The sequence below is a fragment of the Parasteatoda tepidariorum genome, chromosome X1, assembly GCF_043381705.1.
Source record: "Parasteatoda tepidariorum isolate YZ-2023 chromosome X1, CAS_Ptep_4.0, whole genome shotgun sequence".
Classification (NCBI taxonomy): domain Eukaryota; kingdom Metazoa; phylum Arthropoda; class Arachnida; order Araneae; family Theridiidae; genus Parasteatoda; species Parasteatoda tepidariorum.
In genome coordinates, this window is record NC_092214.1 from 29,781,509 (window position 1) to 29,853,597 (window position 72,089).

The 72,089-nt window shown below is 27.9% G+C and overlaps 3 protein-coding genes across 11 annotated transcripts in view; all 3 read left to right on the plus strand.

Annotated features, from left to right (window-relative positions):
• The window catches only part of LOC107457158 (DNA (cytosine-5)-methyltransferase 3B), a 43,659-nt gene extending 38,270 nt beyond the window's left edge, over positions 1-5,389 (plus strand). Inside the window, exons 14-15 of one of the 3 annotated variants that reach the window (XM_016075238.4) lie at positions 1,845-1,912; positions 3,818-5,388. In XM_016075238.4, the coding sequence (XP_015930724.2) occupies positions 1,845-1,912; positions 3,818-3,929 (180 nt within the window). In that variant the 3' untranslated portion in view covers positions 3,930-5,388. The other 2 variants (XM_043043966.2, XM_043043967.2) reach the window with 2 other exon arrangements.
• Positions 5,390-11,704: 6,315 nt separating this feature from the next.
• Positions 11,705-40,673, plus strand: LOC107457161 (programmed cell death protein 6). 7 transcript variants are annotated; one of them, XM_016075249.4, is made up of 8 exons: positions 11,705-12,436; positions 14,193-14,257; positions 14,703-14,764; positions 20,805-20,849; positions 26,448-26,606; positions 31,166-31,275; positions 35,318-35,422; positions 40,110-40,673. In XM_016075249.4, the coding sequence occupies exons 2-7, from the start codon at positions 14,208-14,210 to the stop codon at positions 35,420-35,422; spliced, it is 531 nt and encodes a 176-aa protein (XP_015930735.1). In that variant the 5' UTR covers positions 11,705-12,436; positions 14,193-14,207; the 3' UTR covers positions 40,110-40,673. The 7 variants fall into 7 exon arrangements, with proteins under 7 accessions (XP_015930735.1, XP_015930730.1, XP_015930736.1 ...); XM_016075244.4 differs by having other exon boundaries at positions 11,868-12,436; positions 35,318-35,418; XM_016075250.4 differs by having other exon boundaries at positions 11,876-12,436; positions 40,113-40,673.
• A 16,910-nt stretch (positions 40,674-57,583) lies between these two features.
• LOC107457152 (arylsulfatase B-like) overlaps positions 57,584-72,089 on the plus strand; it is a gene marked incomplete in the record, with an annotated part of 33,140 nt that continues 18,634 nt past the window's right edge. The window contains 4 exon segments of the mRNA XM_071187417.1: positions 57,584-58,292; positions 64,200-64,359; positions 68,997-69,109; positions 70,969-71,103. Coding sequence (XP_071043518.1) covers positions 58,104-58,292; positions 64,200-64,359; positions 68,997-69,109; positions 70,969-71,103 — 597 coding nt within the window.

Below are 72,089 nucleotides of genomic sequence, written 5' to 3' on the forward strand. Positions count from 1 at the left end.
GATTTCAATGTTTTTCAGAACACTACAAGTAGAATTTAATGCCATATCATCTCCTATGATATTTTGTTATCATTAAAATTTCTTGTCACTTGTTCTTGTATTGTTTTCAGTTGATAAAGCATTTAAATTTTAATTGAAACTCAGTGCTAGGTGACAATATGAGTTTCAATTTTGTCTTATCTATGGCAAGCAAAATTTATCTTACCAAATGCACTTTTCATCAATCAAACTTTTAACTCTAACTAGCTAGAGAGCTGAAAGTTTAATTGAAGCTCTGTACTTGTTGACAATGCAAGTTACAATTGTTTACTAAACTTTGCACAATTTTTTCATAAATTAAAATTTAAACCTCTTTCTGACTTATAAATTTTAAAAACTATAAAATAGAACTGTAAAAATAAAAAATAAAAACTTTCCAAAAACTTACACAGAAGAGTTTTTGAAACTCCTCAACTTGGTACTATTAACTAGAATTCTAGAGTTATTTTTGAAACCGAACAAAATTATAAGCAAATGTATACAATATTCTTCAAAATAAAAGTATGTATACAATATTCTTCAAAATCTTTATGTGTTTCATAAATTGCTAATAATAAAGCAATTATAACTTGGTTATGAATTGTTCTAATGTCATTAATCATTTTGCATTATTTTATAAGTGGTTTGTTTTTATAATTTAAATTAAATTGGATAAGTTACAACTATCCTATATTTTTTCCTTTGTTTAAAAAAATATGGCTACTATTCCTGAAAATGTTACACTTTAAATTTTTAATTTTCCTACAGACAAAATATCCATGCTGTTTTTGCTGTCTTGTAAGAATCTATTTTTTTCTTATCTTTTTATTTTTGTTTTTTAGATATGATGATCAATATCAGATTAAAATATATATTTTTATTAGATTTTTATCTTTTTGCCCATTACAAAGTGTATTAATTAATTTTAAAAAAATAAGAAAGGAATTGTTTATTTTTATTGCATTTTAATTTCTGAGCATATTTATTGATTCCTTTATTGCAAAATAAATTTTGATTAATTTTTTTAAAAAATTAACTCGCTGATATTATCTATTGAAAAAGTGAGCTAATAATTTATTAGATGAATTAGCAGTTCCAAAAAATCATGCAAAAATTTAAAACCAATAACATTAAAAAGGGGTCGAATCCAAGAAAAATTAACAAGCTCTAAAACAAACTCTTAAGTAACAAAATTTATACATTAATATGTAAAAATAGTAAAGCATTCCCTCATCAGTCTGTTGGGGCCCAGAGGGTCATGGAGGTCAAGGCTCCACAATTTTGTGACCAAGGTCATGATTGTGGAAATGTAATCAACATTGCCCACAGGCTACCTTTACTTTCTAGACAAACTGGTACCCATCGATCTAAAACTGGGTAGGTTTCAAACTGCCACTGAGTATTGAAACCTAGTCCTTCATACTGACAATTCAATGCCTTAACCACTGAGCCATTGTGGCTCACAGTAATAGATATTAACAAAGTGTTAAGTATTTCTTATTTATTGTTTCAAAATAACTAAGGCATCTGATCCTTCAAAAAGAAATCAAAAATTTATTTTCTGAAACTTAATAAATTTAAACAAGTTACATTAACATAAATTATTGTTTTATGAGTATACATTAACTTAATACATTTAACTTTCTTTTTTTCCCTTAAAAAAATATTTTTTTGTATACAGAATCAGCTTACATGTGTTTTTTTATGCTGATTTAAAAGTCAGATAAGTGTATTTGTTTAAAATTTCTTTTTTCATGTTTAAAAGGAGCTAATTCATTTCAATTAGTGTTAACACTTCTCTATTAATTGTTCTAATTTTACTCTAGGTTCCACCTGTTGCTCTTACAACAAAAAGGAAATCATTGTATCTTTGGTCAAATATTCTAAACTGCAGGTAAAATTAAACATAAGAAATCAATTTAAATGCTGTGTATTTAAAATTTTAAGAACAGTTTACTAATATTAATGGCATTAAAAAACACTTTAAAGAATTGTATACAAACTTTATTCAAGGGAAAAAATCAATCAATTGTATACCAATATCTCTATTGTTCCTTCACCAGAAATTGCCATTTAGCTCCACCTCTTCAGGCTCAAAGTTCATTTTAGTGCACGTGAGATGAGATAGAAGAAAACATGCCTATGCTTGTAATTAACACAACCCTTAATGCGCGCCATGCAGTGAATGTTTTTTTTATCATATACTTTGCTTTGTATGCTGTTATACCTTTTGTAATTTAAGCTAGATAAATATATCTTAGATTTAGACACTGCTTTTTTAAAAAGATGAACTATTTATTAAATAATGTTTTTTATTAATGAAATAATTTAAAGCAAGTTTTATATTAAGTAAAAGATATATTTATTTCACTGAAAAAAATCTTAATAATCTTTTTTGTTAATAATATGTTAGATAACTGGTGGTTTATTTTACTATTTTTTGAAGCATTTTTAAGTTATATACTATTAAACATACTTTATTGTGAATTTTTGAATGGTTTTAGTTCCTGCATTTTAACTTTCTTAAGATTTAAAAATTTAGGATGAATTTTATTTCTGATTTAGGTACATAATGTTCCTTGCTAAAAATCTACATTTTTTGAAATATAGTTATTAAATACAGTGGAAAGTCCCGTATCCGGAATTGGTAGGACTTACGGAAGTCAGGATAATGAATTTTCCGCGTAATAGACCCCCCAAGGTAAACAAAGTTTAAAACGATCTGAATCTAAAAAACAAAAATTAAATAAACATTATTTTTTGGGCTATAATGTTTTAGTATTAGAATGATATCTAATCAATCAAAAACAAAATATTAGAAAGAAATAATTATTGCTTGACCCCTACCTTCTTGCTCCCGTGAAAATGACAGGGTGAGGTTTCGCCCTCTATTTCTCGCTCTCGTGATATTTCCGGACTGGAGTGTTCAGTAGTTACGTGCCAATAAAAATAAAACTAATTAATTTTTTTTGCCCGGAAAACATTTTATTTTTCATTTTACACACTGGGTGGCCTTACCGGGATATTTTTAAAGTAATTGTAGATAGTTTATTTTAAACTAGATGTCAGCACTAATTGTTAAGGGATTAAAATGTCGAAAACGGAAAAAAATTGACAGTTATGAAAATATTAATTGCTCTCTCCACCATTTTGAACTAGAAGGATTCAAGCAAGAAGCAGAAATTCCTGTCATTCATTATGGTGGGTAGGTGGAGAATAATTCATTTCCTCCTTATTTGTATAGAGAAAATATGCGTAAAGAGGAGATTGTTCAAGTTGAGGGCAGGGAAGTGGCAAATTCTTATTTTCTCTCCAATCATTGGCTATTAATCAAGTGTAAAGGCGCGGCATGCTGACCGGTTCTCTTTATTTTTTCTTGCGTGACTGAAAGAATCTGGTTAGTGGTTGTTAAAACAAAGTTTAGGAGGGGTCTTGAAATCTTTCTCTTGTCAATGCTAATAAAAGAATGTTACCCCCTTTTTTTCCCTGCCTCCTAAATATTACATCAGAGGAAGAACAAATGTTTCTGAAGGACGTGTATCCTTTTAGACATATTCAAATTTTCCAATTTGACTCCCCCTCCACATTAACGTTCGCAGCGTTTAGCCTTTTCCAAAGTATTTCTTCTTTCCCTAACACTCTAATAAAAGGGCATTGCAAGTAGATCACCTTTAAATTAAAAAAAATGTTCAGTTTGTGATTTTTGAAGAATGACACTCCGGTATTTAATGAAATTTAAAATTTTTCTTTAACTTTAATTATTATTAAAATATTTATTCATCAATATTTTTATTTGTAGCTGTTTAAGTAAAGTTTTTCAAGAACAGAAATTTGCTGATGTTAGCTCTGAATCTGATTTTTTTGCACCTGTCATTGAGTTACTTTCAAAATATTTCAAATGTGTAAAGTAATTTTATGAACTTTTTCAGATCTGTTGATAATACAGAACTTTTTTATTATATTAATTGATATTGCTAATTTTTTTTGGTTTTTTTCCTTGTGTTTAATGATACAAAATTGTTCGAGATTTAAGAAAAATAAACAAATTATTAGCTTTTTAATGTTAAATGTATAATTTCACTTAACTTAATTTAGATTAATAGATAAAGTTTTTATAGTCTTTTTATTATCAAGAGAAATAGAAATATTGCTGAACCTAGCAAAAATTTAAAAAAAAAATTATTGAAGAGAATTTTGGTTTAAATCATCTTAAAAGAGTGTATTTTCATATATATATTATTTTAGTTTATTTTTTTATATTAAAGAAAATTGTTTTTCTTTGTATTGAATTATTCATATAACTTTATTTTATGTTTGAAAAGTTAAACCATATGTTTTGTGAATTCCTATCAATATACTCTTTTTATTGGCTTTCTCTTGTTCTTTAGAATGATAAGACATTTTATATTATAAAGCACTTTGAAAATAAAAAACATTTTCAATAAATTATACTTTGTAATGTTTTGTAATTGTGCTTACATTAAAATATCTTTAAGTATATTCTTTTGAATTGATGCAGATTGTGTTTTTGAGAAATATATTATATTTTTACATCTGAGAAAGATGATATATTTAATAAATTCCTAGTTATATTAAAATATTTTAATAAACTGATATATTTTTTAATATAATGAACTATGTTTAAAACTATGTGTTCATAAAGTTGATGAACTTATTTTTGTCAAATGCATAGAAATAATGTATATATATTTGTTTTCATTCTAAGAAACATATTCCTTATATGTTTTATGTGCATTATGTTTTTGTGTGCCTTATTTGCAATTGAACTATGTCTTATTATTTTTCTATGAAATTTATTAGAGTGTTTCTTTTATGTTCTTTCATAGGCAATAGAACAAACAACTTTTTCATTTCCCTTTGCCATGAATTTGAGATCACATAAATTTTTAATTAAACTAGTGTTCATGCATATAAAACTGCACATTATATATTAAATAGCAATTAAATTAAACACTATATTTTACTGTCAGTTTGCTGTCTTAGTGTTTGCAAACCTATGTTAATTTTTGAATATATCGAATGTTAATTTTTACAGAAAAATTTTCTTCAAATTTTGATTATCTTTGCACTTTTCCATGATTTGTTTGTTTATGTACATTTGTAAATATTCTTCAAAATAAACAGCTTTAATGTTGTTAAAATTTTCCTTGTAAGTGAGGTATACTTTGTTTCCATAAATGTGAATGACAGTCTAAGTCACATAAGGTCAAGAAGAGAGGCTAACAATGGGAAGCTATTTCCTCTTTTGCATTTTGCATTTTTGATCATTTTTCGTCAAGTTTATTTATAGTTATAAGCGCAGAACTTTTAAATTTGGTTATTTATAAGCACATAAGTTTAAGTTTACGGCCAATTCTTTATAATATCATAGTATTAACTCAAACTCTTCAATTGTGAGTGAAATTGTTTTAAAATTATTTCTTGCAATTGCTTTATTTCTTGCAATTCAATTGATTTTCTTTTGTGGAATTTTCAATTAAGAATTATTAAAACGGAGTTCTATTTCATAAATGAAGACAAATAATATCTCACGCAACAGTGAGTTTGACAGTTTGAGTTTGTAAGTTTGACAGACCATGTTTAATTCTACCACACATTAGTGTGAATTAAAATTATAAGTCAAACTTTTGTATATTAAAATTTATAAAATTTTTTCTAATAATAAAATAAATAAAAGCATACAGTTTAACGTACATCTCAACATTTTTCTTAGAATATTTCAAGAAAATCATAATCTGTTTATAAAGTTATGTATAAGACTAATAATTTACTCTCCTAACTTTTGCAAAAGCTTTATTTAACCATTTATAAGGTCATAGGATTTACATTGCCTACTAGTTTATATGCGTATGGGAAATAAGCTAATTTTCCACACATTGTTTGTGCAGTCATCTGCTGATAACTTCAGTATATAGTTAAAGAAAAGTGGGGGGGGGGGGGGGTTTTNGGGGGGGGGGGGGTGTTTTGTTAATATAAATGCAAATAACAGTAAAGGTTTACACAGGGTCAAGAAGAGAGGCTAACACTGTAGAGCTGTTCTCTCTTCTGTATTTTGCATTCATTTATTTGATTATTTTTCATCAAATTTATTTATAGTTATAAGCACAGAAGATTAAATTTATGGCCAGTTCTTTACATTAAGTAAAATTTTGAAACTCCCATCCGAAAAAATGGTCTTACAATTCAAATTGCCTTTAGATAATGAGCTAAATTCATTCATTTTATAAATCAATCTCAATCCCAAAAATGTGTTAACGTTATGAAAAAAATTGGCCTTATAGTTAAATCACAAGTTATTAATTTTTATTATTTTTTGACAATTTTATACATATATATATTGACATTTAGTTTAAATCTATACACTACTAATAGATTAATTATTTCTGTAATTTTGAAGTCCCTATATAAAATACTAATTCATTGAAAAGTATTTTCACACCTTATAGAAAAAATTAACAATATTAGTATAGATTTCAAAGATTGTATAAATTAAAATACAGATTCTGAAAAGAAAATAGTTGTAAGCACAAGGCAAAGCACATTTGCAGTAATGTGTATAATAAGCACATTTTACTTAAAATCTCTCTAAAAAAATCTTTAGACATTAAAATGAAAGTACTATTCTGTTTCAGCCGTAAAAAAGTCACTATACTATTATCGACACCAGTGATACTTATTAATTATTGTTACTACTAGTATTGTGTTAACAGGTATATAATATATAGGAAAGAGGAAATATCTCAAATCTTATATTATATTTCACATTGAGATATTTTGGTACTAAAAGCATGTTGGTAGGGATTAAAAGCAGATTGTGCGAAATGCATCTTGGTTTCCTCTTACAATGAAGCTGGTCTTGATGTTTATTATCTTGGCTTCTTCACTATTCAGATTCGACCGATTTTGAAAGTTCTTTTGTTTATTTCATAGTTTTTAAAACTGTATGTTAAGGGTAGTGGGTTTTTATTTACAAGATTTAGATTTACCAAACTAAATTGGGTTTTTTTCTGCCTCTCTTGTAATTACTTTTTTTTCAAAAGCATCAAATTGAAAAATTAACCCCAAGCATCCGCACCTCTGCACATTACTAACTGTAATTTAAAAGAAATTGCTATTAAATATTTGTTATTCACAAGAAATTTAAATTCCTGTTTTATATCATGCCTATTATCTAACACGAATTGTTTTTAACTGAATATGCAGGAATTAGGACTAAGAAAACATTTTCACATATATTTTAGGTTCCAGCATATGCCAGAATATAATTGAAATATTTGTTGTTAAACCATCCTTAAGGCACGAATTTTATTCAATGAAACGAAATATCTGGAAATAACTCAAAGAAAAGCAAATCTTGTCTCCATGGAAATAAATTATTAAAAGTTTGAAAAAGACATACTCTTAAAACTGAAGAAAAGAAAAAGGTTTTAACCTCTTTAAATTTTGAGTGTATTAATTTTTTACGTATTTTTTTTTTACATAATTCCGAATAGTTAAAAAAACTCCCTGTTTTTGGCAGGATCAAAGCCAAATATTCATGTAAATTTTTTAAGGATTATTTTAATTTGGAGGCTCAATTTTAATAATTATGTAAACTAATATTGCGAGTTCTTTGATTAAATTTTTAGATTTTAAAACTGCATTTTCCCTTCTCCCTCATACAATGTCTCCCTATCATTTTTCCTTTTGATGTTATAGCTCATTTGCACAGAATTATTTATCAATTTAGATCTCTATGAATCGAATTTTCAAACAAATATATGCTAGTTAAAAATTTATATTCTTTCAAGTTGAATTTAATAAATCAATTGTATTCTACTGCTAAAAATTAAGAGTAAGTTTAACTTTAAAAACCTTTTTGAATTAGGTTTTCGTTGGCTTTTCGATTTGAATTTTTATTCTGAACCTAAGTAGTTTTTAATTTAATTTTCTTTCAGGTTGCATTTCATGATTTAAACTTTATGAATGCCTTAGAAAATTTAAAAAAATAAGTAAATAAAAAGAATTTTTGAAATAACTATTTTTTATGCCATTTTTATCATTATAATTTTATTTTGAATTTTTGTAACGTTAGTATGCTTATGATATGGTATTCTATGTGGTTACGCCACATAGAACTTAAAAAGGAGCTTTTCGGAACTATTTAAGTTTTAGATAATATAAGAACTTAAATGAATCGCCATTGGCATTCTTTTTTTTTTTTAAATTAAAGATTGAATGTATTAATTTTCAAGTTACTCCTCCTAATTACTTATTTTTGCAACTTTATATAATGATTTTTAAGACAGCGTAACTCGATGACTGAATAAATTTTTCTTTCGAATTGGATAAAAATTTAACACTACTAATTTCACACTTGTGTTACTAATGTAGTTTCTATTACACTTAGATGTTTTCGATTGCTTTTATTGCATTTTATTAAATGATAGCCTATTTTTTAAAAAACATTTTTCATATATATCCTAACTTCTTCAAAATAATAATTTAAAAAAATTTATGTGCAAAACAAACTACAATATTAGGCATTCTGTTCAATTAAGTAAATCAAATAAAAACTTGAAGTTATGAGGCTTGTGATTCGATTCGCAAATAAAACTTGAGATATTTAAAATCGAAAAGCATTTTCCCTTGGAATTAATTTTTAATTATTTTTCATCTATTTGGAGGAGGGAGCAGCTAGAAATGATCTAGAATACACTGTAGAGAGTGGATGCTACTTCATTGGGACCTCATTATATACTATATATGTATGTATTAAATACCAACATTTTTCTAACATTAGATTGTGAGAAATTTAAAGCATTTGAAACTAACAGCATTTGTAAAAAAAAAAAAATAATAATAATATTACAAATCATTTATTTATAATTTTTTCTAAAAAACGAACATTCAAAACAATGTTTTTTTTTTCAACAGAAAGTAACGAGCTGACTGCCCCAGGGCCTGATTACCGAAAAGGCACAGGAAGCTAGTGCTTCCCCTTTTAAATTCTAGGGGGGCCCCCAAGTGACTGAAATTAAGGGCCCAATTTCTTATTTTTTATAACAAAAAAAAAAATAATAATAAAAGAAATAAGAAAAAAAAATGACTCCAACAAAAACTCTTGAAAAGAAAAAAAAAATGAGATGCTTTGTGTTGTTTTGCCGCTAGTAAAAAAATTGGCATAAAAAAAAGAGACTCATCTTGCAAAGAACCTTTCATATAACAAGTAATTTTATAATTTGATTTAGTGAAATATTCAAATTTTTGTCAACATATGTGCTAGCTACTCCCTCATGTTTTTGCTACTATATATAGTTGGCTACTATACATGTTGGACCTTTCTTTACGTGCTTTATAAAGCACGTAAAGAAGGGTCCAACATGATTGCATAGGATCTCTGTATTCCTTTCTAAGGTTCTAATAGTTTTCACATGGTTCTTCCCTCTTTAAAATGTATTGTTGATGGGCGAAAAATATCAAGTTTCTTTTGCTCAAGTTAGGGGGGCCCCAAAATCCTATTATGCTTCCCCTATTTTCAGAGGTTAATCGGGCCCTGGACTGCCCCAAGTTAAGAGGGCTCACTGAGTATGTCCTGGCTGCTTCGCCATCCCGGATTGGTACTTGGAACTACTATTTTCCAAATCTACACTCGAACCCACTAGTCTTTTTATCGCTACTAGAAACTACTATAATTTAAACTGTTTACGAATCTATTCTTTATTTTTTTCATTACTCGAACCCACAGTCTTTTTATCAGTACTTGAACCCACTATCATTTAATTAGTTTTTAAACCCACTATCTAATTTGCTCAAAACTCGAACCCACCACTTTCTATCGGTATTCAAAGCCGTTGTTATTTCGTAGGTAGGATTTTTATTTACACCCTACTATAGTTGCGGAATGGGCTATTGGCGACAGTCTGGGAAACTTCTTTGAGGACGATCCGAAGACATAACATTTTCATTTTGATCCGCTGCAGAGGGTATCGCATTTGTAAGTCCGCTTCCAAAATTCAGACATTGATTTGTAAGGGAAGAAACTTGTCTCCCGATCCCAGTACCCATGGTACCGATCAGTGACCTACCACAAGGCTTTAAATTCAGCAGATTTTACGAGCTTTACATGGTGGATCTTAGCGGAGCCAAGGATCGAACCCACTATCATTTGATCATTTCTTGAAACCACTATCTTTTTTATCGCACTCAAATTCCCATTAGCATTTAATCGATAATTGAATTCGCAATTTTTTTATCAGTGCTCGAACCCACTATCATTCGATCAGTTCGTTAAACAACTATCATTATAAAATCATTGTTTGATCACACTTTTCTTATCTTTACTCAAACCCACTATCATTTTTTCCGTTCTGGGATGCACTGTCTTTTGACCCATACTAGACCTACTATTTTATATATATATATATTCCAATCTGCTTTCATTTAAACAGTTTTCGAACCCACTTCTTTTGATACTCGAACCCACTATCTTCTTATTGGTAATCGAACTCCCTAACATTTAAACTGATTTCAAACTTGATCAATACTGGAACACACCACCTTTGTATCGGTACTCGAATCTGCTACAATTTCATCAGTTAAGGAAAACCAATTNAAAACTTTTATATGCTTTTAAAAATAATTCACAACCTAATTTTGCAAAAATAAACATTTTAGGTTCTGGCTAACAAGATTTTTAAACGTCGTGAAAAATTTCGAGACCCTTAGTACGCTATTTAATCTGTGTAACTGTTCGGCGGTTTTTAACATTACAGGTATACGGCTTTAGGGCCACCTTAACAAAAACCAATCTCTTATTTAATACTCGAATCCACTATCATTATATTGATACTCGAACCCACTGTCTTTTTACCAGTACTTGAACCCACATATTCTTTGATCGGTCTTAACTAGATACTTTTATGATCAGTTACTCAAACCCGCGATGTTTTCATTGACTGAACTTGAAACAACTGATTTGGTCAGTTCCCGAACCCTCCATCCTTTAATCGCTGCTTAAATCCGCTATTATTTGATCAATTTTCGAACCCTTTTTCTTTTGTTCAAAGCTCGAGCTTTTTATCGGTGCTTGAACCTACTGTCATTTGATCAATTTTCGAATTACTCTCTATAAATTCAAACCTCAAACCAACAATCGTCCCGCAGTGGACTGATCGTTAAGATACGATTCCCAGCAGATCACCGAAGTGAAGCATCACTGGCTACGGTCAGTGTGCGGGTGGGTAACCACTTGGATCAGCCTGCGTAGGGACCGAGGATGTGCGGTATTGGTCCTCGTTAAACTGTTCTACCGTAAAGTGCTCGGCTTCGCGTGCAGGTCGTCTGGCTACCGAAGTGGGGGTGCCATCCTCTCTTCAGAGGATCAAAATTGTGATGGCATGTCTTCGGATCATCCTCAAGGATGTTTCCCAGACCGTCACCAATAGCCCATGGTGCAGCTCTAGTGCGACGTAAATGAACTACAACGAACCAACAATCTATTTTTTTAAAATTCTCGGAGTCACTCAATTTTTATCGGTACTTGAAGATAATTTGTTTAATAATCAAACCCACTACTTTTTTTTTTATCGTCACTCCAATTCGCTGTCATTTGATCATTACTCGAACCCACTATTTTTTTATCGATATTCATACCCTCTGTCATTTGATTATTTTTAAAAGAACTACATTTAATTCAAAACTCGCACCCACTGTATTTTTACGGCACTCAAACCTATTATCATTTGATCAGTTTTATAAACTACATACTTTTCTGATAAGTATTCGAACCTGTGATGTTTTCATTGGTCCTCGAACCAACTATCATTTGATCAGATCTCGAACCCATTCTACTTTTGTCGTCACTTGTAATTACGCGCTTCTATCACTTGATTAGTTGAACCCTTCTTGTTTTAATTGGTTCTTGAAACTGTGTTTCGATCAATACTCAAATCCATCATCTTTTTATCGGTTCTTGAACTGACTCTCATTTTATCAACACTCGTACTTACTATTTTTTATATTTAAGTTCAAGATAACGTTTGGAACACTCAGAGGGAGAGGATGACGACGACATCGTATTCTACGTCATCACTAATATAGTCGGTAGCCCGTTGCAACTGACGTTTACTTAAATAGTAGGATGAAAGCGAAATAATTTGACTTTTACAATCAGATCCTATTCAAATCCCGTTTCTGTTGAAATTTTCTGTTTATTATCATTCTTAGCTTGGCTTAAAAAGCTTTGCGAAAATTGTTTGGCTTTTATTGAGTAGACGGAAGATTCTTTTTAAAGAAAGCTTTTGTTTTGAAAACATAAAATTAAAGAAAAATTGGAGTTTCAAGCATTTACTCTCTACTTCCAAATTTGCAGGAAGAAAGCAGTGATCAAGTATTACAAACCTGCCATCCCTTATTGGTATTTGATGTGTCATTTTGTTTATATAAATGTAATAAACTTATTAATGTGGGGAAATATATAACCAAAATAGTTCAAAAAGGAGAATATTTAATGTCTATCGGGGGTATATTGATATTATGATATTTTATTTCTTTATAACTTAATGGTGATATTTTAAAACTTGTGGTTTAGCAATTTATAACTGTTTTGTTAGACATTAACTTGTTTTGTATTGCTTGTCGTATGTCATTCTAGTATTGCTTAATGAAATATTATTTTTAAAATCTACTTTTGTATAAGCTGAAATATTTTAATATTTTTAACATATACGAGATTGCTCTTACCTGTGAAGAATTTTTGTCATAATTTCTTCATTTTTAAAGATTTTGGAAGGATTTACAAGAGAATAGAGTATAAATATTAAGTGGAGATGAAGTGTGTGCTGACATATTTGCATATAAATTTTAGAGAAGTTTAAATTACACTATCTCAATTAAATTAATATCAAGCTGTATGAAAATTAAAAAAACTTTAGCAGTCAACTTGGTAAAATTAAATTTTTATGTATTCTGGTATCTCTATAGTTGTATAGTTTCATTATTGTATTCTTGATTTGTCTTGATTTTTAGGTACTATTTTTATGGCAATTTAAAAGTTCTAGTTTTAAGGAACATAGCAAAGAATAGTTGATATTTTTACTCTATTGAAAACTTAAAGGTTGTAGGTAAAATAATCCACTAAAATGATTTTCAAAAATTTGCAACTTTTAAAAGTTTTGCAGTGATAAGCAGTATGGAGGCAACACATGCAGATTTTGAAACTTTAGAAGCATTTTTTAAGAAATTATTATTTTAAACCTTGTTCTTTAAAAATCTCAGTAATAATTAATGTAATTTTCATTTATTTAAAAACTTTAATATCATATGAGTCTTCATTTTAATACATATAATCTTTATAATAAATTTTTATCTGCTAAAAATATTTCTTCTGTTATTTTTAAAATTTTTTTGAGCAATTTTAAAAACGTAAGGATATTTTATTTGCATAGTAGTTTTATAATTTTGTATTTTGCTTTACAAATTTTTTAGTAGAATTTTTTAGTTTTCAGAACTTCCTGAGTTGAGTTTTTGAACTAAAAAATATTAGAGATCTGTATTGTTAATAAAAGATGAATAAAATTCCTCTTCAATAAAAAATATATGTCTTATATTAGTATATTATTTATTCAGTGTCATATTTCAGTTTAACTGTCCCGCAGTGAACTGATCGTTAAGACACTGCTCATAGCAGATCACCAGAGTCAGTTTGATACACTGGCTGTGGTCAGTGTGCGGGTGGGTGACCACTTGGATTAGACTGTGTAGGGACCGAGAGTGTGTGGTATTGGTCCTCGTTAAACTGTTCTACCGTAAAGCGCTCGATTTTGCGTATAGGTCATCGGGCTACCAAAGCGGGGGTGCCATCCCTTCTGCAGAGGATCAAAATTGTGATGGCATGTCATAGGATCATCCTCAGGGATGTTTCCCAGACCGTTGCCAACAGCCCATTGTGCATTTCTAGTTCGGTGTAAATGAACTACAGCAACAACAATTTCAGTTTAACCATATATTTTTTTATCTTCATCATTGTCATTTAATTACTTAGGATTGCCAATTGTTTTTCCATTTTATTTTATTTGTTATAAGCATTTTTTTAGAATAAAATATAAATTTTAAATATTTTGTATATATTATGAGCTAATTGGCATCTTATATGTTATTTTTTAATTATGTAGAAATTTTAATTGAAAATGGCTGTTCAGATGCCCGATCGACAATTTTTATGGAATATTTTTCAAGGGTATGTTTTATTCTTAATCTATTATATCATTTTTGTGTTTGTGAGAGTTGATTAATATTATTCTATGTCAGCCGTCATTATTCTAATTTATAAATTTTTTTAAAGTTAAGTAAGGAATATATATATTTATTACTAAGTATTATATTACAACAGTAATATAATAATTTTTTTCATTGCTTTTAAAGGATATGTTAAATTTACGCTCAGTTAAGTATTATAATTTGTAACAGCAACCTAGGTTATTAAATTTTTATGCATTTTTAAGATATATTTTAAAATTTAAATATTTTTAATGATAATTAGTTTATTTTTTCTTGAAAGAAGAGGTAAATTATTTTTTTCAAAAACTATATGTGTGTACGAATTGAAAGACAAATTTTATAAAACTTAAAATAGTATTTATGAAAATTTATTGCTTTCTGTTTAATAAACTCTTTTTTTTTAGAGTTGATAAAGACAAAAGTGGCTTTATAACATCTACTGAACTTCAATCTGCTCTTTCTAATGGTATGCTGTTAGAAGTAACATTATTTCTTTTCTGTTCCCCCCCCCTCCAAAATTTAAAAAAATATATATTAAAAAGCTGAAAAACAAAAAATGATAAGATATAATCTCTTCATCAGCTGACACGATTCTATCTGCTAAAACAAGTATTGTATCAATATAGCCAAAGCAAGATATATCAATGCAATAGTGTGAGGAGCACTAAAAAAAAAATTGAAACAAAATAGAACACATTAAGTAAAAAATATCTCTCGTTAAAAACGGAAAATAACATGTAAAAAACACTAAAACAAACAAAACACTAAACAAACAACAGAACAAAACACTAAACAAAATCTATAAAGCGAGTAGCAAATTCAAATGAAGTTTCATCTACAGGAAACTTTCAAGAATGTTTTATAATATTTTCAAATAAGATTGCCAGATTACAAAACTTAAAAACAGAAGCTAAAAGATTAAAGAGAGGGATTTTGTTTTATGGTCTGTTTTTAATGCTGTACTAAAGCGCGGTTGATTTGTTAGTTACTAAGGATTGGCCAAAAATGGGTGTGTGCAGGGTAATAATACAGTAGGGAACCGATTATCCGGAACGGTTGGGGCGATCGCTATTCCGGATAACTGATTATTCCGGTTTTCTGAATCGCTACAAAAAGGTGTTTTTTTTATTGTTAAACCCAACTAAAAAAAAGAAAAAATTGGAAATAATCTTAAAAATAAGAAAAAACGATGAAGTAATACACTAATGATTATTTCCAAAATGATGGTAAGGTAAACATCTTTAAAAAAAGAAAGAAAAATCGTAAAATCTTATGAGGAAAAAAAATTTTTTTTTTGAAAATGGCGAGAAAATTTATCGAATTTTGTTCCGGTTTTTGGGTTTTCCGGTTTTCTGACTTCCGGATAACGGGTTCTGTACTGTACTATACTGGATAATTTGAAGAAGTTTATAATCAATAAGGTTGATATTTACCCTATTTTAGGCCAAAGATAAAAATTTTATAAAATGTGGTTTTATTTTCATTGAAATAGGTTTAAATTACATTGATTAAGACAGCAAATAAGTTTTGTGCATGAAAAAGAATTATTTAAGAAATGGTGTGTATACACACCATTGACCACAGTTATATTTTTGACGGAAACATTCTAAACATTTTGGATACAAATGGAGTTTGCATTTAATGCATAAATAAATCGTGTGGTTTGCGCGCACTTTACATAATCTGCGAGCTTTTTATTCATGCTCATTTATCATATCTCCGATTCTATCAGTCTGTTCTTTTGGTAAAGCTGCGGATGATCTGCAACCTTTGTTAGGATGGGTAACTTGTAATGTACTTTCACAAGATGGATTGTTCTTAAATTCAGATTTTGATAGGGCAATAGCTATATAAGATCTAAAGTCTATAAGTGATATATTTGAACTAGTTGAAATTCTTAGTATATTATATATTGTAAATTCTTAATACATTGTATATTGTAAATTCTTAGTATATTGTATATTGTAAATTCTTAGTATATAGGCGATATTGTAATCCAAAATAGTGTTGGTTTGGGAAATCACAACTTATTTTCTTTCTCTGTGACTGTATTGTTTGGCATTCACAAGGGGCAAAATGGTACCTATGACCTGTGCCAACTATCGTGGCATTAGTCTTCTTTGTATAACTTATAAAATTCTATCTAGAATTTTATATTTCAGGCTGTTACCATTCATTGACTCACAAATAGGAAAATATCAATGTGGATTCCGTGCTGGAAAATCAACTAAAGATCAAATATTTTGTCTCCGTCAGATTTTAGAGAAATAAATGGAATTTAACATTGAAACACATCATCTTTTTATTGATTTCAAGGCTGCTTTGGATAGTATCAATAGAAATTATCCTTTTGAAACAATGAATACTTTTAAAATACCTTCAAAACTCATTAAATTGACAAGACTTACATTGAAAGATACAAAGTGTAAGATTAAGTTTCTTGGGTCTCTGTCAGAAAATCTTGACATATTCACAGGTGTTTGACAAGGAGATTCTCTCTCCTGTCTACTTTTTAATATTGCACTTAAGAGAGTTATTCGGGATTCAGGCATCAATACCAGTGGTCACATTTTTACTAGATCAGTGCAACTACTTGCATATGCTGATGATGTTGATATAATTGCTCATTCCCTTCCTGCCCTGAAGGAGGCATTTCTTGCCCTTGAGGTGGCTGCAAGGCAAATGGACTTGGTCTTAAATGTAGAGAAAACAAAATATATGTTATTCTCAAGAAACAGAGTACCAGACCCCTATCTTGAAATAAATTCTTATAGATTTGAAACAGTGAGGAGTTTTACTTACTTAGGCTCAATTATTACCATTGACAACAGAATTACTCCTGAAATAAAAAACCGACTCTATTTGGCGAATAGGGCTGTCTATGGGCTGAGAAGATGTATTAAGTCTAGGTTTCTTTCTAGAAAAACAAAGTTCTTAATCTACCAAACTCTTGTCCGGCCAGTCTTGACATAGGCTTCTGAAGCTTGGACAATGACAAAATTGGAGGAAAATTGTATCGCAATATTTGAGAGAAAGATTTTGCGGGGTATACTTGGTGGTGTAAATGAAAACAATAACTGGAGAAGGAGATTTAACTTTGAACTGTACAAGATTTATAAACAACCTGATATTATTAAATACATAAAAATAAATAGAATGAATTGGATTGCCCACTTGATTCGAATGAGTGACGACAACACAATAAAAAAGATACTGCTTTTTGGACCCACTGGAAAAAGAAAGCAGGGAAGGCCGCGGTTAAGATGGGCTGACTCAGTGGAGTCTGATTTTCTCGCAATTAGTGAAAAAAATTGGAGATCAAAGATAAATCGGAAGTCGTCATGGAGAAATCTTCAGAGGAAGGCATTGGCTCACATTGGGCTGTCTAGCCAACTATGATGATGATGAATTAGCTATGGCATTCTAATGTAGGTTTACACCTACTATATGCTTATTGTAATCCAAAATAGTGTTGGATTGTGAAATCACAACTTATTTTCTTTCTCTGTGACTATTGTTTGGCATTCACAAGGGGCAAAATGGTACTGTTATTCGCAAGAATTGTTACCACTGCATTATTTTATTGCATATGTTTCTTTATCCTTGTTGAATGCAAAATAGTTGGTGTTTTGTTCTTCATATTTTTGAAGTTATTCAATATACAACCAGGCATGCGATTTTCGCAAGCTGTGCCAGATGCAAAAAATTTTTTTCTTTCAAAATTTCGAATAAACCATAAGAAGAAAAAAAGTAATCAAGATAAATTTTGTGCATCTCAGGCTTTAAAACAATGCTAAGTAACTTCAGAATAACGCTTGTTCCTAATGGCATATTTTGCTGATCACTATTAGCCTCAGCACCTCCTTAAAAATTGAATTGGAAAAGATGTACGTCTGACTAGCATAAGCACCAATGTTTAAATCAAACCTTACGGGCATCCCCTTAATAAGCATTTTTGATGAATGCATATTGAAATAAGGCACCATCTCTTTGTCAATTCTTAAATGTTGAGAAAATATTCCAAATTGTAGATATTTTTGATTTATGTGCATAAAAAATGAATGTAGCTTCTCAAATTTGTCTGTTTTATCAAGATAAGAGATATTCAACAAATAAATATTTTGCTTTATGCTTTTAAATCTGTTTCGACTCATGCATTTCCGTATTATTGGCAGTCCTTTATCCTTATCTAAGAACCAGAACCAGTACATATCTGTTTGAATCAGAATATTTTTTTGAAAAAATAATTATTTCATTTAGAAGTTTTTCATCCATAAATATCTTCAAATATTTCATCCTCAAATATTTCTATTGGTGATTTTCCATTAAGGTATTGAATCAGTACAAACCATCTAGTGGCTCCATCTATTATGTAATTTCAAAGAAATCACTTTAAATTTTCAATAAAACTCAGAAACCTTGCATAAAAAGTGGGTTTTCAAATTATGCCTATTTCTCATGTATTTGGCTGATGGTGTGTTAACGCACCATTAAATTTGAATGAAATTTTTAATGTCTTATATATACACACAGTGTAACGTCTCATATCTGGACGTCCCTTTTCCGGAAGGGTCGATTTCCCGGAAATTTTTTAACAGTCAAAATAAACAAACATCTCTTCATCTTCCCCGCTTTAAAAAAAAACAGAAGTTTTTTGACATTTTTTTTCCTTTTCTAGCTTCTAGTGATTTATGCATTGCACCCATAAATGAACAGAAAAGGGAGAAAAGATCTGTTAAGACCATGGAGTGACCGTTAGTGACGCTCCTCCTTTGAAATGCAGGAAAGGGGAGAGATTTGTTTTCAAAAGAGCACAACTGAGTCCCCTCTCCCCTTCTTTCCTATGCAGCTGGCTAGTAGAAGAGGCATTTCCTGGAACCTTTTTATTAGAGTGTTAGGAAAGGAAGAAATACTGTGAAAAAGGGTAAATGCAGCAAACGTTTACGTGGAAGGAGAGTCACTTTCAGTCAAGCAAAAAAAATAAGGAGAAACCAACAGCTTCCCACACCTTTATGCTTGATTGATAGCTAATGATGGGAGAGAAAATAAGAATTTATCACTTCCCCGCCCTCAACTTTAATGACAAATGAGGAGGAAATGAATTTTTCTCCTCCACCTATCCACCTTAATGAATGACGGGAATCTCCCCTTCTTGCTTGAATCGTTGTAGTTCAAAATGCCGGAGAGAGCAATTAATATTTTCATAACTGTAAATTTTTTTTTCGTTTTCTATATTTTAAGCAATAATTATTTTTCCCCCAATATTTTGTTTTTGATTGTTTAGATATCATTCTAATACTAAAGCCTTCTTTGCCCGAAAAATATTGTTTATTTATTTTTTGCTTCTTAGATTCAGATCGTTTTAAGCTTTGTTTACCTTGGAGTCTATTATACGGAAAAGTCTAACTTACCGATTCCGGATACGCGACTTTCCACTGTATATATATATTTAAATTTCATTTTCAGAACTTACAACTTTAACGTTTTTAAAAACATATAATAAATCTCAAGTGAAATAATTATACAGTTTCACAAAATGGACTTTTGCCATAACCGTTTGAAGTTAGAATACTAGCGTGTATTGAAAATTTCTCAACAGAAAGTATTTACTCCATATGAATTACTAATATTTTATAGTTGTCTTCAGAACCCTTAAGAACAGCAGAAAAATGAAATTATTGGAAAATATTCTTCACAGTGTTAAAAACAATTTTTTTATTCAGCCGAAAATGGGTTAATTATACAATTTTAATGATTTTAGAAAATTAACAATTATTTAAAAAAGCAAGTGCGAAACATGATTTGCCCATTTTGCACGAATTGGATTTGCACATGGTAAAAAAATAAATTATCAAAGAAGTTTTTAGTAAATTTATTAATGATAACATACAATCAACTGAAGGATTTTATATGAAATTTAATTACTTTAGTTGGGTATCCATTGTTTTTTTTCAATCAAATTTTGAAAGAGTTGTCTATTTGTTTTTTAGGATAAATGAACATTACTACATATTCTTTTAATTCTATTCATTTGATTAGGAGCATATGTTGCGCCATTGTTGCATTCTTGCAAACTGTTTTTCCCTGCATTGTTAATTTTTAAAATTATTATTAATCATAAATTATAAAAATGGAATGCTGAAAAATATAAAAAGATGAAGAGTAATAATAAAATTTTGACGAATCAATGTAACAAAATGAAATTTTCAAGCTCAAGTAGTAAGAAAAAAAACCCCAGCAGATAGGCTGCCCTATTAGATACGCTGCACATACCAAAATTTAATGTTTCAAATCATATCTCCACGAAATTACAATACTTGATTATTTTCACACATATAGAAGCATTAATTTGCATTTCTAGTTTATTCTTGTATGTAAAAAGAAAAGTAGTTAGGTATTTGAGTGCTGGATAATTAGCTTTAATAAAATTCAAACTTTATTCTGCTTTGATTATTGAAGCTTATTTTTGATCTGTTTAATAAATCAGATTAATTTTAATATTCTAGGAACATGGCGACCTTTCAATCCAGAAACTGTGCGGCTCATGATTGGTAAACACACTTTAAATTAATTATTTCAATCTTTTTAGTCATATTTTTTCTTTGCTAATTACAATTTTTAAAAATGTCCCAAAAGAATTTTGTTCTTCTAGAGATTCTAGATATTGCACTAATTTAATTTTAATTGAATTTGTTTAATTAATTGAATTAAATTATTTTTTCCCATGAAACATTATACTTTCTTGAACGTACAGTACCAGTCAAAAGTTTAGATTCAGTTGCATTTACTTTGAAAACTTTCAGAAATAGTAAAATATTTATGATGTAAATGTATAATTTTTCAAACATTAACATCAACATACTTCGCAAAACACTGTTTCCATTTAAAGCTGTATATTATTGTTTATTTGTGTATAGGACTGGGCGACTTGTTTATTTGTGTATAGAAATTTCGTATCGTGATGTTAGACATCGTCTGTTAGACATCGCGATGTAGCATATGTTCAAAAATTATCTTTCAGAAGTTTTTAAATTTATCAAAAATAAATAAAAGGAATAAATCTATTACAAAACAAAATGTTTTAAGTAAAAACAAACCCAAGTTTATTTTTTTTTAAAAATAAGCTTGACTAATTTTAATTAAAGCTAATTTTTTTTTAAATTTAAAAATGACTTAAGATTTATTGGTTTAAAAATAATAATAAAACTGACTAAATATTTTACATACATGCATTAAAAATTAAAAGGAAGAAAAAAAAAACGAAAATAAAAATGCAAACTAAAGAAATGTTCACTTTAGTAAAACATTTTTTAAATTATTTGTTGAAAAAAATCATCCTTTTGAAGCATTGTTAGACCTTGTTTAATTAATTTATTTAAATTAATAAAGTTGCATTAACTAATGCTCTAATGAATGTAAAAATAAATTGAAGTTTTTTATTTATTTATTATTATTAGAACTTTTTTTTTGAAAATAAAATCAACTAAGGATTTATTTGTTTAAAAATGATACTGACTGTCTAACAAATTATGAAGCAAACAAGTATTGAAAGAATTTTAAGAAAAATTAAAAAAAAAAACAACTTTTAAGTACTATTGTTAAATTATTAAAAAGCGTCAAAACATTGCTTAACTTTTTATTCAATTAAAAAAAATATTTGTTTTTACTAATAGCCAAATTTTTTTTATAATTAAAAACGACTGAAGATTTATTTGTCTAAAAATAATCAAATTCTTTCAAATTTTTATACTCACATGCATTAAATAAATTTAAACAAAACTAGCTTTTTATAACAAAGTTAAATACAAAATACCCCTATTAAATTGTATTGCTTAAAATGAAACACAATAATTTAAAGAAAGCAATGAAGAATCTTTTTTTTATTAATATTTTCTTTTCATTAATGGATTGACTTCAGAACGAAAATTTAAGATAACAGCGATTGCGTAACGATCGCCAAGTAACAGTAGGTCTGCTAAAAATAATTGACAAGAATCGTTAAATCTCGACCAACAAAAAAAAAAGAAGAAGAAGAAAAAGTGACGAAATAATGCACAATGAAACGATCGCTAAGTAGCAAAAGTCTCACTGAAAATAATTTATAAGAAATGTTAAGTCCTGACAAACTGAAGTGGACAGAGATCACAAAATAACGTAAGTCCATCTGAAAATAATCTTCAAGTAAACTTCCTAAGACAAAAATGGTGCATAAAGAAACTATGCATAGCGTTCTATTTCACTGCTGATCCTCACACGAAACCGGGAGTTCTAATTCAATTCGCTCTTTGTTATTCAGCATAACGAAACTAATATCGTCTTCGTAGCTAGACGTTATCAACAGCTCTGCAGTTAGACAAAATCAAAATAAACTCAGTCAGCGCAGTGACAGCGTTGGCGTAGGCAAGGATTTGCACATGTTAAATCGGTAAACCGCGAGCGTTGCCTTACATGACGACGGCTTAAATTAGATTTCTGATGCATCGCCTAAAACGAGAGTCACTCTCGGCAGCTTAAATCAAATTTCTGATGCATCTAAAATGAAAGTCACTATCGGCGGCTTAAATCAGATTTCTGATTCATCGCCTAAAATGAAAGTCATTATATCGGCTTGCCGATATAATGACTTTCATATATGCATTAAATTGATATGAATTGATATTTCATATATGCATTAATTAATATCATTAAATTGATATATTAATTAATATCATTAAATTGATATATTAATTAATATCATTAAATTGATATCATTAAATTGATATTTCATATATGCATTAAATTGATGCTTGATTTAATATATGCATTAAATCGATATTTCGCGATGCATCGATTTATAGCCAATTCCTATTTGTGTATTATTCATTTTGTAGTTGATTGCAAAACAAATGAAAGTGCTTACAGATACTTTTTTTGAAAAAGAGTGTATTTATTTTCAAAATTTTATTCATTTTTAGTTTATTAGCAATTTATTTTTCATCTTTTCTAAGGTTTGTTCTAAAGTAAGTTCCTGTGCATAAGACATTTAAAATATTGATGTAATAGCGTTAATTTGTAAGAATAATTGGTATATATTAAAGACAAATGTTAAATTTTTGTGTTCAATCTGTCAAAGAGATATGGGTCAAAAACCTGAAATAAAATTCAAAACACATGCAATTTTTATTGCACCTCATGGTACATGCTATTCAAGTTGACAAATTGCCTCTAAATCTAATGTTTCCCAGACCATTGCTGTCAGAACTTTCCAAAGGAAGAAAGAAACTGGCCAAAATAAGACCGAATAATGATCAGAGAGAGACCTAGAATAATTTCTAAACATAAGTAAAAGTTCATCTGCATTCAAAGTGAGCGGCAGCGCACTGTAACAGTTCCAGAAATCAGCGAGGAATTCATGTTATTACGTAGAAACTATCAGTTACTACCGTACAATGTCGACTTCGAGACTATGGCTGTGCAGCTGCTAGAAAACCTCTTTTGAAACATTGACAAAGCATACTAAATGACTGCAATGGACTAAAAAACATGTTAACTGGTCTTAAGAACATTTTGTTTACTGGGGACTCAAAATTGTAGTAGTTTTTAGCAAATGTCAACTGGTGAACTTTAGTTGGTGAACGTATGTCAAACTGGGACATATGTGTCCTGACAACTGGGACATATGTGTCCCAGTAGTCTTCAATGAGAACCACTGTTCCCACTATCCAAGACGAGAGGACACATATGTCCCGATAATAAAGACAGAAGTAAAACTTTGCCACTTACCAGTTTATTAGAGGTAATCTGCTTCGTGAATAACTTCTCTGGCCTTAGATTTGTAGATCAATCAAAATTTAATCGCAAATAGGCGGTATTTTCCAAAACTAAACTATATATGTTCGTATAGTATGGAATGAGCTGCTATAACACTTCCAAAACGCAGGAATTGCATTAGGTACGGTAGTGCCATTTATGTTCTGTGAATGAAAATGATAAAAAATGATAAAAAATTATTTGAAATAAAAAAATAGTATTTTAATTGAAATCTGGGGGTTATTAACTAATCTATATTTTAAACAAATGCTTGCCGCATCGTCAAATCACAGAGCTTCATCATATCGAATCTCTTTCTCCCCATCCCCAAATGTTTAATAATAACTCAATTTTATTCATATTGTAGAATCTTCATTATTAGGCACACTCAGGATTAGAGATATGTTGGGAAGTTGAAACTCATCAGATAATGGGGGTTTGATAATCAGATAAAGTGTTTATGCATTAAACTATAAGAGATATTTCTTAAAATAAGTAGTGGCGATAATAAAGTTATTCATATTAATATTTATCTAATGTTTATGTGCATGTATATGTGTATATATATATTTTTGTGAAGAATAAATAAATATTAAATAGTTAATTGTTTTCGTATAATTAATAAAATTATTCTATTATCAAAAATATTATGAGTTTGCTGATACTTTTTGTTTTTATCTTACTATGATCATAAGGTTTTGTCATTTCAAAATTTTCACCTCCAATATTTAATTCTAATTTAATAATAAAACGATTTGGTAGAGTATTAAAAATTTGATCTATGGAATTGAAGAATTGTTCTCTAATTCAGACACTATTACTGAATTTATATTTTGGGAATTTTTAGGGAGTCATTTTTTTAAAAACTCATTGATATATTGTAATGAAAGTTAAAACTAACTGACATTCTAATTTTATATAAGTTTACATTTTTAATTAATGTTCGATGTTTTAACTATTTGATTAACTATCAACCAATTGGTTTTTAAAAATATTTTTTGATTAATTTCTCATTTCTAATTCAAAAATGATAATTTAAAGTGAAAGGAAAAGTGTTTCCAGTGAGCTATTCACTGGAACCACTTTTCATTTGAAAATTTTTTTTTTTTACTCCAATTCACAATACTCCTTTTGTTATTTCAAGTTCTTAACTTTGAAAGTAAAGAAGTATGTTTTGAATTAATTTTACCTATAAAGTTCTTAAAAAAGAAAAAAAAACTGGGATTAGGTTCTTCTCATTATAAGTAATTAAATTGTTTAGGTAATATTCCTTTTATTTAAAAATTGAAGGTGTCTTTTTATTAAATGTGTTTGGTTGTGGTTTAAACTTTTGTTTTCATTGTCTGGGATGATTTTTGTTTCTATTTTTTGCTGTAATGTTGCAGCTTTTTTATCCTAATAAATTAAATTCTATTTGGTAATAGAAAGTTTTTATTATTTTTTCATTTATTAGTATTTTTTTTTTCGAATATGAGAAATTATGAGAATTAATGTTAACAATAAAGCAATTATCACATGGGTTATTGCTTGTTTTAATCTCATTAATAATTTTTCATTGTTATTTTCTTAGTGGGTATTTTGAATAGTTAAATAAGAAAAATTGTTAAGTTACTTGATTAAAGAGAATATTTTCTTCTGCTTTTTTTTCTTTCCCCCCCCCCCCCAACCCTCCTATTTTTCTTACTATTTTTTGAAAAATTTGTCTGCTATCCCTGCTTATGCTAGTTAAATTTTTTATTATTTTGGGTTCTAATAAAAAATTTCTTTAAAAAATATTTAATTTTCAATGTATACTAGCATAATTATATTATTTTATAGTTCAGTATTATAATTTTAATAATGCGTTAATAGATGTAGTAGACCTGCCTAAAACTTCTCATTTTTATGTCTGCAACTGTTTTAATTTTTTTCTTATAAACTTTTTATGTCTTTATAAAGTCTTTAGCTATATTTAACTAAACAATGTAACTAAATTGCATTGTAACTAAAAAAATTGTACTTTTAACTATCACTTCGAAAATTTTACATTTTTTTAGTTCTTGTCAGTTGCCAAGTAGTTTAAGAAGTAATTTTAAAGATTTTACCAAATAAAGATATGTTAAAAAGAAAATATGTCAAATAATGGCTTGGCTTTGATTATTTTAACTATATCATGATTTAACTTTTAACTTGGTCACATTTATTTAAAAGTTTCCATGCTAACTGCAGTTTCTTCACCAAATTTTTTTGTAGTATTATTCATAAGAGTTATTAAAGTTTGTGTAATTTGACTTTTTAGCATACCTTTTACAAAACGACTAGCTGATGAAATTTAATAAAATATATTTTTAACTTTCTTCTAATTAATAGAATATTTTTAGGCATGTTTGATCATGATGGCAATGGGACAGTCAATTTTGATGAATTTTCAGCTTTATGGAAATATGTTACTGACTGGTTAAATTGTTTCAAAAGTTTTGATAAAGATAATTCTGGCACTATTGATAGAAATGAGTTGAAGACTGCTTTTTCATCATTTGGTATGCAAAATATTTTGTTTGCATGATTGAAATTATTATTATTTTGCTTTAGAATTGTGTCATTGGGTTTATTGTAAGTTCTTGTTAATGCTCTTTAATTTTTTATGTACTGTCATGTTATGTTATGTACTGTTTGTTATGTTAATAATGACTAACACAATTTATTTTCGTGTAAATAATTCTATAGCTTTTTGTTGTTGAAAAAAATTTGTTTTGAGCTAATATTTCTTTAATTGGTTTTGCGCAACTTACTTTATTCTGAGAAAAGCAGAAGAAGAGATGTTAATTTAAAACTGTTAGATAATATTCTAAATCTTTTTTTAGACTCCCTGAAATTTTTACTCCAAATTGCCCTGTATAGAATGATTGTATTGAAATATAACAGTACTTGAAAACTGAATATCAAAATTTTTAACTCTTAATTACCACATAAGTTGATGTATAATGCTTCAGAAAAACTTGCCACCAACATTTCACCCAATAAAATATCAGTATATCTGCTAATAGTTAATTGAAAAATTTTTGCTACTTTTTATATCTTACTAATCACATGAATGTAAAATGCATTCAATAATATTTATATAAATTGAATAATTTCAATAAAAAAAATTGAAAGCAAAATGCTGTGTAAAAAAAGTCATGAAAATTTGTTTTGAGGTCATGAGTTTTTTTTTCTTCGTACCTGGTAACAAATCTAACAGCCTTTATTATTTATAGAGCACTGAAAGGCCAATAAAAACTGTTTTTTTTAAATACTTTTTGGAGAATGGGCCCAACAGTAGATAACAATAGCGATACTGTTTGAATAATTTAAATGTTATATTATTCAAATATTACATGTTTTTTGCTTTGTTGATTAGTTATTAGTTGTTTATCTCTAAATTAAATGAATAATTTTGGATTTTGTTTTTATCTGTAAGTTTCTTTATTTTTTCAAAAAAGCAGAAATGTTCTGGAAATCTATCATTTGCTTTAGACTTGTAAATGAATCATTAGAAAGAAAAGAAATATTTTTGATGTTATTGAATTACTAGTTTTTCCAGTAATGTGCATTTCTTTATCAGGTTTCACTATTATATAATAGTAAATTTTAAGGTTTATTTAATATGCACGAAAGTTAAAAAAATTTAGGAATGATGTATTGAAATAAATTCGAACTATTCTTTGTAAGTTTCTTCTTGTCATATTTGAAACAGTTGTTAATTTATGGAGGTTAGAATATGCATGAATGTAATTTTTTTTGTTGTATTCTAAGAAAATTGTTCAGTAGCTAATTATCTAAAAGTTCAAACATTATGTGTTTAAAAGGGACAGTTTAAATTATTTTAGTAAAACACTTCATGATACTTCCATATTGGTATGCTTGACCAACTTTTTTTTTCATTATTTCATTAAAAAAAAATCCATATTCCATTTCTGATTTTGTCTGTAAAAATGACCTACCCTCTATCATTTATATTTAGAGTTTGACTTTTATGTTTCAAAAATGTTTTATTGGTAGTTAGTGATAAACAAGTCTAAAAACAAACTGAATTCATATTTTTGCTTGAATCTGTGTTATACATTCAATACCATCTTTAACCGCCTTTGGACATGGGAGGTAAATATAAACCTAAATGTTATTGGTTGTTATAACATGAGTGTACAGTGTGCAAAAAGGATAAAAAAGAATCACCCTGAATAACTTTAAATCTAATGATTGGATCTTTCTATACTAGAACTCAATTGTAATGGTTTGAAAGAGTAACATCAGAAAAGCTAATAATGTAAGGCAGAGTGAAAGTCTGGGAAATAGGGTCCCACTAGTTTGGTGAGGAGAACAGCCCAAAGTTTGCGAATCTCTGAAATTTTTTAAGCATATCTCTGGAATTTTTTATACAAATCAAAAGATTTTGGCACAGAATTATAAAATTTTTGTACAAAGATGCAAATACGACTTCTTTATATGATTATAAATTCGATATAATATGCAACTTCTTCTAACCGATTTAATATATTCGATTTAATACGATTCGATTTAATATGCAACTTCTTTAAAATTTGATTTCACAGAGACTATTCGACTGATTTAATTCAAATTCTTTATTTTCCTTTATGAAATTCATTCTTTGAAATGTTATAAGCATTTGCATACCATGTGATACCAAATTTTTCTACTATTATTAAATAAAATAATAATAATAAAATAATAATTATTAAAAATTATTTTTTTCAATGAATTATCTTTGGATAAACAAATTTTATAATTGCGTGCAAAAATTTTCTGATTGACTTATAAAATTCCCAATATTTGTAGAAATATGCAAAAAGTAAAATTAACTTTAAGGGGTTGAATGATGAATAATGGTGTTATTGTTAATATGATTAATGTTATCACAAAATTGTCTTTTGTTATTTTTCATGAAATTGAAATTTTGCTTCCCATAAATATGTAATTAATGCCTAAATATCTAGATTTTAAATAAATATCTTTTCTTTTTTGGAGAAAATTTCTATTGTCCTTATAGTTATAATTTATTTATTTATTCATTTTTTACTTTAAAATATCTTTTCAATTATCTCACTAAAATCTATCCAAACAAATTTTCCTTGATTATTTAAAATAAAATTTTTACTGATGTTTTCAGTTATCGAAAAGTTATGAAATGTTTGACAAGTTGTCGGTCTTTTATTTCCAGTTATAACAGTACATAATAAACAGTAAATTGTTTTTAATTTTTTTTTCCAAAGCGAGATTTATTTTCTTTGATGCAAATTATCCGATTTAATAATTTCAAAGTTTCTTTGCATTTTTCTGTAATAAAAATAATAATCAAGAAATTAAAATTAAAATAGAAATGGCCACATTCAAATATTCCCTCTGTTTACTTTTACTTCATTTGTTAGTCATGTTTATTTATCAAAGTAAAAAAAAAAATACTTGCCCATAGTAAAGTTTTCCTAGCTACGGCTGAAGATAAAGTTCAATGGCTTTGTTATCCTTTAAAACTTTATGCATTTAGTGAAAAAGTTTTCACAAAAAGCTAATAATTCAGTTAAAATAAATAATTTTGTCACTTGGTATTCCTTATTTAGCTAAAATATTATTTATTGCATTCCTAAATCTAAAGTAGCAAGACTGGATTTTGAAATTTTTATTAACTTATAGACTATTATACAAAAGCTTAACCGGTTTTGCATTGGGTACTCCTGAGAGTAGTAAGTCATATTTTCCTCAATACTGCATTCAGAGTACCTCAATACTGCATTCAGAGTACTCAATTGGAAGAGCCACAGAGCAAAAATTTTTCTGTCAGCTTACAACTAGGATATTAGGTGTCTATTGGGTATAGAACCAAATATTTGTTCATTTTTAATAAAAAAATCTTTTTAACTATTTAAACCTGAGCAATCTTTCAGTAATCTTGAACTTTTCATAGACACAATTTAATATGTGTTAATTTATGCTTAAATGTGTACTTAGCAAATTAATATACAAAGAGACCATGATGAAAAGCATGCTTAAAATAGTTTGAAGTAGTTTTATAAATGGAGACATGAGGCAAATTCTTAAGACATTTAAATAATCATTTTGTGCTCTAAAAATAACACCCTTTTGTGGGAAAATGAATTTTCTTTCTCTTCACTTTTTTAAAAAAAAATTCCGTATGTAATAGTATTACTAAAAAGTAAATTAATTTCAAGAAAATTTGAAACTGAGATATATAAAACCCTAATAAGGCCAATCGTAACATGCGTATCAGAATATCCAATAGAAATGAAAATATATTAAGAAATTTTGAAAGTTGAATAACTGGAAGAATTTAAGGAGCTATTAATGATTTCACAAGAAGAAAAAGATGCAACTATGAAATAGAAAAATGAATTACAGAGAAAGAAAAAAGATTCATCAAAACTAAAAGAATATAGTGGATATGATATATTGAAAGTATGAAGGAAACAGACATGTCTAAGAAAATCATGAAGGAAAAATTATATAATAACAAGAAAAAGGAAGCTAAAATGGTGAGATCAGGTTGGGGAAATGAAATGAAAATAAGAAAAAAATGAAAATAAGAAACTGGAAAATAAATCTTGGGAGATTTTCTTGTAGAGAAAGCAGAAGCCCACCAGGGGCTGGAGAGCTGGGTAAGAAGAAGTTGTAACAAAAGAAGTGAAAAAAGTTCTTTATTTATAAACTGTTTTTAAATTTCTCTGATTTGCTAGTATTTATATTGAAGTTTAATATTGTATGTTAATGAAATAAAACTAATGTGTAATTTCATGTTTTAAGGTTTTAATTCTTGGAATGTTATAATTTCGGACTGCAAGGAAGTATTGTTCTATTATTGCATTTTATTTTATTACTGATTGAACATTCACTTTGATAAGTATCATTAATATTGATTAAAATACTTAATTTACAGCACAGATAGTTAAATACTTAAAATATTTTTTAATACCTAGAAGGATATTTTGTATCTAATGTTTATGTTTAATTACCATGTTTTCAATGTGTATTAAAATATTATTTATGATAAATTAAAAATTCCTTTTTAGATTTATAATTTTATTTTTAGGCTTTAGGCTGTCAGATACTTTTTATGATCTTCTGATACAAAAGTTTGACAGAGCTAGTGCAAGTTCTATCACATTCGATGACTACATTCAAGCATGCGTTACATTACAAGTCAGTATCTATTTATGATTTTATTTTATTGTGAATGTTGGTCTCAATCATGACTAAGTGTTTGGGTGTCTGGCATTTTATAATTTATTTTAAAAGTAGTTTTGTATCATCTGTTTCTTTGTTTTTGAGATTATGCTCCCATGGTTTGTAGTTATAATGGCTTGCCTCATTTTTTGTCTGTCTATGGAACATCCTATTTTCTATGAAAACTATTTCTTGTTATTAAATTTTTATTGTGTTGAATTCAAGGGTGATATGGATATTTATTATTATTAGCAAATGAAGTAGCAAATCTTGTGGAGTAGAGTTTTGTAGTTTAAATTATAGATTCATCTCTTTCGTCAGATTTTAAAAATTAGCGATACAATGCAGTAATCTTATCATAGAATTTTTTAATCTTCAATTGAAGGTAACTTCCTTAAATAATTTTTGTACAAAAATGTTAAGCAGTATATTTACTATGTTTTCGTCTCAAGATTATTAAGACCCTACTAAAAAAATTAAGGAAATTGAGTTTGGTTATGATTTTCAATTAAGTGTTGATATTAGTAAGTATTAACTGATTGATTCTGGTAATTTTTATTAATGAGGCAGTAATGTAAAAATTTCTATATAAAATCTCAAACCATTATGAGTTCTTCAACGCTTCTTTAATTAAATTATGCAAGAAACTGTTAAAACTTTCTGTCCTGAACAGATAATTTTAATATAAATAGTAAAATAAAATAATAATAAAATAAAATTAATAAAATAATTTTAATCAAATAATTGCATCATATTTTTAATCCAATCAAAGAATGAAACTGATTTAAGCAAATTAAGAAAAAGACAAGTAAGGAGAATAACATTTAAAATAATAATAAGTCAAAACGGAAAACCGCTAGAAGCAGCTAAAACCAAATTTGTCTTATTTAAACAATTTAGAAAGTTAACCTTCTAAATCATATTTTTATTATTCTTTTGCAATAAAATTTTCCTTTACTATACTTATGTGGAGCCAATGATCCTGTTTTTAGTTTTTCGTTTGAAATTTTTGAAAATAGTTTAGCGTGTGTCTACTGTTCCAAAAAATGGCATGATTTTTGTTCTGATTTTTTTTTGTTTTGAAAAACGTCTTAATTTTTTCTTTGACCCACTGCAAAATTGCAAAACTAAGGAGCTGAGAAATAATATTGTACATTCATTATATGAGTTTGCATTTCACCTCCTCAAATTACATTACATTTTTAAAGTCAACAATATGCATAGAAAACTTATTAATCTTATTGTTAAAAACACATTTATTGTTGCATTTTTCAAAAAATAAGTACAATGTAAGAATTTTTTTTTTTTTTACAATAGTAAAACTCTTTAAGAGAAAAGTAATGAATGTATTTTTTATCATTAAAACACGCTTTCATAATAATTTAAATTTATATAGTTTCTAGTAAGAAAAATCATTCTAAAAATCTATATTGACCAGGGATATATTTATTTACATCTGTATTCAATTTGTGTATTTTTCTTTTAAGAGGAAACATTTACTATTAAATATTTTGGATTAAAAGAATTTTTAATAAAAAATTTTAGATTAATATTTTAGTGTTAAATTTTGGCTCATACGTATAGTTAAGCAAATGGTCAGCTTTTTCTATTTGCTAAATTTTAGCTGCTTGATACATAAAATTTATATTCAATAAAAACCACTTGCCATTTTTGAAATAAAATTAAGCCCAAAAAAGTAATTAAATATCTCCAAATGGCCATTTTTTTGGATGATTTGTTGGGGTTAAATTTGCTTTCTATATTTATTTGCTTGTAATATTTTTAAAGGTCCTGTTTCAAACAGGTCACCTTTCCATTTCTAGAGTATCATTAACCATATAAATGTGTTATAGTAAGTGTCATTAACTATATAATATATATTATAAATCCATAACTCTGTAAAAAATTCTTCCTGTTACAAAATTCTTATACAATGCTGTTTTTGCAGTAATACTATTATTTGCCTCTTTTTTTTGTAGCTTGCTAATTGCAATGAGGCCAAATTTTTTCCTTTCTTAGTCTTTTATTAAAAATAAAATGAATTAGAATTTCATGTATGCTCAAAAGGTTTTTGTTTTTGACTCGCTCTAACGTATGTAAATAGCACAAAAATAATTAGTTTTTTATATTAGTGATAATTTCATATATTTTACTATTCAAATAAATGAACTTAAGAATTTTAATTTATTTTGAACATTAAGCTCTTTTTTTTTAAACAATTTTGCACCATAAGCAGACATTGCACTACTACAGTTCAACTTGAATTCTGTAAAATAGTTCTCACTATGTTTTCTTTATATTGATTTCAAAAGAAAATGGTTCAAAATTTAAAAAAATCTTCTTGGCTTTTTTTTTTGCATATGCATTTCTGTGATTTGTTGTAATTTTTTTGATTAATTTAAAAATACAGGGATACAAGGATTTCATTATAAGGCGTATACTTTCTGTAGTGTCTTTACTATGAAGCTTCAATGCTAAAGAAACTAAATTCAGTAGCTTTGCATTTCAAATCATGAGAAATGCACTCTATTAATAAAAAATATCAAGTTTAAAAAATATCCTATAAAAATTAGGACAATAGATAAGTTTATTTAATGTACTTAGTCATTAAAGTATTTTTCCTAACATATAATATTAGTTAACCTATAGTTTTTCCCTTTAATATCAGAAATCATTAATCATTATTTTAATTTAATTATTAAGTTTAAGAACATTTTAATTTATTTTTAGATTTCTTTCTTTCTAGTATAACAAATTTGATAGCCTTATAAGAGAAACACACTTCTGTAAAATTCCTGTGGAAATAAAACCAATCTAAAAAAAAATTTGAAATCATAAAATAGGATAAAAAGTAGACGGAACTGCAGCCACAGGGTATAGATATGACCCTTTAAAGTTCGGGTTTTTAATTTTGAAGTAAAAAAAAAGGTTAAGAAGATGTGCAAATTGTGCAGTTAAGGCAAAATGGTTAAGACATCTGACTGGTTGTTGAGAGACTGCCGGTTCTGTCTCAGCTGATTACAGATTTTAATTTTAATTTCTTATGAATCCTAAAAACTTATGATTTTTGTTCATTTGTTTTAAGAAAGTATTTTAAAGTAACAAATTATTTGTTTTAGTGTGAAATCTTTAATTTTTTAAATTTAGAAATGTTTACTTTTATCTTGTGAATAGAAATACTTCATTTTTTTCCTCCAAAATTTGTCTTTTAATTGTAATTTTAATCTGAAATTTTTTTCTATGAAATATAATAGTTAAAATAATTAAGCTTCTGAATAATAATAATTTTTTTCTTGTGATTAAAATTAGTAAAAATTAAGAAAACACATTTATAAATTTTATAAAATCCTGTAATATTTTTTTTAAAGAGAGCAAAGCTTTATTTTCATTTAAAAATAAATAAATAATTAGAGTGAAAATTATTATCAAAGGGAAATTAGAAAAAAATTTGAAAAATCTTTTCAATCTTTTGAAGTAATTTTTTATTATAATTTCAGTAGAATCAATTTCTTAATAACTATTATGTTTAAAAAATTATTTAGCTAATGAAAATAACACTATTTAAAATCAATTGATACATTTTTGAATAGTTACTAATTTTTAATGAGTAATTTTTTAAATATCTGTACTTTAAATGGACTAATACATTTTTCATCATTAAGAAATATAAATTTTAAACCATCATTAGCTGGGATAGAACAAACCTCTCAACGATGAATAGGATATCTTAACCATTTAGCTACAAATAAACATCCTTTATAATTTTTTTTAAAACTTTTATATTAAGTGAATTTTAACTTTGAGAGGTCATATCCTTACCTGAGGGGCAGAGTTGAGGCAAATTTTTACCTTATTTTATGCTTACGACCATGCTCTTTAATTTAAGCTTGATTTCATTTCAATAGTAATCTTACAGATGTTGCAATAGAATAGATGTGCAAACAGTGTCAATTTAATTACACTTATTCTACATTTGAGAAAAGATTGCATAATTTATAGAATTAGTTTTGTTTTCCAGTCTTTGACTGCTGCATTTCGTGCACATGATACAGACATGACTGGTGTGATTAGAATTTCGTATGAAGAGTTTTTAATTATGGTTGTGAAGACCATGTTTCAGTAAGTATGTGACATTTGTTGATATAGACTAACATACTAACATTTGTTTTATTTAATTTCATATTATATATTCTTTGCATGTTAACATACTAAATTATTTGAAATAATAATGTGAAGGAACCAAGGTTAGTTAGTTCACTTTTTATTTATTATTTTTAATTTCATTAAAAAATTATGCATGTACTTTTATTTTTCTCTGCAAGATAAATTGCACTTTTCTCACCATTCATGATTTTCTTTTGTTCTGTTGGACAGTTTTATAAATTATCATTTAAAAAAAGAAAAATTAAAAAAACTTGAACTAGGGTTATAATGTATTCCAAGGCTGGGGTACCTTGTTCTACCTCATAAGGCCCTTTAGATCATGTAACAAAAGTATTTTCTGGAAGAATTTTGAAGAATAATTGTTATGAAATAGAGTAATTGCATTATTAAATATCTATTGACCATTAAAATAAGACTTCAATTATTAAAAAAATGAAAGATAATCATCCTTGCGGCACACAATTATTTATTCAATTTTATTAAAATCTGATATTTGGCTTTTATATTAATTGATTTTGCATAATAAAATGTGACCTGATAGTTTAATATAATTTATAGAAAATAAAAGTTATTAAAGTGTGTATCAAACAATGACTGTGTAATGAAAAGTTTGATATTTCTTGAATGGGGTTCAGACAAAATAAGAATCTTCATTCACTATCATTATTTGTTCGATATGAAAAATGTTTTTATAACTATTACATTACACGAATTTAATTTGATACAGAACATTAGTACACAATATTGACTATTTAGTTTCCTCCTCTTTCTTACAGAAGAAAACTAATTTTCGTTATTTTTTCCATAATTTATTATTGCATTGTTTATATTATTGTTCGTGATCACATATTTTTTGTAGAAATTTATTCAAAACAAAAGCTAATCATATCTGATTTAAAGAATTTTCTTGTTTTGAAATCAAAATGATTTTTTGGAAAGACATTTTTAATTTTTTTTAAAATTGAATAATTTTAATTCGTAGAAAACTTTATGACAGCCAGTCTTTATTTTTATTAATTTTGATTTAATATTTTTACTGTAAACAAAGAAGTTTTAATCAAATGATAGGAATTAAATTAATGTTGATGATAATTAAATTAAAAATTAAATATGAAATCATATTTTCTGTCAATAAACAAACTTTTTTGGATTTATTTTTACTCTCCAAGATAGGGAGCTACAATCTTGAGGATATAGTCACAATAAGAGCCATAATATTCTATATGAAAATTTATGCCTAATAATGTTAGTTTTACTCCTTTCACTTTTTTTCTCAATTCTGGAATTTAATGTGTGAAATAAAAGTGTACAGTGCACAAAATAAAACACGGACCACCCTTAATAACTTTTTTTGTAATGGTGGGATCTGCATTTTCTAGGTCTCATTCTTAATGATTTGAGGGGGTGACCTCAAATATGTTAATTAGTTAGTGCAGACAATATTTTAAGTTACAAATTTGGATACAAAAACGTACTTTCTCTGAATGAACATATCTATTTTTTGTTGGATTCAGATTTCTGACCCCCAAGGTATTGGGGGGTAGTTTCATTCTGTGATATATGGTCCCAATAGTTTGGTCAGAAGAATGGTTCAAAGTTTTTACTCTTTAATGTTAATTTTACTTTTTGGGTATTTTGCCGGATTTCTAGAAATTTTTAAGCGATTTGAGAAATTTTTGCTCCTGAATATAAAATTTGTTTATATAAAGATAAATCCATGGAAAAATTAGCGTTTAATAAATATTTATTATTTTTTATTATGACCGGGATAGCCTGGTTGGCAGGGTGCTGGACTCACGTTTGTGAGAACGGGAGTTCGAATCCAGCTTGCTAAAGACTCCCCTTGTAGTGCCTTGTGCATGTTAAATCTGTCAGGTCACAAAGTCCTCCATGTTCCTATAACAAATTATACCTCTCGGGGTACTGAATTGGAAATTCATCATTCTCTGGATCAGGTCAAAATTGCGATCTGTGGATGAATGAATAGATGTATGAATAAGTCCGCCCTACAAACGGGTGTAATGTATGGGTGTGGCAGAAGTCATATTCTTGGCCCTTGCTTTAATGACTTACGACAACAAAATTTTTTATTATTTTAAATAATAGTTGAAAAATTTTTGAATTGTAAGATATACAATTTTTTTTACATAATTTTAAAGTATATTAATTTATGTGGCAAAATGCAAAATTTGAGTAAAATTGGTCAAATGGTTCCTTAGGAATTTTTAAAATACGACTTTTTTGAAATTTGATTTCTCAGAAACCATTCAAGTGATTTCATACAAATTTTGCATTTTGCCTTGTAAAATAATATTTAAAATAATGTAAAAAATTGTGTGCCTTACAATTTAAAAAATTTTGGACTAATATTAAATAAAATAATAACAAATAATAAATATTTATTAAAAGTTAAATTTTGCGTTATATTATCTTTGGATAAGCAAATTTTATAATTGTGTGCAAAAATGTTTTATTTCACTTAAAAATTTCTTGAGATATGGCGGAATATGCAAAAAGTTAAATTAACATTAAGGGTACCAAACTTTGAACAACTCTTCTGACCAAGCTATTGGAACCATGTATCCCAGAATGCGGCTACTCCCAATGTTTTTGGAGTTAGAAATAGGAACCCATCTAAGAAAAGGTATGTTTATTCAGAGAAAATACATATTTGTGTTTGATTTTGTAACTTAAAGTATTGTCTACACTAATTAATTAACATATTTGAGTTTATTCCCTCGAATCATTAAGAATAAATCCTAGAATGTTAAGATTCAATCATTACATCAAAAGTTATTAAGGGTGATTCTTTTTTTATTTTGAGCACTGTACATATAAGAAACTTGCCTTACCAAAAAAGGATTACAGGCAAAAAAATAGTTATTATATTTTTTTGATTTAATAATATTTAAGTAAATTTCATTTTTATGATGAAAATTTTAAATCTATTTGAGAAATATAACATCAAATATTGAGAAATATAGCATAAAATATATTTGACAAAATCCAGTATATAGTTTGGAATTGGTCAGATAGTTTTTGAGAAATTTAAATTAAAAAATCAGCATTTTTAAATATTAAATTTTATCAATTAAATTTACATTTTTTAAAGATATCTAAACATTGGTTTATATATATTCTTTCAATTAAAATATTTTACTTTTCCTCTTAAAATACTTCATTATAATTTTTTTTTAATTAAAAAAATGAAGAAATTATAAATAACTATTAAAATACTTTTTTGATAAAATAGTCTTTATATAAGGTATTTTTTAAATGGTTACATTTAATTTAAAAGATTCTGCAAAAAAAAAAAAAAAAATGGAGCATTAAACTTTGAGCTATTTTCCTGACCATATTTCCTGACGAGATTTTAGATTTCCCTGAAAAAACAAAAATCGGAACACACACAAAAAAAAATATGTATGTGCTTAAATTATCTTCTGCACTGATTAATTAGAATATTTAAGGTTTGCCTTTCTTGCTGTTAGTATGCAAAATTCTCATAATTTAATAGTATATTTAGGGTGTTCCATTTTTTTAAGAATTTACATTTAAGAAAATGATCTAAAAAATATTTCTCTGATTCTCAAGCACTCTCTGGCATTCTTTTGATTTCATGTGTCTCAAATAGTATTCACTATAAACCTTTTTTTTTTTTTTTGGATAAAGGAAAGCACCTTTAAAAATGTCTTTAAATTAATATGTGACTTTTAAATTTTTTAATTTCACAGTATTTGTAATCTGAAGTAATTTATGAATTTCATTGGACAAAAATGATATTACTTAACAAAAGTTCAATCTATCAGAAGTCTGGCTTAAAATATTGACGACTATCTTTTAACAGTGGTTTTCTAGATGCATGTAATTTAATGTTATTTTTATTTCGCTTGGTATCATCAAAATAGTATTTGAGGAAGGGATTCTATACTATATGTTTCTTCTTATATCATGAGATTAACTCATCATTAAAAAAATTAGTTTTCAATTCCAAACTAAGTTTTTACCTGTTGTTAAGACATCTTTAGCAAAAAAAAAAAAAAAAAAAAAAAAAAAAAAAAAAAAATGTGCACAAGTTTTATTAGCTAATAATTAGAATTCAGTGCCTTTGAATTGAATGAGTTGAATTTGATTGCCCACACCACATTAAATCCCTAAATTTTCAAATTTTACTGTGCAGAGTTCAGACTAGAACACAATTTTATTCATTCTTTACATTTGGGTTTTTTTTGTGCACAGATTGCTTGAAAAAAAGACAAGAAATTGTTACAGATAGTTAAAATTTATTTTTATTTATTTTTGTCTTTAAAAAAAATTTATTTTAGCTTTAATAAAATATAAAATCCTATTAAAGAAATTAAAAATTGAATAATCAAGAAAAGTTATGGTGAAATTGCCGAGAAAAGAGCCAGGACCTTATTAAAAATTAAATTTTAGTAATATTATAATTATCATTCTTTGAGCTATAGCTGACTGATTGTATAACTGTTATATTCATCAAGCTGGAGTCCTGTTCCATGTTATTATGTTAAACTATTTTAAGCACATTGCCTTTATTTCTAAGTCAAATAACTAAAAGTTAAGAGCACCTTGAGATTATGAAATTGATATTTAAATTTTTTTGTAATTATTTATTTTTTTTCCAGTAGAAAGTGAAATATATTAATGCTTCATATCATTCAACTATGAACTCTGGAAAAGCCAAACTGCTATTACTAGTACATTCTTCATTTTGAATAAATATTTTGCTATGTCTTCAGCTTAATTCACTTCAGTTGATGTGGAGTGATTGATTCATTTAATCTTTAAATTTCATGATATACATTGTTGCTTATACTTTTGCAAAATTTTTATTACTTGACTGAGAATAAATGTTTTTTATTATTATTTCTGAAACTTCTTTTGTTAAATTGCATAATTTTTATTTTGTATATGTTAAATCACAATTGTTTCTTATACTGTGATTTTTAAATTGTGTGCTTCATTAAAAATCCTTTTGCTATGGTTAGAAATATCATAACCTTTTGATGCAATGTTTTTAAAAAATTAGTAATATTTATTTTCTTATGTCTTATATTACTATTACGATATTGTATATATTTTTTGCTATTATAAAGCCTTACCAGATAATCTCATAATTTGATATAGTTATTATAAAATCTTTGTTAAATGGCATTGTTGCTAATAAAGATATCTCCTTTTTTTTTAAATGTTTTGTTTCCTTATTTTGTTTTTAAAAAATATTAAATTTCGATTATTTTTAGAAATGATTGTCTATTAACAATTTGTCTTTATGTTATTCATTATTAAAAAAAGCATGTAACTTTTTATACTATTATACCAGCTGTATCAATATTTTTTTCTTTAACTTAAAAGTTATTGGAATTATTAAAAATCATGCATTCACACTTACAAAATATTTTTAATTTTGAACTGAAACTAGGGTATTCCAATTAGGAACAGAAATTCATTTAGAAAATAATTTGCGAATAATTAGCATTGAAAGAAATAAAAATTAAATTTTCCCTTTTTGGTGAAGTTTTGAATAAATAAAAAAATATTTAGTGAATATTTTAATTGATACCTTATTTAAGAAATAAATGGTGTGTATATGTACCATTGATTAAATCAGTGAACTAATCATATTTTTGAACTCTTAATTTTTTGTGACATTTATTATTATTATTTATTTAAATTTCATTTACAAAACTCTCAATTTAAATCCATTATAAAAACATATGATTAATCTCAAGTGGAAAAATTACACATTTTCCGAAAGTTGAATTTGTCAATAACTGTGAAAGTTAAAAAACTGGTAGTTTGAAAATTTTTCTACAGAAAGTATTTACGCCAATTGAATTACTAATATTTTATGGATGTTTTCAGAACCCTTAAAAAAGCAGAAAAAATAAGTGAAAAATGTATGTCAGGGCTATTAAAAATATTTATTGAAATGGTGCATTTACATACCTTTGGGGGGAAAACAGTTTAAAAATTTATTCATGTTTACATGAGGCATTTTGTTGTTCAAAATAATTTTTTAGCAATTAGTTTTTTTAATTTCAATTTCGTTTTTCTCAATAGTGGATATTTAATAAAAAAATTCTAGGAATATGTGTTTTAAAATGTCTGCAATTTTTTTAAGCATTTAGTACTCTTTTATTTCTTCTAAAATATAAAGTACATTGAAAATTACATAGAAAATATGTTCCATTAAAATAACATCAATGTTTCATGAGTGTACATTTGCATTTGAAGCCGTAGCTTAGGTGATAAATTACATTCCAAAATTTTTTCCTGTATGATTTTGTAATGAATTCATGTATGGTTAGTGATGAAAAGGGTTCCATTGGAATATCTTAAAAACTAGAAAAGTTTCAAACAATTTTCTCACTTTTTTTGTTGTTGTAAATTTTGAAAGAAAGCTTTGAATAAAGAGTTTCCACAAATTTCATTTTGTATCATAAGACAAAATTTAATAACAAATGATAATGCTGTATATTAATAATCATCCGTAGACCAAAATATGATGGTGTAAAGACAGAAAATCACTGCAAAATTATGAAGAAAAAAATTTAAAATGTTTTCTGCATATGAATGATTGTATGAAAGAACTATTTTAAATGCTCACATCTAAGCTGAACATCGTCCTCAAGAAACTAAAAAACTGGTAACAAAATTTCTATATGAATATTTAAAAACTAATTGCTTTGTCTTGAAAATCCAAATTAGCATCCTTAGAACAGATCCATCACAGAGATTCTCTTGCAGAAATATTTTTTTGTAAGATGGCATAGTGGTGAATTAAAGTCTGGGTCTTGCGATCAGCAGTTAATTAATTTCAAGATTAGGATAAATTTCATGTAATTTATTATTATTTTGCGTATTCCAATGATTTTTCCAGGCCTGATGAATTGAAGATGTACAAATGTCTTTACGATCCAAACATGTCAAGAGATTACTGCTTAAGTTATGAGTAGTTTTAGCTATGATATCAGCACGGTCATTTCCAAGAATGCCGACATGCGAAGGTATCCAACAAAAATATATGTTGAAACCTCGGACTTGCAATTGCGTAAAGTGTTTTTGAATTATAGTATTTTTTCCTGCATACGGAACACTAGATATAAAGCTACGAGAGTCAGTATAAATTATCCATTTACGTTTAGTTTGGTCTGAGATAAATTAAGCGCTAGCAAAATAGCATAGCGTTTTGTGGTGAAAATTGAAGTTTCATGAAGAAATTTTTCAGAAATATTAGAACTTTCGCAAACAACACAACAAACATGGTTATTATGTTTCGATCCATCTGTATGGATAGGTGTAAAATCCATGTATTGATGACGATGTTCGTAAAATCTTTGGCTAAAAACTGTTGGGTTCGTCTCGGAATTTTTCATATTACTAAAAACGTTTGAAACTCAAGTTGTAAGGTTAACCCATGGTGGGACAGCGTCAGTGCTAGTAAAAACCTCAAAATTTAAAACGTTAAGTTCACATAAAATGTTGGTGATTCTAATTCCAAATGAAGGAATGTAAGATGGACGTGAAGAGAAGTGAGTAACAAGTTGTGGAGGGCAAACACAAGAATGGAGTGGACTTGATTTGACTTGATCTGGTCTTCGTTGAAGTACCTGCCCGCTGCAGCGGGCACCCGACTTCTTCATATGAATTAGGCTAATTGGCAACTGGGACTATTGGCATATGGGAAAGAGGGTAGAGTAGATGAAGAGGGCTCGCTTTTATTTTAAAATAATAGTCCAGAGATAACTTGTAACGACGAAAATGCAGAGACGGTTCCGAACATAAAACATAAAGATTCTCAATTGGAGAAGTCCTAAATGCACCCGATGAAATTCTTAGTCCTTGATGATGGATGGTATCCAGTTATTTTAATACAGATTGACGGGCTGATGAGCATACATAAATACCATAGTCAAGTTTGGAACGGATTACGGCGCGATATATTTTAAGCATTGCGTCCATGTCAGCCCCCCATGAGCAGTTTGTGAAGACCTTAAGAATGTTAAGTGATTGAGAGCATTTTCTTTTAGTATAATATATGTGCAGCTTGAATGTCAATTTTTGGTCGAAAATCATTCCCAGAAACTTGGTTTCTGCTAAAACAGGAATAACATAATTATTCAGAGTTATTTCAGGATGTGGATGAATACCGCGTTTGCGGCAGAAATGTACACAATGAGTTTTTTGCGGCGTGATTGTAAAACCGTTTTCATTAGTCCATTTTAAAATTTTATTCACAGCTATTTGTAGTTGTCGTTCAATGAGTGACATACTGACAGATCGGCATGAAATTCTAAAATCGTCTTCAAACAGCTCGCCATAGACAGTCGGGGGAAGTAGATTTAAAATTTCGTTAATTTTCAAAATGAAAAGTGTCACACTTAAAACGCTTCCCTGAGGAACACCCTGCTCCTGGGGAAAAACATCTGATAAAGTTGAACTAATTTTAACTCTAAATGCCCTGGCTTGATAAAATAAGATAAATTTCCACCAATGTCACAATTGGTTGAATCTCGCAAGATTCCATATCGCCACGTCCTGTCATATGCTTTTTCCACGTCAAAGAATATTGAAACCAAGTGTTGATTTATGAGAAAGCTGTGACGGATGTCGGTTTCAAGTTTCAGTAAATTATCATTGGTACTGCGACCCATACGAAAACCGCTTTGATAAGGAGATAATTGATTTCGCGATTCAAGTAAAAACACTAAACGTTTATTTACCATCTTTTCAAAAAATTTACAAAGACAGTTAAGGCTATTGGTCTGTAGCTTGTGGTTTCTTCGGAATTCTTGACATGTTTCAAAATAGAGATAACATATGCTGTTGACCAGGTCTGTGGAAAAACTCTTTCTGTCCATATACGATTATATAATTGAAGTAGAAGCGCTAAAGCCCTATCCTTCAGGTTTTGCAGCATTGAATAATGGATTTCATCTGGTCCAGGTGTAGAAGGATGAGTGTTTTTTAGAACATATTGGAGTTCATTTATTGCAAATGGCCGGTTATAATTACAATCTGTGTCGTCTTTTGGCGTCAATTTAATTTTTTCGATATTTTTCTTAAACGTGGCGAAAGGTTCTTTATAATTTGAAGCGCTAGAGATTTCAGAGAAAGCAGCAGCTAGAGCATTTGCAATATCAGGAGTGTGATATATGTCCCAATCTACGAAGAATATGGCATAAATAAGAAATTTGTTTACGAACTACAGGTTTCCAACTCTTAGAATCCCTTATGTAAACAAAACTGCCCTGACTACGTGACTTATGCTACAAATGAGCATTAGAAAGCTTAAAAAACCTTTTTTGATAAATTATATTGAGAAATCTGACATCTAATAAAATAGGTTGAGAAAGAAAATATGCCTGGATGTAAAATTTACTGGATTTTATTTCATTTTAACGTTTAAAATGCAGAAACTATATCTGAAAAAATATTTGAATAGATTTTATAATATCAAGATTTTAATTTATTAATTTAATTTTACTTAGTAACTTCTTTTATTTATCACTTTTACTTTTTTATCACTATTACTTTTTTATTATTTTTATTAAATACTCAGAAAAGAGTATACTTTAATTACTTAGCCTACTTTTTGTCGAGGATGGGAATTTTAAGTTTGTGTAAAATATTAGCATCTTTCTTATTATTTTTCATTCATAAATAGAAATTATATATATTTTTTTGTTATTTCCCATAATATAAGGTTATGTCATCAAATATTAAATATTTTATCATAATAATAACTATAGTGTTAAATTTTATTATTTTTTTTATCGGAAATCGTATAATTTAAGTTAAATTCTTAAAAATGTAACACTAATGTGAAAGTTTCTTAAAATAATTTTCGTTTTATCTTTTTCATAATTCAAAATTTTACCTTTATAAACTCGTTTATAATCTTTGCAAAATTAAATTGATAAAATTTGTCTTTGAAGGCGCATTTTTTAAACACAGATTTTTACCACTTAATTAATTAAAAGAGGTAAATACCATATAAATTTTTTTATGTTCAACAGATACTTTATTGATTGGATGCAGGTTGTTCCGTTAAGAGTGCACTTAATATAAATTAATAGAATCTTTACAAAAATGAAAAGAAAAATGCCCATTAGTTACCTGAAACTAATATTAAACAAAGGATAAAACAAAATCTTCATCGAAATTAAACAAATTAGAGTGCAAGAAAGTTGGGGTAATAAACATCAAGGCTAGTTTGTTTGAGTTAAGAAAAATAGAGATGAAAGATGATTTTTAGAAACACTTTCTAGCATCAACCTTCATTTAAACCTATTTTGATGCATACACTTCTTTTACAATAATTTGTAGGCTTTTATTCTTTCCTTGATCAAGTACCAATTTTCACTCTCAATAATGAGTATACTTTTTTATTATGATTTTTGAAAAGGATTTTAAAATTGCATACTAATATACATTATAATAATTTACATACATTATAATAACATAATAACTTAAAATTACTTAATAATAAAAATACATACTATATAAAAGTACATACTGTATGTGCTGTTATATATTTAAGTAAACTAGATGAAAATTAAAGAAGTGCTATACATTCCCCTCTTTTTTTCGGATAATATTCTATGTTTTCTGTTAAGTTATGTGGGTAAAAAAAGGATTTTATGAAAATTTCCTAATGGTAGTCTCCTTCTCCTTTCCTTAGTCTCCTAATGGTAGGCTTTTATTATTTTCATTTATTTTAAAAGTGCAGTTATGATATCGAACTTTAAAATTTATAAGCGTATATACAGGATGTTCCGTAATCACCACCCTTAATTTATATTTTTAGAATCTATGTAAAAAAAGGAAATACGTCAGACGTTGCAAATTAATATTTGACTGAGGACATAAAAAAAGTTATTAAAATCTACCAAATCTATAGTGAGATGGTCGGGATAAAAAATATCAAAATCAGTTTGATTACCTGATATAACTTGGAGATGCTTCGAATAAGTACCTTTCAACTTATCCCCTTCTCTTTATCTCCTGGTAATCAAACTAGTTTGAATTGTGACCCATAATCTATGAAACCTTTTTATAAATTTCATTTTGTCTAAGATTCTAAAAATTTACATTAAAGGCAATGATCAATGAACACCTTGCACGTGAGAAAATAATTGAAGTTAAGATTCAACTCTAACCAATTCTTAATACCCTTAATGTTTCATATCAGTAATTTTAATGCTTTTGCTCTTAAAATAAATGCAAGTAACAAAAACAATAAGGGAGGACTTCACTGTAAATAATCTAAACTCATGTTTAAAGCAATTATGATATCCATAGCATAGGATTGAATAATATTTTTGAATTGTGGAGCCTGTTTTTGCAAAGTAAAAGCATATTTTCCTCATGTGAATTCTCGTTATCAAGTGTCACTTGACTAAACACAATTTATCTAATAACACGCTCCCCAAATCTTCATTTCCTTAATCTAATGAAATGCAGAAGTGTCATCCACCACATTAGATCATTTCCCGCTATTCAGACTTTCCACACTGCATACACAACCGAATTAAATCACTACTACAAAACCCACTATCTATAAAATCTCATTACTGATACACCTAGCTCTTCACCCAGGTGCGGATCCAGAAATTTTTCCTGGGGGGAAGTCATAGACTCAGATTTGCCCCCCCCCTCAATTAATTTCTTTATAAAATTTTTTTAAAAAAATATTTAAAAAAAAAACGGGTTTTTATTGCTAGTCTTCTCATTTATTTTTTTCACAATGAACAATAGAACAATACATAAATAATTCAAGAATTCAACATCTCTAAATAATAAATGTAATGCGTTTTTTAGAAACTTTGGCAAATGTTGGCTTTGACTTTGGAAAAAAAAAATCGATTTTTCCGACCTGCCTAGGTGTATATGCCCTCTTAAATAATTTTTAAAATATTTTATTTCTTTTGTAAACTATTAAAAAAAATATTTTTTTTATTTTTTTTTCAATTTTGGGAGGGGGGTCATGACCCCTATGACCCCCCCCCCCCCCTGGATTNCCCTATGACCCCCCCCCACTGGATCCGCCACTGATTGTGATATATATAATTCGGTTACGCATTACAGCTACTGAGAGAAGCAGCAGTTAATTTCAGATGGCGTGGATTTCGTTTTACAGATATGAGTAGGCGTTACTTTTAACCGCACATCCCTTTCTTATTACTCCAGCACTTAAAGTGATGGCAGAAAATACTGAGGATGTACTATGAGAATATTGAGTATGTTTCTCGAGTATGTAGCTTAGAATGAAATAAATTCCCGCACCATCAGATTTCTAATTCTGATACTATTTTAATTCTGATTATTCAAATAAGGAGGAAGTGAAATCCATTGCAGAGTGGGATCCTTTTATGACGACACTGTTAACTTTATTGAATTCTACACAAAATATGTCCTGAAATAACAGAATATGTTCTGATCTATACCATGATCTGACAGAATATATTTTAATTCTTCCTTAACATGCTTTAAAACGTTTTCATTGTGTCATAGTTTTGAAATGCCTTTGAGTAAATTATCTTACCTTTTCTTACTTTTAATTTTTTTTATTATCAGAATGTAATTTAAAGCATTGTTTCTGAAAATAAAAACCTTTATGCTTAAAAAAAATATGCTACGAGATAAAAAAAAAATTTGCATGTAAAAATAGTTTGAGAAAAGCGTAAATTGATAAAGAGTTATTTATCGAAATTAGTATAACACATTGATATTTCACGATCAACGAATATCCAACTTTATAACAGGAGTATTTACGTAAAATTGTGGGATTTTGAAAGGTCGACTTCTATACCGGAATATGCGGTAGATATTCATTTTAATTCAAATTATTACAAATATTTTTCATTTGAATTATTCATTTTAATTAAATTCAAATCAAAAATATTTGTAAATTAATTAAGTACGAAAGGTTAAGCTTATAAAAATATATTTAAAACTTCTCAAGTAACAAAATCATTAATAATTTACTAACATTTAAAAAAAAAATCTCTTCCCTTTAATCAAGTACCACCCTGGGGTCCCCACACTTTCATTCCGACCCTCTTTTCGCTCAATTTAATCATAAACATGTCTGTCTCCTGATTCAATTGTAACATTTCGAGGGCTTTTGTCAAGTGACCAGCATGATAATTTGACTTGACTAACGTTGATCGCCATTCACAAAGCAGATACTTTCTGTTTAGTGGGAATTGATGAAAGAAATCACGTGGTCAGGAAGATAAAAGCTTGGTTTTGTGTTCGTTTTCAAGCATTCAAGTAAATAATTCGTTACAAGCAAATAATAGGCTTACTCTTCNTATGAATAAATACTATTCCGTATTTAAAGCCATTAATTTTAAATCAAAAATCAAATATATATAAGCAAATACTAAAATATTAAATCGAAAATTCTTAGTGACTCTTTAAAAACTGGAAAATTTTGTAAATTGCAACTTTTGGCTCTTCTGTCTCATTAGGTTGCCGACCCCTGAACTAGGTGAACTGATTCTATTGATTCGAATTACTTAGATGCAGTGGCGCACACAGTAAATCATTCTATAGGGTTTTTAAAATTAATAATCTTAGTTTCACTTTACATGAATGTTGAACACTAAAATATTTTCAATAGTGTGTATTATTGTAATAAATTATTGTAAGTATTATTGTAATTAGTAAGTATTGTAATTATTAAGTATTATTGTAATAAATTAAAATAATTGTCCTTAAACTTATAATTATTTTTCATCAATAAAATTAATTTATTACGCCACGAATAAATTGTTTAGTACTTTACATTGATTAACCCCTTTCTTCTCGCTCCCGTGAAAATGACGGGGTGAGATTTCGTCCGCTATTTCTCGCTCCCGTGATATTGACGAGCTGGAGGGTTCAGTAGTAACGCGCCAATAAGAATAAAACTAATTCATTTCTTTTGTCCGGAAAACATTTTATTTCTCATTTTACACACCTGACGGCAATACCAGGATATTTTTAAGGTAATTGTAGATAGTTAGTTAATTTTAAACTAGTTGCAGCACTAATCAAATACTCAATACAAATACAAAAGCCAAACAAATAGGCCCTTTTATGACCGTTTTCTTGAAAATTAACCGATCGTTAAGGGGTTAAATACAAACTGTATGGATTGAGTAAAAATAAAGAAAAAATTTCATACTATCAATTTTTAACTTTAGTCCATTTTTTGTTTTTTTTGGTGAAGTAAATTCAGAATACTTTATTCAGAAATTTTTTTTTTTTAGTAATATGGAACGACTTGAATAACTTTTGATCTAATGATCAGATTTTCCATGTACTAGGACTCAAACTTAATGGTTCATAGTGGCGGTCTCAAACATTCTAATTAATTATGATATTTTATGTTACGATATTTTAAGTAGTTACAATCTGTAAAATATGGTCCCGATATTTTGGTCAGGAGAGCTGTCGAAAGTTTGGACTCCTTAACGTTAATTTTTCTTTTTGCGTATTTCGCCATATCTTGAGAACTTTTTAAGCGAATCGAAATTTTTGTGCACACAATTATAAAATTAGTTTATCCAAAGATAATTCCACGAATAAAATAATTTTCAATAACTATTTATTATTATTATTTTTCATAAATTATTTTTAAGAATTTAATTTTACATGGCAAAGTATGAAATTTGAACTAAATTGGTCGAAAGGTTTCTGAAAATCAAATTTTAACGATGCGATTTTTTTAAAATTCAATATCTCAGGAATTATTTGACCGATTTCGCGTAAATTTTGCCTCACAAAATTACATTCTTTGAAATGATTTAAAAATTTGTGTACCTAACAATTCAAAACTTTTCTACTATTATGAATTTAAATAATAAAAGTAAGCTTTTTTGGCTTTTCTTAAAAAATCCGATCATTAGATCGAAATTTATTTAAGAAAGTTCTGGTTTCTTCCCCCATCTTATTTTCGCACTGTACACGAGAGCTAGGCCGTTTAACGTGTTTAGTGAAATGGAGTTTTCTAAGTAGGATTTTAAAATCTTGAATATGAAAAATGACTGTTTTTTGATACATGTTATAACTTGCAATGTAGCCATTACTATCATTAAGGTGAATATTCCCGGGAATAGTGAATTATTACAGAGGTAAAGAGCGTCGATTGCACTCACTGATTTGTTATCAGAACATGCCAAAAATTGGTGCCTCAAAATAAACTCATCCGTAATATTTTGATCTAAATCATAAAAACTTTTCAAGGATATTATTTTATCACTATTTTTGGCCGTTATTAATAATTGAAATTGCTATAGTAAATTCTTTGAATTTGGCATTATTTAAAAATGTATCCATAAAAAGGTTGTTCATTTGATGTCTGCAGGAATATTATTCCTTATTGTCCGTCAGTGCGCGGCTTAGTTATTTGAATACCAGATTTATTTCTTTAAATTATTAACGATTTGAATACTTTATAAACTAAGGCATCATAAAAAAATTTAAAAAAAAATTCTTGAAAATCGCTTTTTGTAAATGGGTTTCGCAAAAAATATCTTTAATGGTGCACCAATTTTGATTTTTCTCAAATTGTCCACTAAATTCATTTTTTAATCATTCTTCTCAAAATTTGCTCAAAAAGAAAGAATACTTCACTTCTGTTTTGAAATAAAAGTAAAAATTAGTTCTTAAGGTCATTTTTCGTATGAATAAATTTCAGAAAAAAAAAAAAAAAAGAAAAAAAAATACTTATAGTTTCTAGGGAAGTTTAAAAATGGAAAGCCCTATTCTGGGTAAGCCACTGCTTAGATGATTCGTTTTGCCCAACTATAGTGGATAGTCATTGGAGAAGGTAATACATTAGTTTCTGTCCTGATTTTCAAATTAGGAAATTATATGGAACACAAAACTATATTTAACATAGCTCTTAAAGAAAGCGCCGTGGAAATTTTATAAATTTTTGTTGAAAATTAAATGCGAAAAATATGTATTATGTAAGGGCAAAATATGGTAATACATTCCCTATAACCATACAACCGAATAGAAGAGGAGAGGGAAGGAGGGATGTTCAAGACATGGATCTGGTCTTCTTCCCAGATGGCATATTTCAGCCTTGCAATGGGCCAGGTGGCCGAGTGCTTAGCTTGCCTGACTGCGAAGCCAATGGCTGCGGGTTCGAATCCCGCTCTGGGTATGGATGTTTCTCTCTCCCTCTGTGTTGTCTTCTGATGTGTGAATGTATATGAATGTAGCCCACCCTATGAACGGGTATTTGTGGCAGTGTGGCGTGGGTAATGTTGCTCGCCTCCGTGACTTTGGTTCAAAGGTGCCCACTGAGCAACGTTAAATGAGCAACACTTCCGTTATCTTCTAAGGCGAAGAACGAAAGTTCAGTGCCTGCCGTTATTAAAAAAAAAAGAAAATATTTCAGCTTTGCAAGCGATACCCGGTAAAAACTGATTTTTTTTAAGACCCGGCCGAGTATTATAATATTTATGCAAAACAATATTAAAATCGGGTACAATTTTCTATTGAATAAATATTTTCTGAGATATAGTTCTAAGGAAATTTGTTGCATGCTAATATAAAGAAAAACACGTTTTTATTTTTAGATTTTTTTTTAACTAAATTAAAATAATAAGAATTTTCGGGAAGGCTGATCGGAAACTTCACTCAAAATAAAACTTTGCTACGATGTGGATACATCTGCTAATAGTGAAGTTAATTAATCAATTTTTCATTTGATTTACTTAAATTTTCAATAGCATGTATTAACGTGTAAGATATTTTAAGAATGTTTTAATAAAAAGACGATATATTAAAGGGAAAACGTTTTAACTATCAAGGTTCAATTTGTAATCATCTGACAACTATAAACATAATTTACGTGTAACGAGTTATTACGTATCTATCAAACTTTTCGATACTCAATAAAGAATTTTATCTTATAACCAATGTCAAAGAGAAGATTCATATAGAGATTTTGCTGTGCATAATATTACGATTTTATCTGAATATTCTAGTAATTCTGAGCTCCCAAAAGAGTAAGTAGAGTAAGCAACAAACGAGAGACAAATTAGCTTTGATAAAAAACCTTTTCTGTGAAACTGACGGGTCGTAGAGCTGCATGGCAGGAAAAAAAAAAAAGAAAAAAGAAAAAAAAAAAAAAAAANAAAAAAAAAAAAAAAAAAAAAAAAAAAAAAAAAAAAAAAAAAAAAAAAAAAAAAAAAGCACGAAAACCCTTTTATGGTTGACGGACGTTAAGAGAACTTTAACCAGATTGCTTGGAAATTAAATTTATTCGTTAAACGAGTAATGAACATGCTTTCTAGTTAATATTTAGTTTAAAGTTTCCGATGGACAATTTTATTCATACAGGCTTATTTTAATGTAAACGTAAATCAAATTATACTGAAAATGTTGTTAAATGTTTTTAGATGATATTTTGATGAGTTAAAAAGCAAAAAATATTAAAAAAAAAATCGAAACCGCCTTTAAAAATTCTGTTTAAACAATTGTCTCGGTTTTAACATGCGTTTTTATTTACTCGGAAATTAATCTTTAATAATGTTTAAACTACTAATAGCATTATAATAATTAATTTGTCATTTGTAAGAAAATAATAAATATGCTTTGTTAGCTATTGTCGTACATTATACTTTAATTAAATGCTTTGAGTTTGCAAACCAAGTAATGAAAACATATTGCATTTATTCACTTGATGAAAGTAAATTTAATATAAGAGTAATACACATATATCGTATTTTTCCACAGTTATCTTTCAATTTCATTCATTATAATTTTAGTAATCTTAAATAAAAATCAATGTAATTCCAGATTTCTAATTTTGTATTAATTTAACTATATATTTATTTAGTTGAAATAGTTTTCAGCGTTATATTTTTAAATTTGTATGTTCTTCTCTTTACCGGACATCTTTCTTTAACGAACATATTCCGCTCTCTCAAAAATGTTATTATTATTATATTTTTTTTAAATAGGAAAATGTTTGAAAGTAAAAAATTATCTAGTAGGCATTCATTTCTGTTTTTAAGTTATTTTACAGCCATTTTATTGATCTCTCGAGTATTAAAATCGGAGTTTTCCTTTCAATATATTTTTACACCTTTACTATTTCAGCCATCTAAAAGAATTCGTAAAGGGAAAAAAAAAGTTTTCTGTAATATAAAATCCTTTTACACACTTTTGAATTTGACATTAAGTTTAAGGTATCCGACCAGGTTCGCAATATTTTTAGAAAGTCTTAGTTTAGAGTCTTAATTAAAATTTTAATTTTATTTTTGGTAAGTAGGGGTCCTAAAATTCAAATTAGAAGTAAACTTTAAAAATGTGTAAAATATTTTTTATCAAAATAAGGGCAAATTTAAGCATAGAAACTACTCTCTACATGGAAACTCTATAATAAAATTGTAATGCATAAATATTAAAATATTTTTTTTTCTTGATGAATAATGTAGTTATTTGTAATCTTTATAAGATTTCAAATATACAATGAAATAAAATTTATTTTATTCCTTATTGATTTTATAAAGAAAAATTCTGTTGTGTGCTGTTGTTGTTTCTAATGCCACTTGCCACACGGGCAAGCCTGCTTGGTGAAACCGAGCAAATTTAAGGCAGAGTGTGCGTTTCTTGTTTTTCAGTGGCGCCATCTATGGCCAAGAATTCGACTTCTGCCACACCATACGTCGGACCCGTTTATAGAGCGGACCCCTTGATACATCCATTCATTCATCCACAGATCGTAATTTTGACCTGAATCAGAGGAGAATCGATCTGCAATCCAGTACCCCCAGAGATGTTAAGAAAAATTCTAAACATTCTTACTTAAAGCGTGTTAAAAATAATAAATTCACACTTAGATCTTAGCTAACATTATATAAAAAAGTTTCAAAGAATTCTATAATAAACTTTTTTGTAATGTGTGTTCGCGTAAAGAGATTTTCGCAAAATCAACATTTTTCTGAAAATGTATATAAAGTATGTAATTGCAATTCTGTTTTGTCTCTCAGCATGCGAAAAAACAAATTTGACTTCGATTCTTAAGACAGGAGAAAAAAAAAAAAAAAAAAAAAAATATTNAAAAAAAAAAAAAAAAAAAAAAACAGAACAATTTAGAAAGCTAATGAACGACAGTTCAAATGTTAAAAAAAAAGAAAAAAAGTAAAGTCGAAAATTTTCGTGAAAATTGGCGATTTTTATCCAGCTGGATACCTTAGCAGCAAAACTTGTTCAAAACAGAGATAAAAAATAAACTAATATTTATATTATGATGAAACAAAGGCATTTACTAAATCCAATGTGAATTTTACTACTCTTAGAACTCTCAGAAGAAAAAATTACTATTTAGGAACCAAAAATTGTATAGATCTTAATCTAGAAAAAAATCAACTATATAAACAGATAATTTCCAATTTCTTCAAAATGTTTATTAAAAAAATTTCCTATTAGAATGCATTTCGGAAAACGGTATTACATTTCATCTAATATAAACGAATAAAATATATATTCTTTTTTTTTATCTTTCAAAGAAAATGAAGGTTTAATTTTAAAGAGTTTTACTTTTTTACGATCGTCACTAGATGGCAGTGTGACTCATATTTTTAGTCTGTCGGTTCAGGCAAAGAGGTTATTGCTGCTGATAAAATATTTCATAAACAGATAATTTTCATTTTCTTTAAAATGTGAATATTTATTGAGAAAGTAATAATCCATTAGAGTAGTGTGCTTCCAAAAAACAATAACAAATTTTATAGCAGCGTGTTTGAAGGCTAAAATATTTTCAATATTTTACTTTTTAATGGAAATGAAGATAAATGAATTTCACTTTGTTAGGATTGTCACTAGATGGCAATGCAACTATTCAGGTTTCATGAAAAAACTCGAAAGAATTTTTTTTTACCTAAGAAGCAGAAGAGGAAAGAACTTCTTAAGTTTTTGATTCAATTGTTGTTTTTTTGAAAAGAAAAAATGTTTAGCAAGTTTATTTAAGAAGTTCTTCTGTTAGAAATAGAAAATTTAATTATTTGAAAGTTTTTGATTCATGTCAATCCATATTGAAAAATCTAAGGCATATCAAATGTTTATTGTTTTGCGATTGAAATAGTATGAATTCAAAACGTATACCGTGCGCCAAAAAAGGAAAAAAAAAAAAAAAGAGAAAAAAAAGACCCCGAATAACTTTTGATTTAATGATTGGATCTTCACGTTCTTAGACTCAATCTTAATGGCTCGAGGGGGTGACCTCAAATATGCTAATTAATAAGTGCAGACGATATTTTTACGAAATCAGGCGCAAAACTGAACTTTCTCTGAATAAATATATCTTTGTTTCGATGGATTCCGATTTTTTACTCCCAAAATATAGGTGATAGCCGCGATCTGAGAAGTATGGTCCCAATAGTTTGGTTAGGAGAACCCCCCGAAAACTAAACCCCTTAATGCTAATTTTACTTCTTGCGTATTTCGCTATATCTCGAGAACTTTTTAAGCGAATCGAGAATATTTTTGCGCACAATTATAAAATTCGTTTATCCAAAGATAATTCCTTGTAAAAAATAACTTTAAATAAATATTTATAATTTTTTATTATTTTATTTAGTAATGGTTCGAAAAAAAATTTGAATTGTAAGGTACGCAATTTTTTGTATCATTTTAACGCTCATAATTTTGCAAGGCAAAGTGCAAAATTTAGGAAAACTCAGGCGAATAGTTCCTGAGGAATTGAGTTTTAAATATCTGACCTTTTTCTGATCTGAGAAATTCAATTTCTGAAAAACTATTCAAAAAGTAAAATTAACATTAAGAGGTCCAAACTTTAGAGTGCTCTCCAGACCAAACTATTGGGACCATATTTTCCAGATTTGCGGCTTCCCCATTTATTTTGGGGGTCAGAAATCCAAATTCGTTGAAAAAAAAGAATGTTCATTCAGAGAAAGTACGTTTTTGTGTCTGATTTCGTAACTTATCATCTGCATTTATTAATCAGCACATTTGAGGTCATCCCCTCGAGCCATTAAGATTGAGTCCTAGAACGTAAAAATTGGATCATTAGATCAAAAGTTATTCTGGGTGGCCGTTTTTTTTTGCTCACTGTACAATGCGCTAAATAAAACACAGGACATCTTAATAAATTTTTATCTCATGGCTGAATTTTCATACATTAAGATGTGATTTTAATGGTTCGAGCGAGCGTCTAATCAAAAATGCTAATTAATATGTTCAGAGGATACTTTAAAATGCCGAAACAAGGCACAAAAACGTACTTTCTCTGAATAAACGACTTTCCAACCCTCAAAATATAGGGATAGTAGAGCTGGCCGAACTTTAAATCTCTTGTTAAATTCTTCTTTTGCTTATTTCGCCATATCCCTGAAATATTTAAAGTTATAAAAAAAAATTTGAAACTTACTTTCCTTTATGCCCTATTATTGAATAAGATGGTTTCTCTTGAGAAAATGTATTTCGGTGAATTAATTTCTACACTCTTAAAAAATAAGAAATAACGGTTTAATGATCGGTAAAATGTTGAACCATCGGTATAAAGCTCGGTTCAAAGTTTAGCCAGAATATCTGTAACTTGAACCAACCATAATATTGATATTGTTCAAATTTGCAACAACCTTCATAAAGTGTTAAACTGAATTATGTGTCCGTTCATTTTGATTCATAGCATTACGAAATCAAGTTTAAGAAGTTGGATAATGTGGTTTAATTTAAACACACATTAAAATTGCAGCAAATTTGAACTATAATATGGTTTGATACGCTCCAATATTTTAGACCACATGCGGATTAATGTAGAAATTCATTTCTAGCTATTTTTTTCCTTCTGTTTTGTATGAATGATAGAAGATTATAAAACAGAGGAAGCAATGAAAAATAACGGTGTATTAAAATTGTGATACGAAGGGTAATAAAACTATTCCTTCTTAACAGGATTCTTTCGAACTGGGCTACAAACGTGATTATTTTGGGAAAAAAAATGATGTCTCTTCCACAATGATGCGAATCCTAGTATTACAATACAAAGAAAGATTTTATGACAGTCTTGTTTTGCGTTGGACAATACTCTAAACTCACCGCATATGCAATCAAAGCATTGTTCTTAGTCTGCTGTGAAGGTCTAGTAAGTAAATCATTTTCTTGGATAGATGTTGAATTATATGAAGTACATTGGAATAACTTCATGGTCTTAGCTTTGAAAATTTCGAAGAAAATAGTATCATATTATGTATATAGTTACTGACACTTATATGCTTAGAATGTTACGACATTCTTTTCTTTTTTTGTTGGAATGTGCTTGAAATAAATCTAATATCGATGAAATATTTGTTTCGAAAATCAGATCTATGGCGTTTTTGAGTTGGACTGAGATCGTTGCACGGAGCATTACCAAGTGAACTTTGATCTTGATTACATTTTAAATGGAAAAGAAAATGGCATACTGAACTGTTTGATGTCAAGGCTATTAAAAGTTCATTAATTTTAAACTGTGTAACTAATTTGCAAATCGTTTTCATTTTCAATTGATTTGGATATTAGTATTAAGTTGAAATGATACACTGATTAATTAAGTTTTAGGGTATCATTTTTTCTTTAACGATTTATCGCTTAAAATATTCATGGTGGAAAAAAGTGAGCTTGAAGACGATGAGAGAACTCCTTATTCGAAATCTTGGTGGCCTCGTATCATTGCAATGTTTGGTTCAATTGCTCTTGTTGCTATCGTTTTTACAGTTGTAGCGATTTTTAGTAACTCTGCCGTTCCTGATGATTTGCCAAATATAGTATTCATTTTAGTAGATGATTTGGTAAGTTGAATTCATTATATTTATTAAGTCGTGTTTTATAGACAAAAAATTTAAATCATGGATTATTAATTATATTCTTTATTTATGTTTTGCTTAAGTTAAAGTTATTAATGAAGTGTAGCGTTTAAAAATGGTATCAAATGATTGTTCTTTTCTCAATGATTTCCCAGATTGATAACTTTTATATTAAATTTTTTACTAGATTAGGACTTAAATTTAAAATTGAAGTTTTATTTAATATCTTACTATTTAATAATCTGTTTCTGATAATAATAATAATGTTTGTAAATGTATATTCCTTTCCTAAAAGACCAAATATATTAAATAGTAAGCTTAGGAAGGCAAAATTTTACGTCTAGTATTATGCGGAAAATTTTTTCCTTCCAGCAATGAGACTTTGTTTAGAATAATGATTTTGAAATGAAATTAATCTCGATTTAGTTAAAATGACCATTTAAAATTGTCAAATGAAAAGTAAATTTTTTTATAGTTAATAGAAGATGAGGGAACTTTTGAATCTCCAATAAAGCAAACTCGTTTTCATGGAAGTAAAATTATTAACATAAAATACGACCAATAATTTTAAGTTTGAAGAATGTATGTACAGTGCACAAAAAGTAAACTAACCATCATGTATAACTTTCGATCTAATGATCTGATTTTCTAGTTCTCGAACTCAATCTTAATGGTAGGGGGTGACTTCAAATATGCTAATTAATTAGTTCAGACGATATATTAAGCTAAGAAATCAGACATAAAAATATATCTTTGAATAAACAAATCTTTTATATGATGGATTCGGATTTCTGACTCCCAAAATATAGGGGGTAGCAGCAATGAAGTTATGGCCCTTATAGTTTGGTCAGGAAAGCGATCCAAAGTTTGGACCCCTTAATGTTAATTTTATTTTTTGCGTATTTCGCAATATCTCAGGAGATTTTTATGCGAATTGAAAGCTTCTTATGCGATCTTAAAATTAGTTTATCATAATTATTTCATGCATTTTAGTAAATATTTATTATTTTATTTCATAACAGTCGGAAAAAAATTGAATTGTAACGTAATTTTTTACATAATTTTAAAGTATGTAATTTTACATGGCAAAATGCAAAATTTGAACGAAATCGTTGAATAGTTCCTGTTCAGGAACTTTTAAAATTTGATTTCTCCGGAACTATTCGAACAATTTCATTCAAATTTTGCATTTTTCCTTATAAAAATACATTCCTTATAAAAATGCTTTATAAAAACATTCCCCTCGGACTCTCTGTGACTCTTCCACGGAACCCTAGAACGCAGAACTCTTCCACGGAACGCAGAACTCTTTTTGGGAACAGCTGTTTTAGATTCTAATTAGAAAAGTAAAAAAAGAAAAAAAACAGAGTCATTATATAAGATGTAACATAGTTTAGGAATGCTTGATTAAACCTGAACATTAAGTTTAAAATAAATACAACGAAATAAGTATAGTTAGTCAATGCAAAAAATGCTTTATCTTTCTTATTTATATCAGTTTCAATTTATACTTTTTGAAAAATATTCTCAAATGTACTGTATACTGTTAACCTGTGCAATAAGTAAATGTGTAAACAAATAAAAAGATCTTTTTTCCAAAAAATTTACAATGTGCAGCTTTAATTAATCAACGGAAGTTCCGTTGAAAGATATTTTAATCTTTTGTATGTTAAATGCATGAATAATAATATAAAATGATTTTAAAAATTAGTTAGAATAAATAGTTTAACATTTACGACTTAAACCACTTTTATACCCGAAAAGCGTGACTTATAATCACTTGTTTTAAGGAATTGTATCAATATTGGATTTTGAATCTAAAAGAGAAAGATAAAACTAATTTGCTATTACTACAAATAAATATAATTTTTACTATAAACTAGTAACAGTACAAAGTATTGAGCTACATAATAAATGTAACGATGTGAAGATAAAAGTTACACTGAAAGTTCAAATGATTAACTAACGAACAATTCATTTAAAATTTTGAACCAATTTTTTTAGAATAATCAAATAAAGCTTCAATTTGTGAAGAAACGTGGTAGGAATTACGAAATTTGCAACTTCGAAATTTGTAACTAATTTAAATATTTCATAGTCTGCAACATACATAAGCATGTATTTGAAATGAAAATAAAAAAAGAAAGAAAGATGAAATTATTTCTTTTCATAATAAAAAACAAACTTATCTGCAGTGGAATTACCGATTTTGTTTCGGAGTGAGTCTAAAAATATTCAGGGATGAAGGTACAAAGGAACTATTCCTTTGTCAGAATTTTCTTTATTCCGCTTAAAATCCATTATGTTCCATCATAATTAGAAACTTGAAAATAAAAAGAAATATATAAAAATTAGAATGATTTCTTTTACATTCTATTTTTCTACTCTATCTATTCCATCATTCTATATTTCTTTAAGACATTCTATCTTTTACTACACAAAGTTAAGATTTTCGCGTCTGATGTAATATGCGCAAAATAAATAAATAAACAAACAAACAAATAAATAAACAAATAAATAAATAAATGAAAAATAAGTAAAAAGGTAAAAACGAGTGCATAGTTTTGAATTGGAGTAGACTGTATTATTACAACACGAAGTCATAATAGTTATATTCTTCTACCTGGCGTGATATATGCCAAAAGATGTTGAAAATGAATGTATGCTTCTAAATTGATGTAAACTATATTATTATTACAATAGGAAGGCAAAGTAGTTAGATTTTCATACCTCACGTCATATATGCAAAAAAAAAAAAAAAAAAAAAACGGTAAATNAAAAAAAAAAAAAAGAATTGTATTGTTCCTACAATGGGAAGTCTAGATAGTTGGATTATCATACCTGACGTGATACATGCAAAAAGAAAAAAAATGGTAAAAACCAATGTCTATTTTTGAATTGAATAGACTAGGTAAAACTTAAAAAACAATTCTTTTCCAAAAGAAATAAATGAAATAAAATTGTTCAGATAAGCGGTGGCATAGCTAGTCAGGAGGAGGATCCATGAGTCCCAAATTAATCCAATTGAAAAAACATTTATCTTCATTTCAGTTATCTGTTTTAGAAATATTTCATCCTTTCACAATTTTGATGGATTTTTCTAAATACTCTTTTTATTTGATGGTTTCTTTTTCTGTTTTTAGTCACTGTAGCAACGTTGATCTTCTTTCATTTTTGTTTTGACTTTGTTTGTTAATAAACAAATATTTTTATGAAAAATTTGACTTTTAAAGACATAAGAAAACTCTGATATTTAATTATTTATCACTTTTTTGAAATAATTTCGTCGATTTTTAAAAAAAAAAATAACACAGGGATCTAAATTAAAAATGGAAGTCGTTTATGAATGAAGAAGAAAGTAAAAAAAAAAAATTATAAAATGGAATTGAGAGGAAAAAGTATAGGATGCTAATTCATAGGTTTTTCATTCCACAATACATTGCTGCATAGGTTGCTTTTTGAGCTATATCGGGGTATCTTAAATTGAGTAGCCTGCCGTTTAAAATGAATAAATAAATAAAAAGGCGATTAAGTGATTATCTTAATTGTGACTGTGTAAAAGTGGTCATGATTATCTAATGGTTTATAAATAATGAGAATGAAAAAAAGAATTTTTTTTTTGCATAAAGTTTTTTCAACCAATTTAATTATCCTTTTTAAAGATTAGCCATACAATCATTAAACTAAATTTTATTCTAATTTCTGACTCATTTATATTTATAAAAATTTGCTTAATATGTAGGTACTTTGAAAAATATATTTTATTTCGCTTCAAAACTTTTATCATTCTTCATGAATAAAAACGCACAAGGACTATCAACTTGAATACCGTCTCAGAAAAGGTGCATGACGTGAAAAAGGTTACTTCATCTATAACACAAATTCTTAAGAAATGCAATTGAATTTTAAATTGAATCCATAAATTACTGTAGATACTTTCTTTATGTCACTGTAGAGTTTGGAGATAATTAATTAAACTATACAGATATTAATATAATGCCTCTAATTCTCAGTAATGGAATTTCAAGATTTCTCAAGAATTTATTATATGTTTTAATAAGTTTTTACTTTTTCATTAATAAATAAAAATTTTTTAATTCATATTTTCAAGAACACTTTATTTTGCTATCGATTCTCTTCAAAATTTGGATTTGTCACTTTTTATTGCGAAGTTTGAAATAAGTTAAAAAGTTGTGCACTTTTAATTTCACAACTTTGTTTAAAAACTATATTAAAATAAAAATTAATAAATAATGGAAATTCTTTCGCATGAAATTATCTCCGTATAATGAGTTACACGTATAATTTTTATTTATCTCATAGATATCGATCGCACAAATTAACTATCGTATTTTAGGTGACCATTGAAATGACATGTTACTTCATAACAATCCGATTAGTAGATCAAACTTTCGATTCTTTTTGATTTACGCTAGTTATAGTATCTCCAACCTCTAACTAGGTTACCTTATCATGAAAAAATCTGTAAATAACTTGAAATTGTAAAATATTGAGTTACCTAATTTCAGTATTTGATTTCTTTTTGAAAGAGAAGGGTTGCTTTATATTTTAAAATATAGATCGTGTTACTAATAACTTAATTTATGTGCTTTTGTGCATTTCTTTTCACATACTTTCTTCACTGAAGTTATTTAGGATTAAGCTTAATCATTATTGAATAAAATTGGAAAAATCGTAAGATTTTTAAAGAAATTACGCATATTTCAAACAATTACAGGGAAATAGTATTTTGAAGTAGGATCATTCCATGCTATTATAACTATTTTTCGGTATTTTACTTTTTATAAAAATATTTATCTGATGCTGGGTGGTATTCAAATTCTTACATGGCAATATATCCTGAACTGCAGATTTTATTATGCGTGTAACTAATGTAATTAATAACACTAAATCAGTTGTTATATTTACTAAAAAAATTGGTAAATTTTTCTCTTTTCCTAAATTTTGAACTTTTATAGGCATTCCTACTCCATTACTGAATTATTAGATTCCTGAAGTCCTTAGTTTCTGAATTCCTACTCAATAAAATACATTATTTTTTCAATGAAATATGCATTATTTCTAAAGTAATGCATTTATAAGAAAATTATTTTACAAGTAATAAAGTTATGTACACTGTAAAAAATTCCGGATTAAATTCCGGTAAAAAGTACTGGTACTCAGGGTGCTGGTAATTTTTACCATAACATTTTTCGGAACAAAAACTCTTATATACTGTAATTTTCTCATTAATAATTTCCGTAAAATCCCTGAATCACTCTAATTAAATAAATATTACTGTAAAAATTATGGTAAAATATTTTACGGCAAAAATGGATTTTACAGTACAATGGAGTATACGGATGATGCACCCAAAGTACCATTATTTTATACCGTGATAATTTGATCCGGAATTTTTTATTGTGTATAAAAACAAGGTAATTTCCATTTGTCTGTTATGATAGCATTTTTTTAATCTTAACTATTTATAGGATTTCTCTATTTAACAATAAATGCGTACAGTGACGTGCAAAAGTCGTTGGGTTATATCGTTATTTTAATTCGATTGAAAAAATAGTTTTCGTTCATAACAGCTTTATGTTTCCAATATAGCACATTAATTATTTATACGCATATTTTAAGAGATTTTTTGCATCTTATTTAAGTTATTTATAAATATAGCCTTAAGCTGAAAGAAGTAATATATATTCTGACCTGAAACTTTTGTATGACTTTGTTTGTATGGTTTCTAATATTACAATCTAAATGTAGTCATAATTTTTGTATTTTTTTTTACAAAGTACTGCAATTTTTTCATCTATAACTGTTTGTCTATTACAATGACATTGTCCATTAATTTAAAGTAATTATATTTTCTTCTTCCTCATTAAGGGTTGGAATGATGTTAGTTTTCATGGATCACCTCAGATACCAACGCCAAATATTGATGCTTTAGCTGCCACTGGTGTTGTTCTTAATAATTATTATACTCATTCGCAATGTACTCCATCACGAGGTGCTTTGATGTCAGGAAGATATGCTAACCGACTAGGTCCGTATTAAGAACAGTTTTGCGTATTGATAGAATTAAATTACATACTGGATTATTCAGTACAGCAATTATAAACTCGTAAGGGAGGTAGGGTACATCATAAGGATTAAGAATTATATATCAAACTAAGACCAGAAATGTCATTGTACGCTGTTAGGAACACTTTCTTATTATGAACTTGTTCAAGCGCATTTGAATCGGTACTTTAATTTTCCTAAATTTTTTTAATTTTACGTTTTTTTATAATTATTGTCAAAAATTTTATTCAAATAGGTCCAGATTTAGCTATAATAGTTCATTATTGATTAGGTGACTAACTGGTAAAGCTTTCCAGTTTAGTTGTCAAAACAGTTTTACGATTTAACTGCTAATTCTGGGACTATTTGAATACGAATTTTGACAATAATTATTAGAAAAAAAATTTAATTTTAGGTCAATAAAAGTACCCATTCAAATGCGCTTAAACAGCCAGTTCCTAACTGGAAAGCATCTCTATCTGTACCTAGTGACATTTTCAGTCAAGGGTTGCTATGCAATTCTAAATACTTAGATTTGCCCTATCCCCACGCTAAATTTATAACCGTTGTACAGAATCATCCAGTAGTGTATATTAATTAAGGGTCAAAACTAATTATTTAAACTAGAATAATGAACTGTTTCTGGTAATTTATACTCTCGCCTGTGCACTTTTTTTTCTGTTTAAGATTATATGTAAATTATGTTCATTGTTTTGATATACGTAGTTATTTCAGAATAATATGTAAATTATGTTCATTGTTTTGATATAGTTATTTCAGAATAATATGATTCGTCATGGATTTTAATGAGCTGTGTTACTTTAACATCGGTATTTAAACTGAAGACACATTTTTTTAAAATTGAATATTTTTACGATAAATTTTAATTTTATGTATTTAATGAAAAAAATCTGGATGATGATAAAAATGATACTAAAATAAACTGAATATTGAAACAAATAATACCTCACTGGAAATATATATTAATGCTATAATCTTGCTTGGTTCACTAAAATATGATGTTATTTACTCCTAAAATTTTACGCAGTTCTGTGGGGGGGAAATAGACGTTGCAAGTCTCTTAGCAGGAAAAGTGATAAAATATTATTCAATTTAATGAAAAATATTTTAAAATCGTTTTTAATATAAATTTTATAGCATTTGAAATTACTTAACATTTAGATTGAAATAGAGAGAAAAAGAATATTTTTAACAACTCATGGTAACATTAATTTCTTTCAAGTCATTTTACAAATTTTTTCTTATAAGTGATACCTAATATTGAGAAACAGTTTTTGTTATAACAAGAAAAAATAAAAGGTAATTCATTTTTTAAAAACATTTTAACTTTAAATTTAAAAAGCTTTTTATGTTTCGTTTTCAAGTGATTTATAGGGAAACATGGGAAATATGTACCACATTGTATAATTTTTGTTTTGCTTTGTTAATGTAATAAAATTTCCAAGTTAGGATTATTCAATAGACTATAATGTTTGCCACCAGTTAAAATTATTATTTTTTCCTCAAATTACAGTCTAGTTTTTTGTCACTAATTTTTCAAGAATGTGCAAACTAGGTCTAACCTCCTTCGATGAGGATAGTATGACTCACAATGGTTCACTCAAAATCTTTTTGTAATGCCACCACGTCATGATGACGTAATGTTCAAGTATAGATGTAGTTATTTTGAGAGTTCGCACGAAGTGTCTGAGAAGGCAAGACGTACTTTTATAGGAGTCTGGGACTCCGAGGAATTATTGATATTTGGACCGTGCAATATAACAGCATGTCTCACTGTCCAAACACCAATAACTCTCAAAATAACTACATCTATACTTGAACATTACGTCATCATGACGTGGTGGCATGATACTTTTAATGTTTCGTTTTCAAATGATTTATAGGGAAACCTGTACCACAATTTTGAATTTTATTATTTTTTTTTTGTTAATGTAATAAAATTTCCAAGTTAACATTATTCAATAGATTATAATGTTTGCCACCAGTTAACATTATTATTTTTTCCCTAAATTATCTTTTGTCACTTATAAATCTTAAATCTTTTTCGATAAATCTTTTTGTTACTGATTTTTCAAGTATGCGCAAACTACGTCCAACCTCTTCGATGAGGTTGGTATGACTCACAATGAGGGAGGTTATCGCAGAGGAATTAAAAGAGTTATTAAAACTTATATATAAATAATTAAATGTCTAAAGATTTTTAATGAATTAAAAGAAATATATCATATTTATTTACTAAGGAAAAATTAGAAATCTAAAAGTTCCTGAATAACCATTTTGTAAAAAAGATTTAAAAATATGCTGAAATTGAAAGTAAAAGAGAATAATCAGTATACACATGTATTTACTTTTCCTATTTTTAAACAAACTCAATAAATTCATATAAGTACGCAAAAAACTCAACTTTATGCTATGTAGGTCAAAAGCAGATGGTATGGGAAAAATTGGAAGAAAATACTTGTCTGTATAAAAATGCTATCAGCTGTGATTATTATGCTTTATTAGGCTTAAAAATGGTCAATAGACAGAAAATATTTGTGCTTGATATCACGAATCCAATTTGGTGTTCATCCACTAAATGAATGTTTAAACATAGAAAAATAGAGTGAGTCAAACCTCCCATGATTCTCTACGTTATTGTCTGCTTAAACTTTTTTCTCTCCTTAGAGTTTCGTCTTTAGAGTTGCTAAAATCATACAAGTTTTGAATTGTATTATTTGAGCTTTGGACAACATGATGTAATATTTTAATGAAATGGATTATTGTTGGAGAATTACTATAAAGTGATAACTAAAATTCTTAATTAAAAACTGTTCTGAAATTTTATATTCCATCTATAATTTTCTTTGCACTGTTAAGAAATTCGGAAACTAATTTTGACTCGACAGAAATGTTTCCGAAATTCTCAGAAAACTTTATTAAATATCATATTTCCGATCAACTGAGAAACATTTATTTTATTTTCAAAAGTAGGAAATTGAATCGCATTGGCACCAATTCAGTTTCGGAGTGTAGCGTAGCTACAACTGCAACTATTAAAATCCAATTCACTTGTATATAAGAAATGTTAACTAGTTAACTAGATTCTATCGGTGTGGGGGAGTAATGTAGCGTAATTACCACAACCAGTCAATTCCTATTCGCTAGTATATAAGACATGAAGACTCGATTCTACCAGGAGGTACTTTTTGATAGATGACTTTTGACGTTGTCGGTAGCCTAGCTCCTCATCGGTGACTCGCAGACGTGATCTGAATACGCCTGCCTCGACCAACACATCTACCTCGACTGAAACGCCCTCTTTGATTTGAACACTCTTTGTTCGATGGATGGTTCGATGGACAGTTGACTTGCTATTCGTAACTGCGATATTGTCGTCCTCACGCTGTTGCTACTCAGTCTCGATCACACACAACGGGGGTCTGTACTCACTCGACTGCTAATTGCAGCACAGGAGTGACCACGCCCGCAACCATGATCTTAATACAGCTCTCATGACCAGCGCTCAAAACATGGTGGTCTTAATACAACTTTCCTAGTCTCTCGCAAAACAGCATGAATCAACTAGTGTTGTCCACCAGTCGAATTCTACAACAAAAAAGTTCTGGTGGGGAAGTAATGCAGCGTAGTTACCACTACAACTATTAAATTCCAATTCACTAGTATATACTACATGTTAACTCGATTCTATCTTGAGGAATCTTTTGATAGATTACGGTTAGCATTGTTGGTAGCTAAGCCCCACAAGAGGTTTCCGAAATATTAAGAGACGTTTTTGAAAACTACATGCTCCGTAGCTGGCCCATTAATTCAGAAACGTTTCAGATTTTTTTTTTACAATGTGTAATATATATATTTTTCATAAGAAAAGCTAAAAATTAAGGAAATACATATATTTATTTTAACAATAGTGTAATTAATATTTAAAGGGTAATAAGAAATAAAATACATCGTTTTCCTTCATTCAGTTTTAGTTGAGTCACTTAGTCATTGTTTCTTTAATTTATAAAATTTAAGCTTGAAAAGTTAGCATTGTTCTATTCAATTATTAGAATTGTTCAATTAGAGCTTAGTTCTTAAGGGGAAACACCACTGTGTGTGTGGTTTTTATAAGCGTTTTTTATTTTATTTTTAAAAATGATTGCATTTGAGGGCATTGTTCTAGAAATAAAAGTTGAGACACACTAAAATAAGAAAAGTATGGCGTATTATAAATTGGTGCACTAATGGATGAAATAAACTTACGTAAACTTTAAATGGTGTTTTTTTAAAACAACATTTTTCATATTAGCAGACATAGAATCTTTTAAAAATGTTTGGTGAAATTGAATGATTTATTAACTGTAAGTGTGATCTATTTTTTTAAACGTGCATTGAAACTTGTTCCACTCATACGTGGTGCGTGTAAAATGCACTGTATCTTAAAATTTATAAATTTTTTTTTTTTAAATTTTTTAATTGTGTTCTCATTTAAGCTATTATGAAGAAAATTTATTTTTTCATTAGACATATGCTGATGATTTTTAAATTATTTGCTGTTCAAATACATGTTTACTCAAAATTGTTTGAATATTTTTCTCTTTTATGTTATTTGAAAAGGTTTACAGCATGGGAATATAAAGCCAGCTGAAGCCTCTGGTTTGCCTTTAGATATAATGACATTAGCTGACTACATGAAGAAGAGAAATTATAAAACTCATTTGGTTGGAAAAGTATGAATTTTTTTATTTTGCTCGGAGTGTAGGTAATATTTCTATTTTGGTCAGAAAGTAAGCGCTCTTTTTTATTTTGGCTCGAAATATAGCAATTTTTTAAAAATTTTTATCAGAAAAGTAGGCAATTTTTTTATATTTCGCACGTGAAATAAGTATTATTATTTTTTATTCATTTTGCTAAAAAAAGAAAAAAAAAATTTTCAAAGAAGCTTTCATGTTAATAATATAAATACTGAGCAAATAATAATTACAGAATTAGAAAACGTATGTCCGAATTAAAACTGGTAATGTTTGACACTTAATAATCACGTGCCAATTACATGACAGTTTTGAATAAAAAAGAGTATTTAGTGTTATAATGAAGTTATATTCTGGATATTTAAAAACAAATTATGTTTAAATGAGCAATAAAATGTCAATTTATCATTAAATCATTAAAGATTATAAAATCATTCGTAATTAGAATATGTACACGGAGAAAAAAAATTCCTATACTGTATCTTAATGACATTTCTGATTAAAAAAACAAAGACGCAATTTTGGTTTAATGCTCAAAATATATGATATTTAAACCATTCATTTGGTATTTTTTTCGTTCAAGTGTTAACTGTTTACCGGAAATTCTGGTTTTTAAAATTGTAGTTCGTATTGTCACACATTTAGTAAAAAATATAAAACTGAAATGTAAATTTTATCGAAGAATTTTACCGAACTCTATTTATTATTAATTTTACTAAAATCATAACAAAAGGGCTTCATTAAAAATTATCGAGTTTTTTGATGTTCACATATAGCCAGAAACAAGGTAAATTTTACCATATTTGAGTTTTTGGCCATACCTTTTTCTCAAGATGCTATCATGTATAATATTTATAATAAATATTTATATAATTGAGCGACACGACACTATTTTAAATTTTGTAAAGATGCCGCAAATTAGAAAAGTTAGGGAACTCCTGCTCTTAAATGAATTATATATTAAAACTGTTTTTTTTTTTTTACAATTTACAATTTGAAATTTTACTCCAAGCCTGATTGTCAAACTCAAATTATAATTAATAACTTTAAATGAAGAAATATTTTGTGTTCATGCATATTTAAAATTATTTTATGCAGTAAAACTGATAATTATTAGCATTTAGATAAAGGGTGATCAAATAAGAGCTAAATATTTTTAATTTGAAATGAAAACAAAATGGTTTAAGTCATTGATGTGAAACTGTTTCTAGTTCAGTAATTAGCTTATGGCATTTTTGATTCCAAACTGATTTCATGTAAATGACCTTCTCTGGATTTTTAAAAAAAAAATTGGTTCTGGATCTTCAGTTTTAAGTTATTTTTCCACACAAATCTGCACTCATTATACGAATAATAGTTGGATTTCAAGATTATCAAGTATTTGTGATTATTTGGAGTTTAACTCAAGTGGTACAATACTAATTTACCATCTGACTCGAATTTCACCTTTTGATATATAATACTAATTTATCGTTTGCCTCCAACTTTCTAAGTAAATTACGAATTTTATGCCCTAAGTTAAGTTGATCATATATTATATGTAATGCTCAGAACGAACCCCGAATAGATTCAATAGTTTTCGTAATAAACGGTAAGAATTTTTATGCAATGAGTAACTGTTTTTCGTGCCATGGTGATATGCCAAACAAATCTGAACACAAATGTGAATTTTGGCGAGATTCAGCGAAAAAGCAGGATTGTTGAAGAGTTTAAATATATATAATGCTGATTTGATCACTCTTTATAATTTCTTGATAATTTTGAGTTATTTCAAAAGCATTTTTTAATCATGCATGTACTTTTTCTATTTTTATTATTTTTTTTAATATTTATTTTAGTGGCATTTAGGATATCACAAGAAAAGTTATTTTCCTACCAGGAGGGGCTTTGATACATTTTTTGGATTTTTAAACGATAATATTGATTACTATGACTACACTTGCTATTATCAAGATGTATCCGGAGGAGCAAAGGTGAAAACATAAAATTTTTTTAAAAAATAACTAAAGTAATTATTTATGATTCAAGAAACGATATCCGAGATCCGTTAAAAATTCCTCCCATCTTAATCTGTCTCGTGAATACATGGAAATTTTGGAAATAGAAAAAAGGGGAAACACGTGTCCAATGAATTCAAAAAGAATACCATCTTCGAAAAAAATTGGAGCAGTCGGTCATTAGCTTCTTGAAGTTGAAAGGCATGATGGCAACCTTCAACTTAGAAATTTCAATTCGGACATGAGATTTTGAGAAGCATCGTTAGAAATATAAGTGAAATAATTGAAAAGAACGTTCTTTGTCCTGGCATGTTTTCAAGGATATCTAAAGACCACTCACAAATCTTATGAAAATTGAACGTTTCTAGAATTTGCTAGAGATTAATCTGGTGCAGTTCAATAGGCTTTTATCTACATTAATATTTACTGTGCTGAACTGAAAATTCGGATTTGTTTACTTCATAACTTTACGAAAGGTCATTGTAAATTTGGTTCATTGCACTATGCAGCAGGATATGGTCACAGTTTTTTTTAAATTTTTTTTTTATGGTAGTAGTAGATAAAAAGAGGTATGCTGCACTTTCTATAAACCTATATAAGCTTTTACTTTTTTTTAATGCGATTAAGGATAATAATTATATAGCCGAAGTGCAATGGGTTTTAAACATAAATATTTATAGTAGAAATCAGGTTTATTACTTCAGCTTTACTAAGGGTCATTGCATGTTTGGTCCTTGCTCGATACAGCAGGTTTGCTATCACCGTCATTGCTTGATTTTTATGGCCGTAGATAAAAGAGTTAAGCTGTACTTTCCATAAATCCATATGAACTTGCACTAAAGTTAAGTGGATTCGTTCTACAGTTGTCTAGAATCTCTTATCTAGAGGGGTGTGAAAAAGTGTTTGGCCTATATACTTTTTATACATTCTCTCGGTGCATCGCTGTTTATACATGTAACCAT

What these genes read in the sequence shown, in the direction of transcription:
- LOC107457161 (XM_016075244.4), top strand. Translation starts at nt 14,208, where the DNA reads ATGGCTGTTCAGATGCCCGATCGACAATTTTTATGGAATATTTTTCAA. An exon ending in TTATGGAATATTTTTCAAGG is followed by an intron (nt 14,258 to 14,702) that starts GTATGTTTTATT and finishes CTTTTTTTTTAG; the next exon opens with AGTTGATAAAGACAAAAGTG. An exon ending in TCAATCTGCTCTTTCTAATG is followed by an intron (nt 14,765 to 20,804) that starts GTATGCTGTTAG and finishes TTAATATTCTAG; the next exon opens with GAACATGGCGACCTTTCAAT.